The sequence below is a fragment of the Globicephala melas genome, chromosome 1 (genome assembly GCF_963455315.2).
Source record: "Globicephala melas chromosome 1, mGloMel1.2, whole genome shotgun sequence".
Classification (NCBI taxonomy): domain Eukaryota; kingdom Metazoa; phylum Chordata; class Mammalia; order Artiodactyla; family Delphinidae; genus Globicephala; species Globicephala melas.
In genome coordinates this window covers 167,745,944-167,814,122 of record NC_083314.1, presented here as the reverse complement: position 1 = coordinate 167,814,122, position 68,179 = coordinate 167,745,944, and the positions used below count along the sequence as shown (strand labels likewise).

At 46.3% G+C, this 68,179-nt stretch overlaps 1 protein-coding gene across 2 annotated transcripts; it reads right to left on the bottom strand.

The window, feature by feature from the left end:
• Positions 1-28,199: 28,199 nt before the first annotated feature.
• PAFAH2 (platelet activating factor acetylhydrolase 2) lies at positions 28,200-60,326 on the bottom strand. Of its 2 annotated transcripts, none has more exons than XM_030873831.3 (11): positions 60,281-60,326; positions 54,628-54,769; positions 53,506-53,659; positions 52,631-52,727; positions 47,984-48,052; positions 47,461-47,602; positions 46,404-46,517; positions 42,401-42,492; positions 40,822-40,992; positions 38,163-38,317; positions 28,200-30,803 (listed from the first exon to the last, which is right to left on the bottom strand). In XM_030873831.3, exons 2-11 carry the CDS (start codon positions 54,715-54,717, stop codon positions 30,709-30,711), a joined length of 1,179 nt encoding a protein of 392 aa, XP_030729691.1. In that variant the 5' UTR covers positions 54,718-54,769; positions 60,281-60,326; the 3' UTR covers positions 28,200-30,708. The 2 variants fall into 2 exon arrangements, with proteins under 2 accessions (XP_030729691.1, XP_060165386.1); XM_060309403.2 differs by lacking the exon at positions 60,281-60,326 and adding an exon at positions 59,413-59,444.
• Positions 60,327-68,179: the final 7,853 nt, after the last annotated feature.

The following is a 68,179-nucleotide window of genomic DNA, read 5'->3' as shown; positions in this document are numbered from 1 at the left end:
CACTGTCATTTTTTAAAGAAAAAAATTAGAATTTACAAAGAAAGCTGAGGTTCCTGTTCACCTCCACTCACTATCCCAACTCTCTGCCCCTCTCCCTAGAGAAAGTCACTTTTCAGTCCTTTCATTAAAAAAAAAAATTTTCTCTTATTACATGTGTTTGAAGATACAGAAAACCCACAGTTCTGTTTGATATGCTGCAAAAACCGTATTATGTTGTATGCATTATTCTACAACTGTTTTTACTTAATAGATTTTGAACTCTATGCATGTCTCTGCATATATAGATCTAATCTATTCCTTCTAACAGCAATATAGTGACTCATTATGAATACGGGCCTTATTTTATTTATACTTTCCCTATTCATGGCCAGTGAGCTGTTTTCAAGGGTTTGTATAGATATGGTCGTGCAATGGACAGCCTTCTTGAATACATGTGCAAGTATTTCTCCAGGGTAGAAACCAAGAAGGAGAATTGTCAGGGCACAGGGTATGAATATTTTCGGTTTTACTAGATAAGGACAAATCGAGAGAATCCATTTCCCCACAACCCCACCAATCCTTGACGTTGTCTTATATTATTCCTTCCCTACATTTTTTTAAATGAGACGAATGAGGCCTGGGGCTGTACTGCTTTCTCACAGTCACGGAACAGGCTAAGTTCAGGGTCAAGGCTAGACCCCTCCTCAGCTGGTACCCGAGGCACAATTTTGCACCACGCCGTATTGCCCCTGTTAGCTCTCCCTGGAAAATCCAGGAAAGACCCCAGTGTAAGGCGGGTGGGCGGGGACGGCATGGCTAAAATTCTCCAGCATGGTGATTATACTGTGAGTAGAAATGATTGCAAATCCTCCCAGAAAATGGCTTCGCCCTGCAGATCTTTTCTCCCACCCGAGGCAGTTTCTACCTGCAGTTTTCAGAGCTGCACGCAAGGATGGTGATTGGCTCTTCCTCGGCCGACACAGGGTGGGACCAGAAATGGCGTCTCCACTAGCCTGTTTTTTCAGGGCAGCAGCTCCTCCGGGAGGAGGGGGCGGCCAAGCCTCGCCGGGCTTGTGGAGCCCACAGTGGCCGCCCTGAATCCGGGCAGAGGCTCGCCAAGCCGGACCGCAGCATCCAGCACCAAGCCCTGGCGACACCTCCCTGCCACTTGCAGCACCTCGGAGAGGGTGGGCTGCCTCTGGCGGGGCCTGCAGCCGGCGGCCGAGGGGCTGGAAGGGGGCGAGAGCCGCAGAGAACGGCACAGAGGAGATTTCACCGGGACCTCCCAGCCGCGCCCACCGAAGCACGGGCAGCGGCCGTCTGCCGTTCGCTTTGAGGGAGCAATGGAAGGCTGGGCCGGCACTTCTCTCTCCCCAGCCTCCGATCAGGGTGTCAGCTCCGCGAAAGGGACCTCCAGGGAGGGCGACGACTAAACTCTGCTTGGGCTCCTCCGAGAGGCATCCGGTGAAGCTGGGTGAGGTCCCGGACCCCAGCCCCTCTTAAGAGCCAGTCCTGGCGTGGGGTGTTTCTCCCCAGGAGCTGGTGGCCAGATTTCCTTTTTCCTCCCCAAGGCAGGAAAGATCAGTGGGATAATTTGAGGGAAAGAACAAAGCTGGCACCGCCCAGGCCACTTAAAGAGCCTGGAAGGCTCCCTTCCCCTCACAGTCGGAATTACTTGGAGGGCTGGAATTTTTTGTTAATTTTCCTTAACAAAAGTTTCTTCTTAGCTACCACCTTTTGAGCTCTTGCTATGTGCCAAGCACTGTACTAGGTGTATTATCTCATTTCCTCCTCATGAAAACTCTAAGACATTACAGGTTCAGAGAGGATGAGTAATTTCCCAGGGTCACACACACAGTGGCAAAACTGGGATTAGGAATTTCTCCCAGATCCTGTTTTTTAATTTATTTTATTTAAAAAAGTATTAAAAAGTAACTATTTGCTTACTTTTGGTAATCCTTTTGAAAAAATAACACTGCGAACATCACCATACTATTTTTACTCAGTGGGAGGAGTGAACAGGACACTGTATTGCTGGTGAGAGTGTAAATAGGTAACACTTTTCTGGAAAGCAGTTTGGCCATTTGAATCAAGAGCTTAAAAAACTGTCCACACCCTTTAATGAGGAAATGGTCACTCTCTGCAGAGATAGCAATAACTATCAATATGTAAAATGCATATTCCCTAGGACCCAGCAATTCTGCTTAAAGGAATCTATTCTACAGATGGATGCACTAACACATGGAGAACATGGTATATACGGAAGGACATTCATTACTGCACTGCTTGAATAGCAACAGATGGGAAACAACCTAAAAATGTACCAATGTACCAATTGATTAACCATTTCCATTTAAGGAAATTCTGTGTAGTATTTCTAGAAAATAGGGCAGTTCTCTATTTTACATATGGAACAATCATCAACAAATATTAAGTGAAAAGAGAAAAAAGTATGTATATGATGTGCTACAAGTTTTATATGGAAAGAGGAATATATATATAAAAAATTTTTTTTTCCAGAAGAAAGATACACAGACAGGTAATAGTGTTGCCTTTAAGAAGGAAAACCACAGCCGAGGGACCAATTAGGGGAAAGACATTTTTTTCATTGTGTAATCTTTAGTACCTTTGGAACTTTTACCATGTGTACGTATTAGCAATTCAAAATTCAACTTAAAAAAATAGATTCACTAAAATTCCTACCTCTAGACCCAGTAATTCTCCTTTCGGGAATGTAGCTTAAGAAAATTATTAGATTTTACACAAAGGTTTATGCAAAAAGATATTCACTGAGGTGTGATCATAGTGAGAAAAATGTAGGCAACTTAAAAGTCCAACAACGGGGGACTTCCCTGGTGGCATAGTGGTTAAGAATCCACCTGCCAATGCAGGGGACACGGGTTCAGTCCCTGTCCGCGAAGATCCCACATGCCGCGGAGCAACTAAGCCCGAGCACCACAACTACTGAGCCTGTGTGCCACAACTACTGAGCCTGTGTGCCACAACTACTGAGCCTGTGTGCCACAACTACTGAGCCTGCGTGCCTAGAGCCTGTGCTCCTCAACAAGAGAAGCCACCACAATGAGAAGCCCACGCACTGCAACGAGGAGTAGTCCCCCCTCACCGCAACTAGAGAAAGCCCGTGAGTAGCAACCAAGACCCAACGCAGCCAAAAATAAATAAATAGATTTATTTTTTTTAAAAAGTCCAACAACAGAGAAAAGAAAATTATGGTAGGTACATATAATACTGTCATAAAATCACAGAAAGGGTGTTTACAAAAATATTTTAGTGACGTAGGAGAATGCTTATAGCATTACGTTTTAAAAAAAACCAGGTGGAAAATTATCTATGCAGTATGCTCTGATCACTGTAACAATAGCAGGCATAGACAATAATTGCCGAAAAGTAGACAGTCATAACTGCTGAGTGGAGGGACTGTGAGTGACTTTGTTCCCCCCTATAAAGCTTTGTATACTTACCCACTTTTTTGCAATGGGCATCTATGTCTTAGATAATCTTTAAAAAACAAAATTTAAGAATAAATCCCCACCGTATTTAGAAAAATGAAAGATATACAGACACATTAACCCAACAATTCTACTTCTAGAAATAAACCCTGCATAAATAGATGCACAGGTTTGCAAAGTGTTATTATTAATAACAAAAGATCATAAACAACTCAAGCATCTATCGAAGGAGACCACTTCAATAAGTACAGAACATCCATAATGCAGAATATGAAGCAGCAGTTATGGAGAATGGGGTAGGTAAACCAACATTAAAAAAAATCTGCAGAGTAACATATTATTGTGGCAGGGAAAGCAACTTGGAGAACAATATGGATGTTATGACTGCATTTATGCTGAAGAAAGGAAAGCTGAAACTCTGTGTTTGGACATAAATATATGAAGGACATTAAATTGTTAACAGTAACTGCCTCTGGCGAAGGGAATACACTAAAAGAACACTTTTCCTTTTGACTCTACATTTATCTGTGGTGTTTGCATCTTTTATAAAATGTGTTCTCATAGCATTCGTGTGATTTAAAAAATAATAATAACAGGGGCAAAAGTATAAGCATAGAGAAAGATCTGAAAAGATACACAACAAAATTATCAGTAGTTTCCAGAAGGGATGAGGGATTGGGACTTAAGGTGATGGGCCATTTTCTCAATTTACTTTATATACCTTGGCATTGACATTTTCTTTAATTATGCCCACCCATGAACTACCTCCATAATTAAAACAGCAATATCAAAAGCCCTCCTGGTAGGCAGTAGCCTCTGCATTTCCCCAGCTCTCTGCTGTCCCTCCACACTAGGGCTCTATTCTCAGGTGACCACCCTGCTCACGTGCAATGCCCAGGAGCGCAAAGCCCCAGATGACACCAGGACACCAGCCTCGTTTCTCCTCTGAGGAAACCGAGACGCTGAGACACGACCTCCTAGCCTCTCTGCAGGGATAGTGGACTTGGGCGATCTGGATCCCAGGCCCCCTCTCTCCTACCTTCAATTTCCAGAAATAACCCATAGGAGGGGAGAGCCAGGACTCTTTCCTCCTGGTTAGGGAGGACAGGGCTTGAAGCCACAAATTAATGATATCAGTGTAGTGTCAAATGAGGGAACAATAAACCCCATCATTTACCGAGTTCCCTCTGGGCTCAGCTTCAAGCTCCTTTCCCAGACAATGGCTGGTCACAGCCCCTGCCAGGTTTTCCAGAGAGACAGCAACAGAGCCCGGGGCCAAACTGGCCTCTGGTGGCGAACACTCTGGGATTCACCTCCAATGACTTATCCCCTCCAAAGAGGGAGCTTGGGGACCCTCCCGGGGCCCAGGAGCTCAGCGCTGGAAGGTCTGTTTGCTCCAAAAGCTGAGCAGGAGGCAACTGTGGGGCAGCGGGAGGGCACTGGCCTGGAAGCAGAAAACTGGGGCTTCAGGAGCCAGCGCTGCCATGTCTCCTTTTGTGACCCTGGCAACTCACCAGATCCTGCGAGTCTGGATGTTGAGGGGCAGACAGGAACCTCTGTATCTGGGGGAGAGAGGGCGGTGCTGAGCCCCTCCCCCACCATGGCTGTCTCAATCCTAGATGTTGGTGAAGCTGCTGGTCCCTCTTCCCGCGCAGCTGCTGCCTGTCTGTCTCCATGGCAACCAGGCCAAAAGACTAATTTGCCAGGGTCCAGGCTCCGGAGCTTACCTTGGAGCTGGGTTTTAGTTTGCCTTTCTGGAAACCAGTCAATTGCCACTCCCTGCCTCTGACAGCATCCTCTAGCCATTGCATGGGCGGCACCCTGGGCCAGCTAGATAAAAACACACTACTTATCCTTTATAAATCTTATCCCCTTGGAGAGAGGAAAGACAGCCTTTACGCCCAATGGCCTTGTAATCACTGGTGATTTGTGTTTCAAAGACCCCATCCCTCTCCCTAGTTGCTCTGGGCTGCTAGTAGGGATTTGCAAAAAGAGATGGCTTAAGGGACAGGTCACTTGCACCCAGGTCCCCAGTCTTACCCCTTTCCATTCCCTCAGGCTCCTCACTGCTCTTTGCTGGCCTATGGCTGGGTCCAGGGGGCCTACTGTCGCCTGTCTGGTTCTCACAAGCCTGAAACATAAAAAATCTTGATGATCACCTTTCTCAGAACATCACGGAGGGTCAGGCAGGTATTCAGAGGTTTACAGACCTCTCCCTTGGGCATAGTAAAATTTGCCTAACCTCCTAATTTGCCTGGCTTCCTCCAGGGCCGTTTTTAATTGGACAGCTATCTTTTTCTATCTGTGCTCCGACACCTTGGCTATAAGCTTCCTAGAGGACAGGGATTATATGGCTGCCTCTTCCCAGGATTCAGCACACTGCCTCGTACACAGCAGGTGGGTTCCTGAACACCTCAATAGCACAGAAGTACCTTTATGCACCAACCAAAAAATCTGACTTGAGTCAAGGGACTTGTTCTAGGCCTAGCCCTGCAGTTAACTTGCTGTGCGGCTTTGAGCAAGTCTGTTGCCTTTTCTGGGCCTCACTCTCCCCATCGGTGACGTAAGTTGGACTTGTGATCACTAAAGTCTCCACTCTCTCTGTCTCAGGGAGAAATCCACAAAGCTCTCGTAGGGGAAATTGGATCAAAATCAAGATAAATTAAGGAAGAGAAAAAGTCATGAAATGGCAGCTACAGACTGTAATGTCACAACTGAAAAGGGCTCGGAGAATAGACAATGCAGTCTATGCAGATTAAATACCATCCAGGAGGTGAGCTCTGGAAAGCTGAGTACCTGCCCCACGCATAGTACCCCTGAGGAAGGTGTCCTGAGGAGTTCTCTCTGCATAAGGTTGTAGTGGATTATGATTAAAACCAATTCTGCTTGAACCAAGGATGGGATGACCTGATGTATGCCGGGCCCGAGTATGGAAACCAACTCGTACCACGGTGGCTGGGCTCAAAACTCTGCCTGATGGGGCGTTACATCGGTCAGAAGCAAACCAATACAACTGGACCCTCTGTCTCTCAGGAACCACCAACCACCAACACGAGGTGCTCATGGAGAGGGTGGGACCCTGGAGCTCAGGTTGTAATCTGAATAGCTCAGCACTGACTTGGAAGGTTAGGGATCCAGAGCATGTCCAGCTAGTAGCTGAGATTGTTTCCTAAAAATCTCCCCTCTCCCCGTGGAATCTCATGACGGAGTTCCGTCACTGAATTTTATTTACGTGGGCTTCTTCCTGCAGCCAATACACACAGACATACACACCTAAGAGAACCCCAGGGTGATCGCTAGGCTCCATCCCAACAATGAGAAACAGCCACCACACTTCCCTCCGATACCCTGTGCTCCAGCTACACTAAACTATACTCCCCCATGCCATGTGCACATGGTTTACTCTGCCCTTCCCCCTCCATCCCCACCCCTAGAACCCTCCTTCTCATTCTCCTTATGTGGAACCTTCTCTGGCTCTAATTGTTGCTCACGGTACCACTCTCTAAACTTCATGGCACCTCTGGACACCTCAGTAAAAGGTCTCCCCAATTGTGGACATCTTTTTAAAAGCCCTCACGTCTATGTGCCAATTATTTGTTTAGATCTGTGTCTCCTCCCTTTGAATTCCTCATAGCCTGGGGATTTTCTTGGGTCCCCAGTACTTAACACAGTGTCTGGCACAGGGGAAGTATTCAATAAACACTTTTCCAGCATTGAGTGAATGAATGAAAGAAACAATCTGAGGGCCGCCAGCCCTCATTTTTGTGTGAAGATGTTCAGAATCATGCCTTGCACTTGTTAGCATGTTTTTAAGACTCTCAAAGCATTTCTGACATTGTTTGTTACTTTGTTTCTCATCATACCCAAGAGGTAGGCAGGGAGAGGAATATGACTCCCTTTGGTAGACAAGGACTCCAAGATGCTGAGAGGTACAGTGACCTGCGCAAGGTCACAGGAGAGATGGCACAGAGTCATAGGAGAGTTCTGACCTCCTGACTCTGGAGCTGGGGCTCATTCCACTGCCACCACTGGCTTCCTCATGTCCCACATGAAAAGGGGTGTCAGGAAAAGGAAGACAGCTTGAGGCTAAGGATCCTTTGGTCCTTTGCGGGGAACCTTTCCTTCTTAGCAAAAGCCCAAATCCACAGCCCAAGGAAGAAGTCATCTGAAACTGTGGAAGCACTGGGCCCAGAGCCAGCAGAGCTGGGCTCCAGTCTTGGGGTTTCCACTTTCTAGCTATTTGATCTTGGGTATGTCGTTTACTTTCTCTGAGCCTCAGTTCCTAAGAAGTGGCACATGTCTTCTTCACAGGGCGATTATAGAATCTGTGGCCATCCAGGGCGTAAAAGAATTTATTCTCTGTTTCATACGCATATGAGAGGAAAGACGAAAGTGACATGGCAAATACAAGGCAAGGTGGACAAGGCCTCAAGTTCAGACCTGTGCCAGGACATGGCCTCGGAGCTCTATGTTTAAGCAGAAGTCACCGGCACAAGCTGCCCTCTGTCATATCATTCCTGCCTTTCCTGTCACTGCCCTATAGCCAGCTGGGGAAAGGGCAGGGTAAAGGGTTTCACTTCAATCTAAACCTGCAAAAAGGCATTTTCCTAAATTCCTTGACCTCGTAAAAATGATCTACTTACTGGTAGGTAACAGATTCACCAGATTCCGGCCAGCAGCCTCTTCCCAGATTACCCTTTGGCCATTTTGCTACTTATTTTCCCCTCTAAGAGGTGGGTGGGAGGTCTGTAACATACCAGTCCCGACCCTGCTGGTCTTCATTGGGGTAGGGGTTGGTAGGCACAGGGCCTTAGGGACAATTACTTTTATTAAGGCTCCAGAAAAGCCACCCTCACCTCTTCAGTTATTCAAATATTATAAGGCCTTGCAGAGCATAAAATGAAATGGCTGACTACCGCGACATTTTATACCCTCTCCCTGGAAATAGCCAGTTGCTACCTGCTATTTTTTTTTTTTTTTTATGTTCCCATTATTAAGGTCATGAGTTCAGGCTTTGTTCCCACACAATTAACTTCACCTAGAGACAGGGAGATCTATTCCAAAGCTATAGACAGTGCCGTTCCTATTGTACTGTTTGGTAAATATTTACTTGCCTGTCCTATCCACAAAATAAACTCCTCAGAGGTGAGAAATCTGCTTTATTCAAGTATTTCCAGTAACTGGCACAGTGCCTAGCACATGGTAGACATTTAATAATTATAGCTACCGTTTATTGTATACTGTGCTAGGCACCTTCTTATGTATCATCTCATGTATTCCTTACAACAACTCTACAAGGTAGAAATATTATCATTCCCATTTTACAGATGTGGAAACTGAGGCTCAGAAAGGCAAAGTAACTTGTCTAGGACAACACAGCTAGGAAATCGCAGAATCAGGATTGCATAGAGGATGACTAGCTTCAGAGTCTGTTTTCCTGCCATTTTTGTAGTTGGCTCAATGCCATCCACCTCCACTGCTGGAACCCTTTCCTGCATAGTGCCACTTCTCCAGCTGAGAGGCAGAGGCTGCCTCTGATCCTCTCTCCTGTATTCCTGACTCTCTCTGGGGCCCTTACCCTTGGCTTTCCCAGTTACCTTCAGTTCTCTCAAAGCAGAATGGGCCACTTATCCTTTTTCCTTTCCTTATACCTGATGTCTGCAATGGTGGGGCAAGGATTTCTTAATACAAGTGCATGGAGCCTGACTGAAAAGGAAAAATTCACACTGATTAAAATGATGAGGCAGTCAAGGGACACTTCAGGATCCTGTCGGTCCTCAGGGAAGCCTCACATCCTAATCTGGACCAAGTCACTGACTCCCTCCCCAGTGGGGCTGATGTGATTGTCCGTTCAAATGATGACAATAATGCTGACCCTTTTCATGGGAAGGAGGAGGAGAGGAAGTATGTGGGAAGAGTTAAAGCTCGGAAGAGAGAAGATCAGAGATGAAAAAACATGAGTTTCAGGCTGAATTTAGAGTATGACATCATTCTTTTTAGAAGTCGTGTCTCTTTTAATTCATGTTTATGAAACTGCTTTTTGGAGTTCCTTGAATTCCTCATTTTGCTAATTTTCTATCTCCTATAACAAGAGTCAAAAAAAGGGGCGGCTTGAGTCCAGCGGGTGCTTAGATTCAAGCCTTTGCAGGAGAAACTAGAGACTCAAAGACTCACAAAGCCCTCTTACCCTCACCAAGGAATGAAAGATGGTGACAGCAGGAGGAACTGGTGACAGCTTGGAAGGTGGCTTTGGCTAGCTGCAGGTATAGGAGGATTTTCAGTGGGAGACAAACAGGTCTTAGGAGGGGGTCTCACTCTGAGCTAGGGAGGGGTCCTTCAACACCCGTGTATTCCCTCAGGCCCACGTGTGGGCCGCTAAAGCAGACACTGTCGTCTCAGGGCTTGTGGGCTCAGCACAGATGAAAATGGTATTTAACAGATGAGAGAAAAATGTATTCAACACCCAACCTAGTTATGATTTAGATGCAGCCCGTGGGCAGAATAGCAATGAGCTCTTATTTTAAGCAAGTGGTAGAGAGATGAAAGGAGATCAAGAGTGTTGAATCAACCCAGGTTTTTGCAATCAGTGAACTAGATTGGAGACCACACCCTTCTCAGAGAGAGAGAGAAGAGAGAAATATGAGGAGTCTTTCTTACAAATGAAGAGCTTCTCTTTTCAGAGAGGAGTGTTCATATTGCTGCAGAGTGACTTTCATCTAAATCATCCCTGGAGAAAATTTATACCCCATCTTGGTGCAGAACTCAGGAAGGGAAGGAGACTCCAGCCCCACTCCTTGGTCCTTCAGACCCAAGAGAGACCCTCCAAAAGTAAGAGAACCCTGGACTGAATGGACTCTCGTTGTCATCTAGCAAATGCTATGACAGTGGTTCCCACGTATAGTTTTGGTGCCAGATCCTTTATATATATTATTTCATTCCAACATCGTGATAAAGTAGGTACTTTTACTTGCATTGCTGTAAATGGACAAACTAAAGCTCAGGGTAAGTGTATAGCCCAAGGTCACACAATAAAAAGGACAGAGCCAAGATCTGAACTTAGGCCTGTCTGACCCCCTAAACCCACATTTTCTCTGCTACACCACAGAGATCTTTGCTCAATTGCCACTTCTCAGTGAGGCCTTCTCTGACCACCCAGAGTAAACCACACACTGCCTCCTTCCTGGGGCTCTCTATGCCCCATCCCTATTTTCTTTCTTTCTTTCAAGGTTTTTTTTGATGTGGACCTTTTTTTTTTTTAAGTCTTTATTGAACCTGTTACAATATTGCTTCTGCTTTATGTTTTCTTGGGTTTTTTGGCCACAAGGCATGTGGGATCTTAGCTCCCCGAGCAGGATTGAACCCGCACGCCCTGCATTGGGAGGCGAAGTCTTAACCACTGGACCACCAGGGAAGTCCCCCTATTTTCTTTCTCTTCTCAGCACTTAAAAGCATCTGGCCTACTGTATCTTTACTTGTTTATTTGCTTACTGTCTGTTTCCTTCCCATACAACCTCCACTCTAGGAAGGCAAAGATCTTTATCCATATCCCTAGCGCCTTGGAACAGGGTCTGGAAAATGAGTGAATCATTCAGTGAATAAGTGAATGTTGAATAACCTCTTGCCTGACTTTCTGTTGGAAAGTGGGCAGAAATACATTCCACTTTTGATAAAAAGCAACCCAATGGTCCTTTAGAAAACCTGAAGGTTCTAGACTCCGACAGAATAAACAGACAGCGGGCCTGCTTTTTGGAAGAAAGGGCATTTATAGGAGAAATTGGCATCCAAGCTGTCAAAGTGGGTGAGATGCAGATACGAGGTGCTGGTTCACAAGCTAATTTGAGTGCACACAGGGATCTGTGTATAAGAAAATAAAACAGGTAACTAGAGATGCTGGGCGGACAACAGAGCTCAGTCTCTAGGAAGAACCAACAAAGCCATTCCACAGCTTTGGTATGGATCGTGTGTGTGCTTGTTGCCAATAACTTTTTCTTCATTTAGGAAGATAAGGGGGGGGTGGGGTGTGCAGATAAGACTTCCCTGCAGCACAGACACTGACTGTACCAGAGAAGAGATGTATGAAGTCACTTTTATTTATTTATTTTTTTGGCCATGCCACCAGGCTTGCGGGACCTTAGTTCCCCAACCAGGAATCCAACCCAGGCCCCAGCAGTGAAAGCGCCGAGTCCTAACCACCAGACTGTCAGGGAATTCCCACAAAGTCACTTTAAAGCAGTAGTTCTTTAACTTGCCCCAACTGATAACTTGGGGAAGTTTCTTAACCTCAGGGGGGATTAAATGAGATAATGTATGTAAAACCCTCACTACCAGGCCTGGAACCTGGGGACCACATGACATTCACTATTAAATTAATATCCTTTTCTGAAAATCCGATAAACACAACAAACTCTCCAGAAAAATGCACATTTGACCATACACTCAAAATTTTGCATACAATTTCAGAGGGGATCGGAGCCTTCCAGAGGGCCACTGAGCCAGGGGTTAAGGACAAGTGCCTTAAAGAAACAGATGGTTTCCCAGGCCAACAAGATTTGACTATAACTCGCTAGAATATATTCACACAACTAAAGAGACAATGTAGTGTATAGAACAGGGCTTAGTAAACCTTGGGAGCACAGAAGTGGAGAGTTACAGAGGCAAACATAGGATGTCCCCACTCGAGCACTACATACTAAGTGAAGGGTGCCCTGGCCCAGGAACCCATTTGTGTGTCCCTGATGGCAGTGGTTTAGCCCTACTATAGAGACGTGTGTAGCAGGCCTTGGCCTGATATCTTGAACATTTTGATCATGTCACCTAATTCCCCTGGCTCTGACTGCACCCATATCACCAATCGATCTTCTGATTATAACATGGCTCTGCCAGTGGAGGGTCTACGGGGAGAGAAAGGAGAGTCTAGTCCCCTCCACTTACATTTCTCATTGTAAATTAGTACACGGGCATTCAGGGTTTGTAGAACAGTCTGTGAGTATGGCTAATCCCTCCTCCTCTGCTGACATACAGATCAGTTTTCCATGCCCATGAAGCTTCTTGGGTGATAGCCAATAAACCTCAATGTGCTGTGATTGAGAGCTCTTATTTCTACTCAATTTTCTTTTGAGTAATTTCTCTCTTAGGAATCTACCCTAAGGAAATAATTAGGAGTTGAGATGTACACATGTACATACAAAAGATGTCGACCATAGTGGATTTTCAAAAACTTTTTGAGTTAATTTTTAGATTAACATTCAGTTTTACAGAATAATATTGAGAGATTCCATATACCCTTCCCCAGTTTAACCCAGTGGTAACTGTCTTAGTCTGTTTGGGCTGCTAGAACAAGAATACCACAGACTTGGTGGTTTAAAAAACAAACCCTTATTTCTCAGAGTTCTGGAGACTGGGAAGTCTAAGACCAAGGCACCAGCAGATTACATGTCTAATGAGAGCCCCTTTCCTGGTTCATAGATGGCTGTCTTCTCACTGTGTCCTCACATAGTAGAAGGGGAGGAGGAACTCTCTGGTGTCCTTTTTATAAGGGCACTAATCCCATTCATGAGGACTCTTCCCTCCTGAATATCCTCCTAATCATCTCCAGAAGGCCCCACCTCCAAACACCATCACAACGGGGATTAGGTTCAACATATGAATTCTGAGGAGACAAAAACATTCAGTCTACGGCAATAATATCTTGTATAATCATAATCAAGGAATTACCATTCAAACAATCGACAGATTTCACTATTTTGTGTGCACTCATTTGTGTTTATTTAGTTCTATGCAATTTTATCACATGTAGATTTGTGGGATCACCACCATAGTCAAGACATAGAATAGTTCCATCACAAGAAATAACGTTAATTTTTACAGTAAAAAAGTAAAAACAACTTCAGCATCCAGCATTAGGAGATTGCTTACATAAATTATAGTATAGTTACAGAGTAAAATATTATTCACTCATTTAAAATGGTGAATACATAAATATTATAAAATGTAAAGATTGTTTAGTATGGGAAAATGTTTATAAGACACAAAGTTTTATGTATAATATATATATTTTAAAGTAAGTGTTGGGACTTCCCTGGTGGTCTAGTGCAGGGGTCCCCAACCCCCAGGCCTTGGACTGGTACAGGTCCGAGGCCTGTTAGGAACCGGGCCGCACAGCAGGAGGTGAGCAGGGGTCAAGCTAGCGAAGCTTCATCTGCCGCTCCCCATCACTCCCCATCGCTCCCCATTGCTCCCCGTCGCTCCCCATCACTCCCCGTCACTCCCTATTGCTCGCATTACCGCCTGAACCACCCCACCCCACCATGCATCCATGGAAAAATTGTCTTCCACAGAACTGGTCCCTGGTGCCAAAAAGGTTGGGGACTGCTGGTCTAGTGAGTAAGAGTCTGCACTCCCAATACAGGGGGCCCAGTTTCGATCCGTAGTCAGGGAACTAGATCCCACATGCATGCCGCAATTAAGAAGTCCACATGCCACAGCTAAGAAGTCCACATGCCACAACTAAAAGATCTTGTGTGCCTCAACTAAAGATCCAGCATGCCACAACTAAGACCCAGCACAGCCAAAATAAATACATAAAATAAATTAAATAAATATTTTTTAAATATAAATTTATTTTTTATTTTATATATTTATTTTTGGTTGTGTTGGGTATTCATTGCTGCATGCGGGCGTTCTCTAGTTGCAGCGAGTGGGGGCTACTCTTCGTTGCGGTGCATGTGCTTCTCATTGCAGTGGCTTCTCATTGCGGAGCACAGGCTCTAGGTGCACGAGCTTCAGTAGTTGTGGCACGCAGGCTCAGTAGTTGTGGTGCACAGGCTTAGTTGCTCCGCGGCATGTGAGATCTTCCCAGACCAGGGCTCAAACCCATGTCCCCTGCATCGGCAGGCGGACTTTTAACCACTGCGCCACGAAGGAAGCCAATAAATAGTTTTAAAAAATAAAAAATAGGGCTTTCCTGGTGGCACAGTGGTTGAGAGTCCGCCTGCCGATGCAGGGGACACGGGTTCGTGCCCCGGTCCAGGAAGATCCCACATGCCGCAGAGTGGCTGGGCCCATGAGCCATGGCCGCTGAGCCTGCGCATACGGAGCCTGTGCTCCACAACGGGAGAGGCCACAACAGTGAGAGGCCCACATACCGCAAATAAATAAATAAATAAATAAAATAAAAAATAATGTAAGTGTTGAGGAATACTTGAAGGAAATATGCTAGAAGTTTCTAACACTATCTTTTGATGGTAGAGTATGTTGTGCTTTTCCTCTGTTTTATTTTTGTATATTTTTCAAAATTTTCTATAATAAGCATCTATTATGGACTGAGTGTTTGTATCTTCCCCCCAAATGTTGAAGCCCTAACTCCCAATGTGATAGTATTTGGAAGTGGTGCCTTTGGGAGGGTTATCAGGTATAGACAGGATCATGAGTGTGGAGTCCTCACGGTAGAATTAATGATTTTATAGGAAGAGAGAGAGAGATTGCTCTCTCTCTCTGCCATGTGAGGACACAGAGAGAAGGCAGCTGTCTGCAAGCCAGGAAGGGCCTCACCCAGAAGCAAATCAGCTGGCACCTTCATCTTGGACTTCCAGCCTCCACAACTGTGAGAAATAAATGTCTGTTATTTAAGCCTCTCACCCTACAGTACTTTGTTATGGCAGCCTGAACTGACTAAGACAGCATCTTTTAATCAAGAATGGGGTTGCTGGGCAGGGGGAGGTGTGGGAAAATACATGGGTGGGGGGGAAAGGGGAAATCAAAACAAAAAACATAACTAAATAAAAATAGCGATTCAAGGCTAAAACCCTAAAGTGAAGAGGGACTGCTCTCTGGGCAGGCAATTGTTCTGTTTACACCTGGGCTCCAGCCCCGGGATCCAGGGGCTGTGGCCTCTTTTCCCAGCCACCCAAAGAAGTTTAGAGGAAGTCTTACAGGCTCTGCAGCTCCCAAGCTTAAACTGGGTGCAGCAGGAAAGTGAGGGCATCCTCTGGGCCTCAGCTTTATTTATCAAAAACAAGGAGGCTAGAGAGACTGAGTGGCAGGGGCTGGGGCTGGGGGCTGGGAGTGGAAGCAGCCAGGTAGCTCACCCTTGCCTGTTCCACACTCACCTTCCAGATCTGCAACCCAGGAGGGAGAGGAAGGGGGTGTGGGGAGTGAGACAAAGGATGGGTGGAGCGTCTGCTCAGGCCAACTGCTCAGGCAGTGACCTGTGGGAGACAAATGAGGGCAGAGTCTGGGCCTGGAATCTGTCCTGCCCCGGCATAAGCCTAATCTGCCAGGAGACCGTGCCCTATCTGATAAGAGTATTGGCCTGAGAGTCAGGCATCTGAGTTTCAGTCTAACTGTGCTTCAAAGCAGGGCAGTGTGGCTAAGCCAACTGATATGGCGGACATTTTGACATGGGAGACATTTTGATAGAATTGAGTCAAAATATAAAATTACCATTTAAATACTATCAAGTCGTATCCAACCCTTACTTTCCATCTGATGCTCACCCTACCCCTGACTTTCATTCCATCATTAACCTTGACTCCATTCCTGACTTCTACCATGTCTCTGAGCCCCTCTTCGTCCTTGATTTCCAAAGGTGAGAGCTGGCATTGCCTGGGGCTCAGAGTGCAATTGAGGATGTCTGCTTAACATGTGTCACTTGACAGTAAAAAATATATACAAATTTAATGATTTGGTTTTTAGGGTAAATTTCCTCAGATGAATAGTGCTACTTCCATGCATCCATGGTTGAATGGCTGCTTTAAAATCTGCTAAAGGTATTGGAAGTACTTTCTAAACAAAGTGAGAGATCTTAGGGAGGATTCCCAAGTGGAAAAGCCAGAGGCCCCAGAAGAGAAAGAAACAACTCCATCTGGGAATGAAATACCCTAGAATCCCTATGAGGATATGGGTGTCCATCTGCCTGGAATTCTGCCCTTTGGGAGGTTGCCTGCCCTTTTGCCATCCCATGGTTCTGTGAACAGTCAGTCACAGTGCCACGCCTGCCCCAGGCATCAGAGGTGGGCCACGGCTCAGGCCTGGCCAATTTCAGTACCTAACTCCTGTCCACAGTGACTGGTCCAAGATGAGGGTACAGAATCCAAGCAGAGCCAGCCTCCTTCCGTGGCGTCTAACAATATGGTCCCTGGAGAGAACATCTTCAGGATCTTCCTCCAGTATCATGGATCGTAAGGATGAAGGGAATCTGGGGCTGCTGGCAGCCATGTTGCCACCATGCAGTCAGCAACCCCACTTCAAACTTCCTAAGCCGATAAATTCTTTTTGCTTAAACTGGATCAAGTCTGTTTTCTGTCAGTTGCAACGAACAGACCCCTAACACATTATTCCACTCTTTATTTTGGCACTTATGGAGATCCCAAGACTGCCTAAAGAGAAGCCTCTTACTGACAGGCCCTGCCCGCTTGTCAGAGCCCACGGTCAGACCTCCCACTCAGGAAAGAGATCCTCTGTGAAAGGAAAACTTACATGCTTCAGAGGAAACCTAAACCGGCTATCTGTGTATACCAATCAACCAAGTCCTTTATTCATAAATGTCTTTCGATCAAAAAGAGATGCATAACTAGGCACATACTGGTGAAGTTTCTGACCTTTGAGGATAAAGGTCCACCTCCAAAGTTTCTGGAAATAAAGGACCAAGACTTAGATTGGCATCAGACCTCTTACCTACAATACTGTATGCTGGAAGACAAAAAAGTGAGGTCTTCAAAGTTCTGAGGGAAACAATGAATTTGAACCTAGAATTCTTTCCCCAGCCAAATGAGCATACACAAGATTGAGGTCCTACAAGTTTCCCTCTCACACTTCATTTCAAAAAAGTACACATAGCCTGGCAAAATGGAAAAGGAATCCCAGCACGAAATAGACCTGAATGGGAGACAGGAAAGAGAGAAACTAACCTTAGAGACTTATGAAGGTGACATTTCATAAACTGAAGAAGAATGAGAAGAGCCTCCGTATTATTAAATCCAGGTGGTGGATTTAAGGGTGTTCCTTGTATTTTTATTTTAGCTTTTCTCTGTTTGAATTTTTTCATAATTTAAAGTTGGAAAAAATAGAAGCACAGGATCAGAGAGAAAAAAAATAACAACACGTATCTATTATGTCAACAGGAAAAAAGAGGCAGTTAAATGCTAAGGTGAATGAAAATATTGGCCATTTAATGTTTTGTTAATAACGTAGGTATTTCCTAATTTACTAGGTTCTACCATCTAGATATTTAAACATATGCACATTAAAAAACGTGATTTGGGGGTTGCACAACAACCTGAATGTACTTAATATCACAAAACTGTACACTTAAAAATGGTTAAAATGGTAAATTTTATGTTATATCTATTTTACCACAATAAAACATTTAATGAAGTGTGATTTTTAAAAATTCAGTATTTTCATTATTTGTAAAAACTCTAGCTGGAGCTTTCTGGGAAGCAATAACTTTTGTTATGAAGAAACATTTATATGCTGCAAGAACCATTTTTGTATGTGTTTCCTTGTACACGGGTATGTGTGAGCAAGGATTTCTTTAGACATATACCACTTGCTGACTGGAGGATATGAGCATCTTCGACTCTATATTTCCAGGGTGGTTGTCCCACCAGAAGGGTATGAGTGGTCCAATGCTCCACATTTTTGCCAGCACTCATGTTTTCAGACTTGCACGTTTTGGGTGTGAAATCTGAGTCTCGCTTTTGTGGAGCAGGGGTGAGCAGTATATGATTTGTCAGCCTGGCTTCAAGGGTCAGGACAGCACCCAGCACCTGGTCCAGCAGTGACACAAGCAGGTATGATGTTGGTTGCATTGCACTGGCCAGGGACATTTGTCCCGTGGGAAGTGCTTTGTGTTAAGGGGGAACCAGAGTGCACCACGAGGACCTGGATAGGAGATACATACCAAGAAAAATAAAACTAACAAACCTGAGGAATAGATCCACAGCTGACAGCAGACAGGAGAGAGAAGATGCTGGGGCAGCTGGTATGAGGCTTACAGAGTAGGATTCTTAGAGGAGGAGAGTTAGCAGCAATGCTGGAAAGAGTAGAGGAAAAGAACTCGGTGAAGAGAAGGGGGTGACATTTAAGAGACTATAGCCTGAGGACTTCCTTGGAGGCACAGTGGTTACAAATCTGCCTGCCAAGCAGGCAACACGGGTTTGATCCCTGGTCTGGGAAGATCCCACATGCCAGGGAGCAACTAAGCCCGTGTGCCACAACTACTGAAGCCCGTGCGCCCTAGAGCCCACGTGCCGCAACTACCGAGCTGCGTGCTGCAACTACTGAAGCCCACGTGCCTAGAGCCTTGCTCCACAACAATGTGAAGCCTGCACGCCGCAACGAAGAGTAGCCTCCACTTGCCGCAACTAGAGCAACGAAGACCCAACGCAGCCTAAAGTAAATAAAATTTAAAAAAGAGAGAGAGAGAGAGAGAGAGACTATAGCCTGTTCCAAAGCTCAAAGGCAGGAGAAAATTCTTAGGCACTGAGGGAGAGAAGAGGGGTGTGTTTGGCAGAAAAGAATTCAAACTAGAGATTAATCAGAAAATAAATTGATTCATGCCTCAGTATCTTCATTCATAAAATCAGAATATTGATGTTACCTATCTCAAAAAATTGTTGGGAAAGTTACATGAGATAATATCTCTAAGGCACTTGGCATAATGCCTGGAAAAAGGAAACTCAGTAAGTACTAGCTCTTGTTAACGCAAGATCTCCTTAAACCAAGTTGTCCAAGACCACGTAGCTGATAAGTGGGTGTCTAGGATTTGAATAGTTTCTCTGATTCCAAAGCCCAAGCTCTAAATCCTAATACCTAATAACGACTGTGCTGTACCTAATAACTACCATTTGCTGAACACAGTGCTCCATTCTCTACATTCATTATCTCATTTAACCCTTGTAACATCCTCAAGCTGGGTATCGCCATTTTACAGAAAAGGAACTTGAGCATTGTTTTAACTCACTTGCCCAAGTTCACACAGTTGGGACTCACACTCCGGCCTGCCTGGCTCCAGTGCCCTCTCCCCAACACCACACTGGAAGTCAGGAGGCTCGGGTTCCAGTCCCAGATCTGCTACTGATCAACCTGTATCGCTGAGCCTCAGTTTCTTCACTTTTTAAAATAACAGGGGCTGGGATAGAGAATGGTCTCTCTGGTCCCTTTAAACTCTACTGTTCTGAGAAGGTGGGTTTGGTGAAGTCAGACAGCAGTCCAGGTAGGAGGGAGGGGTATGTCTGAATCAGACAGGATCCCCATCCCCATCTGACGGCACAACATCAACCAACAGAGATCCAGAAGGGCCGAGAGATGAGTCCGGGTCTCCAAAGCATTAGTCATCGTCTGCTCCCACTCCCCAGGGGATGAGCAGAGACGCTGCTCCAATTATACTGGGATGATGAGGGACCTCTAAGATGATGAAAGGGTGGGAGAGGAGGTGTCAGAGGATACAATGGGACATCTGACTCATTCAGCCTGGAGAAGAGAAGTCAAGAAGGGCCAGGCTTCAAGTCTCCAGTGAGTATGGGGGCTGGGTGGCAGGGTAGAAAGAACAAACGGTTAAGACTCAGGGTGTCTGGGACCTGGTCCCTAGTCCTAGCTCTGCCACTAAAAAGCAGTATGACCTTTGTTTGACAAGTTACTTTACCTCTCCAATCTTCAGATTCCACACCTAATAAGTTAGGGAAATAACTTTAAAAAAAAACACCCCACCAATTTCTACAAAGAAATGTATAATATTATAGCTAAAAACAACTAGAAATGGCTCAAATACCCTGGCAACGGAGAGAACTGCTAAGCAGACTCGGGGAGGGGGAGGGGAGGCGGGGGAGAGTTGATGCAACAGAGCGTTAAAATGCCATTTGGAATGCTGAATAATAACAAACATTTATTAAACACTAACTACATGCCAGGCACGGGGCAGAGGTCTTGACACACATGATCTCATTTAACATCCTCAAGTATCTTTTGAGGTAGGCGTTATCACCATCTTTCAGATGCGTTAACTGAAGCCTGGAGAGGCTAAGTCACCCAACAAGTGGATAAGTGATGTCCTCAGGACTCAAACCCAGAGGTCCATCCGACTCGGAGGGCCGTGCCCCTAACCTTTACACGCTACTGCCTCAGACTGTTGGATGTGAGGACCACGCAGAAATGCATATATGACACAGTGTTAAGTGGGGAGAAAAAAAACCCCTCTAGAGTGCTTATGTTAATCTAAGAACATTGGCATCGACATTAGGTTTGGAAGTTTATAAATAACAGGCAATTTAGGATGCCGAGAACTTACTCGGGGCTGCTAAAGTTTAGATATTTCTGCTTACTTGTTGGTAGAGATGATGAAACGTACAATACCTGAGTGAGGGGGTGAGTACTGATGACAGGGCCTTTCTAGTTCTTTTCTTTCTAGTTCTTTCTAGTTTCTTTTCCTAGGTGAGCAGAGGTTGCACTGCTTCTCAACCTTGGCTGCATATTGGAATCAAGTGAGAAACTTTAAAAACTGCTGGTGTCCAGGTCCACTCCCAGAGATTCTTATTTAATTGATACGGGTGCAGCTTTGGCATTGGAAGTTTTAAAATTTCCTCACGTGATTCCAATATGCAGAAACATTTGCAAACCACTGGTCTACCTGATAAAGGCCTAACTCCTTCACTTGGCATAGAAGGCCTTCTTTGATTTCTTCAGTAAGCGCCCCTATATCCCTATTTCTCACCTGTTTTCTCCAAGCCAATTACAATGTCCTGACCATGCTCTGCTCTAATGTTTACATTTCTGTGCCTTTACATGTTATTTCCTCTGCCTGGAAGGCCTTTCTTCTCCCTCATCTATCTGGAAAACTCCATTCGTCTTCAACAACAAGGCAGCCAGCCTCCAAGATGGCCCCCAATAATCCCCACCTGGTTGTATTCATGCCCTTGTGTGGTCCCCTCCCACACTGAATAGGCCTGACCTGTGTGGATATGATGGAGTATGACTTCCAAGGATAGGTCATAAAAGACATTGCAGCTTCCACCTTATCCTCTCTTGGATCACTTGCTCTGGGAGAAGCCAGCTGCCATGTCTTCGGCGGCCCTATGGAGAGCTTCACGTGGTAAGGAACTGAGGCCTCCTGCCAACAGCCATGTGAGTGAGCCAGCTTGGAAGTGGATCCTCCAATCCTAGTCAAGCCTTCAGACGACAGAAATCCCAGCTGACATCTTGACTGCAACCTCATGAGAGACCTTAAGCCAGAACCACTCAGCTAAGCCATTCTAGAATTCCTGAGCCATAAAGTGTGAGATAATGTTTGCTGTTCTAAGCTGCTAAATTTGGGGGTAATTTATTATACAGCAATAGATAACTAATACAAATGACAAGTTCAAGTATATGATACTCTGTGAAGACTTTTTAGCCTCTCCTCTGCTGAAGTTGAATCAAACACCGTGTGCCACCTCTGAGCCTGATACACTCCCTATTATAGCACTCATCACATGGGGCCCTCCTATGACTTGCCTTTCTTGCCCTCTAGATCCAGTTCCAGGAGGACAGGGCCAGCCATAATGCAGGCTTCAGTAAACACTTATAGAATGAATGAACACATATGAGAATGGTCATTTGAGTCTAGTCCAGGCTCCTTCCCTACAAAAACTCCAAGGTATGGTGGCTGGAAATGATGGATGTCATGGTGAATGGGTCCTGAGGATTTTCTTAATAATTCGACAAAACCCTGCTACCCATGGATGTATCTAAAGCACTAGACTGGAAGTCAAAAGATCTGGATTTAAAAGTCTGGCAACTACTTGATGAATTTTTCTGAGATTTGGTTTCCTCTTGGACCAAAAGATGTAAGGGCTCTTCCAATTCTAAAATTTAATGATTCTATATTTCCAGCTAGCGATTACTCCTGATCCATAAATGAAGGTAAAATAGGCTAATAGTGTTCAACCATAGCAAGGGTTTTCAAAACCCTTGCATATCAGAAATACCCCTGGAGTTTATCTCACACACACACACACACACACACACACACCCCTGGTCCCCACATTATTCCTTCTGAATGAGCTTCTCTGAGTCTCTGGAGACATGGCCAGGGCATCTGTATTTTTATATAGTTCCAAAGTGATTCTGATGTGCATCTAGAGCTGAAAATCATGAATCTACAATATGTGGGTTAGAGACTTAAAATTTTTTTTCTGCCAGCTGGTTGGCTCCATTGTTTATAGAGTACAGTACTGATAGATATGTTACCTGAACTGTTAACTTTATATGAGTAGATGGATGGATGGATGGAAGGATGGATGGAACCAGGCTACCTCTACTGCTAGAAAAGCAACTCAAAGTATACTGTTAGGACTCAGTCAGGTCTTCAACAGGAATGACTCTTTGCATGACCCAACTGCTTAGGACATCTACTGGAGATCAAACTGTGGGGTATTTTAGCTTCCATAGGGTAAAGAACTGCTTTCTTTTTGGTAGATAGGAATGAACAGGAATTAAGAGCACTGCTTTTGGAACCCAGAAGTTTAGGTTCCTGGCTCCAGCACTTACATACATGCCCAGTGACTATGGCTGGACTAGCAAATCTTTGTGAACCTCACTCTCCTGATCTGTTGTATGGGCAACGTGCACTTCTTTCCAGGAATGTTGTTAGGGTTAAATGCCACAAGGTAGGTAAAACACTTAGCACAGTATCTGGCACAGAACAAGTGCTTATTAAGTAGTAGCACGCTATGGCAAAAACAAAATATGGCCCTTTTATTATTAACAGCAACATGTACTTGTCTAGTGCTTTGTCAATTACAAAGCGCTCTTACATTTTATATTGAAACCCTCTCCCCCCAAAAAATCCCAAGGTGGGCAAGGCAGACCCTAGTGACCCCATTTTACAGAAAAAGAAAGAAAGGCTCAGAAGGGTTCACTGGCTCTAGATCAAATGGCAAAAGAAAGTGTCAGTGTCTGAATTCAGACCTGGGTGTGATTCCATGAAAATGAATAATTATACATGCACACTTGGCAGGCTGAGCATCTAGGGACCATCTGGTTTAGCAGGCTGAGGACTGGATTTCTGAGCAGCTTCTTTTTTTAGATGAAAGCAAGATGGGAAAAATAAGCTGGCAAACTACTTTCCTTCATTCAACACTGGTGGGATTTGTGCTCAGTTTTGCCCTCTTTTTAACTCTCAAATGCTACATGTCCATGGATCTCAGTTTACTCCACCTGCCCTTGGCCGCTCTGTCACGGGCTCTGCCCTGGGCCCCACAGCTGGGATCTGGGAAAACCAAAAAAAAAAAAAAAAAGGAAGCAGGAGCAGCTGGAGACATCTGAGGGCTGGACGAACACCAGCTGCTCCCAAGTCTGGCTGGGGAACAAGAAGCCTGCTGATGGGGGCATGTGGGGAGGGGACAGCAATCTCTGCTCCCCATGTCAGTCAACAAGAGGATGCTTTTCCCATCCAACAGATGGGTCCTGCTCCTGGAATAATATAATAAAGTAAAATACTAAATATGGCACAGAATCTATGTCTCTTGGGGAGCAGGAGGCCAAGAGATCAAATGTTAGCTGAATCCAATCAAGAAGGCTCTCGTAGACGAGGTGGAACTCGAAATGGGCCTAAACGAATCGTGGTGTTTGGATGCACAGAAACAAGGCTGGGAGGCCCCGCAAGCATAAAAACATCACGAGAAAGGGCATGCATGTTTGTTTGGGGGATGGGTGGGCATATTACGGGGAAAAAGAAAAATGCATGGTAAAGAAGCAGAGGACAGGAGAGGTGAGGCGAGAACAGACAGCAAGGGGCACAGATGCAATTCTACAGAGGAAAGGGAATCTTGTAGATTCTTGACAATTCAGTGACGGAGACTCGACCACCACCCCATATCCCAGCTGGCAGATAGGGAAGCTGAAGTCATGAGACGAAAGCATACACACAGGTCACAGAGTGAGGGACAGGGAGAGAGTCAAGACAAGAACCCGGGGCGCCAGACAACTAGTTTGGTCATCTTTCTGTTAGACCACACTTCCAGCCTGGTATTTTGTTATAAAAATGGTGTGTCGGGCTTCCCTGGTGGTGCAGTGGTTGAGAGTCCGCCTGCCGATGCAGGGGACGCGGGTTCGTGCCCTGGTCCGGGAAGATCCTACGTGCCGCAGAGTGGCTGGGCCCGTGAGCCATGGCCTCTGAGCCTGCATGTCCGGAGCCTGTGCTCCGCAACGGGAGAGGCCACAACAGTGAGAGGCCCGCGTACCGCAAAAAAAAAAAAAAAAAAAAAAATGGTGTGTCAGGCAGATCTGGCGGCAGAATGCAAGGGAAAAGAGAGGTTCGAGTCCAGGAGGCTGTAAAAATTATTCCAGGGTGAGTTGATGGAGGGACTAAACTCAAGTGAAATGGAAAGGATGGGCTGGGCGTGAGCACCATGGCGAGGGAAGAAACAAGAGGACTTCACAGGAATCGGATATGGCAGCGAGGGAGAGAGCTGTGCAGAGGTCATTCACAGGCCATTCTCAGGCCTGGGAGTTTCTCCTGAGGAGGTCACAGGGCACTTTAACCCCCTGACCTCAGACTCAAAGGCAGCAGACAAAAATTCATAAACTAGCCTCTACAACAAACTTCCTATCCCCAGGTCCTCGTCCCTTTGGCCAACTTCTACACAGACCTTCTCTGAGTCTCCCACTCAACATTTCAGGACCTTCAGTTTACATCTGGTGCTTAGATGTGTGTGTTCGGATGATAGGGTGTGAAATTAAAACCCAAACCAGAACCTAGGAGTGTAGCCTCTCCCTGGTGGTGAAGAGAACTTGCACAGCTAGAACTGTGGTGTGGATTTTGATTTTTTGATGTGAGGAGCAGGGAGATCAGAGCGAAAAGAATGGAAAAACTGTCTCTCTCCATCTAGCTCCACCTTCCCACGACAGTAGTAGCTGAGTGGCAGTTAGCAAGCTTCATGTGAGGAAACTCACTGAAACTGGAGAAGCTGGAATAGGAATTAGACCGAGACCATTTGGGGCCATTCAGCACAAGGGCAGATTATACCTAACCTTATGGGTATGTAAGGAGGACCAAATAAAACAATATTAGTGGGGCTTCCCTGGTGGCGCAGTGGTTGAGAGTCCGCCTGCCGATGCAGGGGACACGGGTTCGTGCCCCGGTCCGGGAAGATCCCACATGCCGTGGAGCAGCTGGGCCCGTGAGAAAAAAAAAAAAAAAAACAATACTAGTGATGGCTAATTATTAAGCCCTTAATATAGACACTGTGCTAAGCGCATAACATGAATTATTTCATTCAATTATTAAAACAACCCTAAGAGGTAAATACTACCAGAATTCCCATTTTACACATGAGGAAGTTGAAGCTCATAAAAGTGAACAAATTAGCATAGAGTCACAGGGCTAATAGCGGTGGAGTTGTCTGATTTCTGACCATGTTCTTCATCCCTGAACTGTTTTCCTCATCTGGCAAATCAGCAGAGCACCTGGCCCACAGTCCTCGGCAAAGCTCAGTTCTCTCCCCCAAACCCACCTCTCAGTAGCACTCAGGATATTTCTGAATCTCAATACAAGTCATATAGAAATTGCTGGAGAGTTTGACCTTCTTGATTCAATCTCATGAAATTACACTCCTCAGAACTTGACAGTTTATTTTTTCTGTAAATTTATTTATTTATTTATATTTATTTTTGGTTGCGTTGGGTCTTCGTTGCTGCATGCAGGCTTTCTCTAGTTGCGGTGAGCGGGGGCTACTCTTCGTTGCGGTGCGCGGACTTCTCATTGCGATGGCTTTTTGTTGCGGAACATGGGCTCTAGGTGTGCGGGCTTCAGTAGTGGTGGCATGCAGGCTCAGTAGTTGTGGCTTGCCGGCTCTAAAGTGCAGGCTCAGTAATTGTGGCACACAGGTTTAGTTGCTCCGCGACATGTGGGATCTTCTCGGACCAGGGCTCCAACCCGTGTCCCTTGCATTGGCAGGCAGATTCTTAACCACTGCACCAACAGGGAAGTCCAGAACCTGACAGTTTAAAGAGATGGGGAAGGTGCAAAACCAAGTGTATCTATTAGGCCATATGGCCCAGTGATTAAGAGCTTGGATTTTGATGCCTAAATTCCAGTTTTGCCAAATTCCTTCTGGTGAGAGCTTGATCAAATCACTTCTCTATGGCTCTGTTTCCTCATACATAAAATGAGGCTAATACCACCTGACCTCATGGGCTTACTGTGAACAGCAAATGAGATGATGCGTGTAAAGCTCTGAGCACAGTCTGGGACACACAGTAAGGGCCCAATAAATGTTGGCTATTACGATGATGATAATACCGTTTTCCATGCAGCTATGGCCAGGGACGTTTCGCCTCTGCATCTGGCTGTGATGGGACAGAAGTGAGCTTCCTACTGACTTCCTACATCCCATGTACAGAGTATGGGCCTCTCCTGTCCCTCTGTCACTTTGCAGGCCCAGGGGTAAGTGGTGCCCCAGAAGAAAAAGGGGGCAGACGAAGGTTCCCCACAAGGCCAAGACATAGAGTTGGAATCCATCAATTGACATTTCAAGAGCCCAGTAGTCTTCTTGAAGAAGGGCAAGCAGGGGAGCTGTATCAGGACACATGCTGGCAAGGGGCTTGGGGAGTGCTGAGAGCATAACAAGAACCCAATCAGTCTTAGCCTGACACGTCCAGGAAGTGGGAGGGATGAGGAATTTCATCCCATCCTGTATTTACTTACCATCCTTCCTAACTGACACACCACTCTGTGCACAGAAACTTCACAATATACCTATACCATTAGGATGCCTCCACAGGTACGGTCCTATAACAGGATGGGGAACAAGAAGATGCAAAAGAAACCCAAGACATCTTCTTTGCTTTCGGAAAGGATTCACTAGAATGCAATTTATCAGCACATGTCAATTAATATGCAGGATTACCTTGCTTATTTAAAAGGCCATTTAACTGGTGCCCTTTGATTCCCTGGAAGCTAACAAAAAACTGGACAAAAGACCAAAGGCCTGTGATACCCCCTCTGAGCAGTCAAAGGAAGGATTACAAAGTCTAAGCACTAAAGGCAGTGCATTCTAGTTGCAGGAACGTCCCTAAAGCCCTCTCTCAGTGACTATTTAGTTTTACTTGAGACAGTTGTAAATAACATGGCTGATCAGAAGTATAAATTTGAAGTGAACAGGGAGAGCTGCTGGGGGGTGGCACAGTCAAGGCAGTGAAGAGTAATGGCTGGCAGGCTGACCACAAGGGAGACAACACAAACTATGAAAAGCAATGAAAAGAACTAAGAGGCCAGCAGCTGGGAGCCACGCAGTGTAGGTGCAAACAGCTCTCCATATCTTCACAGATCACAGGGCGCCACTGCGCTGGCATTAGACCTGGTCACAGGTGTTTTTGTTCTCTGGGGATGGTATGGAATGTTAGGTACGGCCAGATGACTAGTTTTGGCCAATGAAATGTGAGTGGAAATAATGAGGGTCACTTCTGGGCAGGAGCTTTAAGGGCTAAGTGGGTGCTTCACCATGTTCTCTTCCTGTTCCACCATGGCCAATGGCAACATTTCCAGATAATGGCAGCTCTGCCAGCCTGGTTCCCCAAGTGAGGATAAAAATGATGCAGAGGATGGGCTTCCCTGGTGGCGCGGTGGTTGAGAGTCCGCCTGCCTTTGCGGGGGACGTGGTTTCGTGCCCCGGTCCGGGAGGATCCCACATGCCGCGGAGAGGCTGGGCCCGTGGGCCGTGGCCACTGGGCCTGCGCATCCAGAGCCTGTGCTCTGCAGCAGGAGAGGCCACAACAGTGACAGGCCCGCGTACCGCAAAAAAATGATGCAGAGGAGAGTCTCGAGCTGACCCACAGAGGACAAGAAGCACAGGCAAGAAATAAACTTTTATTGCTTTTTGGGATTGTTTGTTACTACTGTATAATTGAATCTATCCTGATTGAAACATTCTAAAAAGTTAAATGAGGTCAGATCACATTAACAAGTGTGCGCATTATCTTTTTGGTAAATTACCCTTCAATATTATAGTTAATATAATATTGTGTGACTTAAAGGATAATTTTCAGTGAGGAAAATTCACCTACTCCAATGACATCAGATAAATGAGTCATTACCAGAACATGAACTGAATAGAGGAGATGGATCCAGTTTCCAAACAACTTCTTTCTCTAGGAAGGGTCCAGGTCTTTACAAAATATACCTGCATTATTTAAGGGTCTAAGGCAGAAGTTGGGTCTCATGCTCTAATGCTGTCAGAACTGACTTCTCAGCGTCTGCAGAACCAGCCCCAGGCACAAGGGATGGCTTCTACTGGTTCTGTGATTGCTGAGGGGCTCTGGTCCCTGTCTAGGGGTTAAAAGGCCCTCCAATATATCTGTATGTGCTCTCATGGATGGAAATCCATAAGGTGTTCTTGAGTAAAAACAGCGAGGCAACAACTTGAGAATGTACAGCCTTATGAAGTATACATGGAACATTTACAAAATTGACCTCACACTGAGGCAACAAGCAAGTCTCAGAATGAAAACCACGTGGGTCATTTTCTCTGACCAAAAGCAGTTAAGCTAGAAAACAACAGCCATAGGGTAACTAGGAAAATCTCACATGTTTGGAAAGTAGGAATCATACTTTTAAATAATCCATGGGTTATACATCTTTTCACTTAATCCTCCTAACTATTCAGAATGCAGATCCTCATTTTAGAAATGCAGGAACTGAGACTAAAAAGAGAACATAATTTGCTCAAATTTACCCAGCTAGCAGTGGTGAAGCTTGGACTCAAAAACCACGCTATAGAACTCTAGAGCCAGGGCTTTAACGATATTCTCCTTATGCTCTGTCTCACTGGAATCCACAGATCCTCCCCAGGTAGGTCCACAGCCTCAATGGATCTGGTGTTTCACCTCTGAGAAAGAATAGCTGTTGAGAGATGGGAGACAGTCCCAGCTTGCTTTGGTGACACTGACCTTGGCCCTGTTGCATAGAGACGCATTTCCTCTTGCTCTTGCTTCCTCTGGGGTGCCCTACTTGGGCCAAGGTGAGAGGTCTAGAGTAGTGGGGAGGGGTGTTTCAGGTTGATGTTCCCAGACAGCTTTGAACTAGATCACTAGGAAGACTTCCTTTCCTTTCGAAGTTTTTTTCCTCATGGGTACAAGTGGTAAGCAATCAAAGAAAGACAGAAGGAAAAGTTACTTCCAGATGGCTCCCCATCTTGCTGTAATGCAGTTTAAATACAGAAAATATTCTAGGCAAACATATCATTAGGCAAACATGAGTATTAATATCATTCATATTAAAAATGGAACAGAATGGAAATTCAACCTATATCTTGACTTAAATTTGAGACTAAGGCCTCAGAGCCAGAAGACAACTACAGCACCCTGATTCTGAGCAAGTTGGAGGCTCACGATATCTGAGGTAAGAGGCAAGACCAAAGTGTTCCTAAGACTTCTCTCTAGGGAAGGCTTCCTGAATTCGAACTGACCAAACTCCCTCACTTTTGTGGTGAAGGCCCGATCAAATGGCTACTTAACAATGTTATTCTCCCTTCTCCACCCCAACCTACGTCTGTTGTTTCCTGTCAAGCTACATTTTCAGCAAAACTCTAAGACATTCAGAGCTTCTGAGGTACCCGTTGTCCCTCAGCCTCTCTCCTTATGCTATCAGGACGATGCTGTCTGCCCCTTCCACGGGCTCACAAGTATAACTTCATCCTGACGAAATGCCTGAGACTATGTTTCATGCAGTGAGAAGGCTTGAAAATAAACAGAAAATCTGATGGTGGTCCATATCCTAGAAAGCTACCTAAAGTGTTTAGAACTCACCAAGCAACACAGGGGAGGGAGAAGGGGGAGGGGGAGGAAGAAATAGCAGCAGGTTGGGCTAGAGGTCCGGACAGTGGGAATTTTCCCTCCATCCTTTGGCTCCATTTCTTCCACTGCAGAAGCCACACTGGCCCAAGATGAGGGAGTCAGCTGGCTGGGTTAACAGCGTTCACAGTGCTCAGCCTGGGGCTTGGGTCCTCCCTTGCCCCGTCCCACTGCTTGTTCCCCACACCATCAGGGCTCAGTCCCCAGAAAGTCAGTTTGCCAATCAGTGAGTGACCCAAGTCCCAACATGAGTTTACGATCAACAAGTCCAAGATCCAAGTACCCGGTTATCCAATCAGCAGTGTGATTACATCCTCTCAATCTGTGCAGAAGGGTCATGATGACCACCTCCTGGTAGGAGGACACGGGTGTCCCTGGGCAGGCCCCCAATGGGAACTCAGCTCAGTGACCTTTCACAAATGACCCGTTGTGCCTACAGCCTGGACAGATGCTGTGGGGCCCCTGGGGTTAGTGATGGTCCGATGCCTTCAATGAGGTTGTTCCATTGGTCATAGTCTTCATTCAGGTCTGAATGAGAAAAAATCCAGGTTAGGTAAACGGTTGTAAGGTTAGATCAAAGAGTAGCTAGCATGGGTTTAGTGGGTCATACTAGAGAGAGGAGCACCTGGGATACTAAAAGGACTGGTTACGGTGGCTGTGATGGTGGAAGAAATAATGACAACTACTGTTCATACATGTGCTTCATAAATGACTTGCTTAACCCATAACAACTCAGTAACGATAATAATAACAGAAGGTAGCACTTATTGAAGGATAACTCATTCCAGGAACTTTGCTAAACATGCATTGTTTCATTTAATTTTCATAATATCCCTATGTGTTAAGTACCATATTGGCCCTATTTCACAGTTGAGGAAACTGAGCCTCGGTGAAGCTACCTGATTTGTCCAAAGCCATTACAGATGGTGAGTGGTAGAGACAGAATTCAAACCCCGGTCAGAAAGGGTGAGAAAGTGGAAAGCCCACTTCCAAGCCCATGGATATTGCTGAGCAAGAACAGATCCTTCACACGCCAACCAGTGAATGTGGAAGCGGGGCCATGTCAGTGAAGGGCATAGGACAGCAACATCATGAAGCAGCATAACACCGGGTACAATTCAAGAGAGGGCCCTGGGACCACGGGCAGATGGATCTAATGACTTGGCGAGAACAGTCAGAAAGGGTCCAAGGCCGCAGGCTGAGGGAGTAGGACACAGCTGAGCAGGCAAATGGTGTTTTTGTTCAAAACAAACAAAAAACCTGGGACAGAAGGCAGCGACCACTCTCCTTCAGCTTCAGATCCCCAGGGCCCTGCCAAGAACCTGGCATGGAACAGGTCCTCGGCAAACAGAGCGACATATTCATTAATACAAAAATTACCGAGCACACCACTATGTGCCACGGTTTGTTCTTGGTGCCAAAAATACAGCCACAGACAAATAGAAACGCTCATCCTCTCAGAGCTCACAATCTAGGAGGCAGAGATAACAACAAACAAAACAACCTACACAGGATATGAAAAGGTGAGCTGCGCTGTGGCAAAAATGAGAGCCAGACAGAAGCAGTGCTGGTGGCTGGGAGATGGGGGTGACAGGAGGAAGGGACAGTACAATGGTTTTTTGGTTTGTTTTTTGTTTTTTTAAATAAATTTGTTTATTTATTTATTTATTTTTGGCTGTGTTGGGTCTTCATTGCTGCACGCGGGCTTTCTCTAGTTGCGGCGAGCGGGGGCTACTCTTCGTTGCGGTGCGTGGGCTTCTCATTGCAGTGGCTTCTCTTGTTGCAGAGCATGGGCTCTAGGTGTGTGGGCTTCAGTAGTTGCGGCACGCGGGCTCAGTAGTTGTGGCTCGCGGGCTCTAGAGCACAGGCTCAGTAGTTGTGGCACATGGGTTTAGTTGCTCCGCGGCATGTGGGATCTTCCCGGACCAGGGCTCGAACCTGTGTCCCTTTCATTGGCAGGTAGATTCTTAACCACTGCGCCACCAGGGAAGTCCCAGTACAATATTTTAAAGAGGATTGTCAACATGAGTCTCACTAGGAAGGTGAGATTTGAGCAAAAATGGGGAGGTGGGAGTGAGCCATGAGACTACACGGGAAGAACATTTGAGGCAGCAGGAACAGCAGTGCAAAGGTGTGAAGCGGGAGTGTGCCTGGGGTGTGGAGGCTTGTGCAGCGACAGTGAAGTAGGCCCGGGGAGCAGCCGCAGGAGGGACGCTGGGTGTTGGCTTTGTCCCTCAGAGAAATGGGAGCCACTGGAGGATCCTGAACAGCAGAGTGACAAGATCTGGCTTCCTTTCTGAAATGATCACTCTGGCTGCTTCATTGAGAAAGGACTGTGTAGGGTGGCGGTAGGGAGATCAGTTAGGAAACTCTTAGAGTGATTTAAGTGAGAGAAGAGTTGGACAGGATGGTAATTGGGGTGGTGACCAGTGATTACTTTCTTTTTTTTAAATAAATTTATTTATTCATTTATTTATTTTTGGCTGCATTGGGTCTTCATTGCTGCGCGTGGGCTTTCTCTAGCTGTGGCGAGTGGGGGCTACTCTTCATTGTGGTGCGCGGGCTTCTCATTGCGGTGGCTTCTGTTGTTGCGGAGCACGGGCTCTAGGCACGCAGGCTTCAGTAATTGTGGCACATGGGCTCAGTAGTTGTGGCTCGCGGGCGCTAGATCACAGGCTCAGTAGTTGTGGCGTGCAGGCTTAGTTGCTCTGTGGCATGTGGGATCTTCCCGGATCGGGGCTCAAACCCGTGTCCCCCGCATTGACAGGCAGATTCTTAACGACTGCGCCACCAGGGAAGTCCCAAGTGATTACTTTCCGTTTGTATTTTGAAGGTAGAGCCAATAGGATTCTCTGAGGGATTAGATGGGAGGTGTAAGAGAAAAGAATGGGGACTTTGGTTTGAGTAACTAGAAGGATGGAGTTACTATTAACTGAGGAGGGAAAGACTGCAGTTGAAAGCTGTTCTTGTGTGTGATGTCCCTAAGAAGTCAAGATGCTGAGTAGTGGGTTATATAAATCTGATGTTCATGGGCGAGATCCAACTGGAGACATAAACTGGAGAGTTGTCAGCACAGACATGGCATTTAAAGCCATGAGACTAGATGACATGAGGAGATACAGAGAAGCGGTCCAAGCCCTGAGTCCTGGAAGCAGCAAAGCAGATGGAGGAGGAGCAGACACTGAGAAGGGAGGAAATCGCAGGGGGACGTCTTGGAAGTAAAGACAGGGCTTCACAGAGGAGGGCGTCACAAACTCTGTCAGCAGCTGCTGAGGTTCCAGTGAGATGAAGAATGAGGAGAAGTGATTGCTGGATTTAGTGCTGTGAAGGTCACCGGTGACCTTGACAAAGGCAGTTTTCACAGAGGACTGGGATGCAAAAGGCTGAATAGAGTAGGTTCAAGAGAGAATGGGGGTCTTCCCTGGTGGCGCAGTGGTTGGGAATCTGCCTGCTAATGCAGGGGACACAGGTTCGAGCCCTGGTCTGGGAAGATTCCACATGCCATGGAGCAATTAGGCCCGTAAGCCACAACCACTGAGCCTGCGCGTCTGGAGCCTGTGCTCCACAACAGGCCGCGACAGTGAGAAGCCCGCGCACCGTGATGAAGAGTGGCCTCCGCTTGCCACAACTAGAGAAAGCCCTCACGCAGAAACAAAGACCCAACACAGCAAAAATAAATTAATTAATAAACTCCTACCCCAAACATCTTCTTAAAAAAAAAAAAAGTCTCCAAGCCAAAATTTATTTAAAAAAGAGAATGGGAAGAGAAGAATCAGAGAAAGTGAAGACATTCTTGTGAGGAGTTTGCTTTCATGAGGAACAGGGAAACAGAGTGGTAACTGGTGGGCAAAGTGTGGGTCGAGACAGATTCTTTTTAAGAGAAATTTCAGCATGAAACAAACCAGCAGAGGGGAAAAATTGATGATCTAAGGTAAAGAGGAAAAAATTGCTGGCACAATCATCCTGAGCAGACCAAAGAGGGTGACATCCACCATGCAGGTGGAGTGGTTGGCCCAGTTAGACAACTTGAGTAGGAACCTCTAGGAACCAGACGGAAAGCTGAGTATGTGCGAGAAGAAGGTAGGTAGATGCAGCGTTGGGATTTTGAGGAGGTACTGACTGCCTCCATTTTCTTAGTGAAGTGGGAGACAAAGTTAAGCAGCTGAGAGACGGGATGGGGGGGAAGGTGTTAGAGCTTTGAAGAGAAAGAAGAAAGTGTGAAATGGTCTTCCAGGAGAGTGGGAGGGAGGATGAGTAGCTGGAGACAGGAGCTGCATGTAGTTCATATGAAAGAAACACCAATCTTCTTAACAGAAGGTAACACAATCCCTGTGTCAGCGGAACATGTGCTCTCAGAGGTATTTTTTAGAAGTGGTGCGAAGTTCACCTGAGCCACCTACAACCTATTTTAGTTTCCCACGTGACAATGTACTCTGGGAAATGGTCACCAAAAAGCTTTTCTCTCTTTGCAAAACTAATTACCCCAAGCTGAGAGCCTTTGCCTTTTTTCACTGTCTTATCTCTTAATCACTTGGATACTGCAAGAGCCTCCTAGCTGGGCTCTTTGCTGGGCAGCTCTCAACCTGCCCCATTTCACCCATCCTCCATGATGCACCCAGACTACAAACACAAGTCTAATCATGACAATCCCTTGCTTAGAACCCACCAAGGACACTAACAGCCCAATTCAAACTTATGGGACTTCCCTGGTGGTGCAGTGGTTAAGAATCCGCCTGCCAATGTAGGGGACATGGGTTCGATCCCTGGTCCGGGAAGATCCCACATGCCATGGAGCAACTAAGCCTGTGCACCACAACTACTGAGCCTGCACTCTAGAGCCCGCGAGCCACAACTACTGAAGCCCATGCACCTAGAGCCCGTGCTCCACAACAAGAAAAGCCACCGCAATGAGAAGCACGTGCACTGCAACGAAGAGTAGCTCCCGCTCGTCACAACTAGAGGAAGCCCGCAAGCAACAACGAAGACCCAATGCAGCCAAAAATAAATAAAAAATAAATTAAATAAATTTTTTAAAAATTCAAACTTATTTCAGCAAATACATGGGCTTCTAGATCTGGTTTCTGCCCACTTCTCTACCTTTATCTTCCAACAATTCACTATCCTGAACTCCAGATACACTAAACACAGCTTCTCAAAACTGACCAAGCCCACACCCGTCTTTGTGCCTCTGTCTAGAAGACCCTCGGCCCCTTCCTGCCTAGTGAGCGTTACTCATCTCTAACATTAAAGACAAGCATCGTTTTGTCTAGGGAGCCTCCTTTCCTAGCTGTCCTTTCCCTTCCGTCTGAGTTAGGGCCTGTCCTCTGTGTCTCCCGAAGACTCAGTGCATCCCTGGGTCAGCAGAGCCACTGCCAGAACAGTGCAGCAATGAAGCACCTGGGCTTTCGAATCAGACAGCCTAGGGGGCATTCGGGTTTTGCCACTTACTCAGCAGATAACCTTGGATGAATTACTTAAATTTTCTAAGCTTTAGTATCCTCGTCTGTAGAATGGAGTTAATAATAAAAGCACCCATCAGGAAGGGCCATCTGCAGGATTATACATGCTAACGTAACCAAAGTACTTAGCAGAAGGCCTGGCATAAAGCACGTCCTCAACAATCTTCCTACAATCTAAGACTGTCCTAATCTTCTGCTGGTCTCCAATAGTGAGTACCTTAGCTCGATGGACATTGCTACTCAAGGGAGAGCAATCATGACATGGTGGGCTCCCCTGTCATCTTTAGCTCTTCCCTAATGATATGATGCCTAAGAGGAAACAGGGAAAGTGGGCTGAGCACCGTGTAATCAGGCCCCGTTAAAGTCTTGAGACATGGATCCATTCCTCTCCTACCAAGTGCTAAGAATGATGCTCTAGGGCTTCCCTGGTGGCGCAGTGGTTGAGAGTCCGCCTGCCGGTGCAGGGGACACGGGTTCGTGCCCCGGTCCGGGAAGATCCCACATGCTGCGGAGCGGCTGGGCCCGTGAGCCATGGCCGCTGAGCCTGCACATCCGGGGCCTGTGCTCCGCAACGGGAGAGACCACAACAGTGAGAGGCCCACGTACCGCAAAAAAAAAAAAAAAAAAAAAAGAATGATGCTCTAAGGTCTCTATTAACCCTAAAGGCTCTAAACCCATGCTGGCACAATGGCTCATGATGAGCAAGATGAAATGAACAGGCATAAATATTAAAATGTAAATTTAGGTTCAAAAAGTCAGTATATTCGAAATAGGACAGATACATTTTAAAAGCAAAGTCAATCCAAATCAGATTTGTTGGCACTTGGTGGAAAGGTTAATACACTCAGGCCATCCAACGAGAAGTCTAGGGTCCAGAGCTCAGAGGTGACAGTCCTGCTGTACCAGGCACTGGCCACACCACATCTGGCATGTCGTGTTCAAGTCAGGGCAGCACATGTTAAAAGGCACATCAACAAACAGCACATCCAAAGGGGGAAATAAATGGCCCCATGGGAAACCGCACAGGGAACAGGTAGAGGTACCAGGCACATTTAGCTTGATGAACAGAAAACTCAGAGAGGACGCCATAGGTGACTTCAAATAGCTAAAGAGCTGCCATGTACAGGGGTCTGAGGCTTCTCGGGGTAGCTCTTGAGGGCATACCCAGGGCAAGTGGGGAGGAGTTACAAAGACTCAGATCTTGGTCTTAGGTTAGAGTTAGGTCAAACCTAACTTCCCTTCTGAAGGAAGCTGCCTTACCGCCCAGCACCTGCTGAGGGATCAGCCTTGCACAGATAATGGTAGCCTACTCCATTCTGACTGGATCAGAAAGGGACCTCTGATCAAGAGAGCTCTGGGCCCGTGTTGGGCAGTGGCCTACAATGTGTTTTGGCCCGTAAAGATGAGCTGGTACCACCCAGTTGTTTCTCTTGGCAATCTGGTCTAAGAAATCCCAGAAGTATGGCGGTGAACAGAGGGAGCGGAAGACGAGAGGATGCCACGAGGGGAGAGGACAAGCCACAAGGGGTTCAAGCCAACCGAAGTGATAAGGAAGCAGAAACAGTGAATATGCAGATGCTCTCAGCAAGAGTAAAAGTACAGAGCAGAAAGAAGAAAAATGCAGACCGGAGCAAAGAGAAACGAGATGTCAGGAGAGGAAGAGACAGAGAGACTGAGCCCAAGAGAGAGACAGAGAGGAGTCAGTCCTACAAGCTACCTCGGTTCCTGTTAACTTTTCCCTTCCCTGCCTGGCCAGGTGTACTCTCATAAACAAACTCTCCTTCCTTCTTGAGGTAAATTAGTGGATCTCTAGTCCTTGTAACCAAAAAAAGCCTAACTAGAATATCAATTCTTAAAACTACTGAAGTTTCCTGTGACGGAGAGGGCTGACCCTCAGAGCAGCGCACTCTCCATGCTGCGTGACCTCACAGCAGGGAAGATATGAGAGGATGTCTTCTCTGGGTGGGAGGCTGGACCAAAGACCTCTACAGGTCTGGCCATTTGCTGGCCTGTACTTTATGACATTAGTCATCATCCTTCTATGCTTTTTCTTTTTTTAAATAGCACTTCCACAATTTAGCCCATCTTCTATCGTCATAACCTCCTCCATAACACAGATAAGGTGAGTGCTAATGAGTTAGAACAGAGGTAGTGGAGTAGAGAGAGGTGAATGTTCCATTTACAATGAGGAAACCAAGGCTCAGAAAAGTTAAATGACTAGGTCAAGGTCATTCAGGTGGTAGAGACAGAATCAGGATCTCCAAACTTTCAGCTAAGTGTTCTTTCTAGAATTCTATGTAACTCTCTCCTTCATTCACATTTTGCCATAAATCTCACTGATCCAAGACATGTCAGTATAGACCACTGTGCAGGGAAATCTAAGAGACCCCCCCACCAGCTGCCCCACGAGCCCCAGTTCTCTCCTTACCAAGGTGCTTCTGCAGGAAGGCCAACATGGCCTGCACCACAGTCTCCTGACATTTATAGGGGTCCAAGCTCCCATGGGTTTGAGTGGAGAAGAATTTAGCAATCCAGTTACCAGCCATAAAAGCAAAGTCAGTTTGACTCCAATGAACAGAACCACTAAAAGAAAAGAAAAACAAGTATCTGGTAGGGCTCTGGAGGCTAGGGCACATAAATATTTAAGCACCTACAATGTGCAAGGTGCTTTACATGCATTATCTCACTTAATTTTCACAACAATCTTGCAAGGGAAGTATTTTCCTCTTTGACAGACCAGAGGAGAGAAATGATCTGCCCAAGTTCACACAGCTAGTAAGGGATGGAGCTAGGATTTGAAAGGAGGTATACCTGGCTTCAAAGCTGCTTCAACTCCTAGACCATAAGGCCGGACTATGCAGGGAAAAGGCAGAGTCAGCTGGACAGCGGATGGGGCATTGAGGCAAGGTCTGCAGCACCTGCCATTCCCACGTTATTATAAACTATCACCCCATGGTTTATACCCAGTGACTTCTGAACATTCACAAAACTTATCAGCTCCATCTTTAGCTCAGAACTGTACACAAAGTAAACAGGAAAAAGAAATAACTTGCCTTTAAGTAATCAGAAAAGTTAGGGCAAGTGCTTGTAAAAGAGTGTTTCTGGATCAGAATTTAAGTCCTTTGACATCAAATGCACTTAATTTGAAGGTGAAATTCTCACTAGGTTCATTTCTAGCTAAATTACTCATAACTAAATTTACTAGTCAATTCAATGAGGGAAGGAAGATTTAAATGTTAAACTCTATTTGATACCATGCAGAAAACTGACTTTAAAAGGGATTATCTAAGGTACATGAGAAAGTATAAAGAAAAATATAATGGATACTTGAGTATCCAGCACTCAGTTTAAGAAATAATATATCGTCATGAGTTAAATCCAGGGACTTCCCTGGTGGCGCAGTGGTTAAGAATCCACCTGCCAATGCGGGGGACATGGGTTCGATCCCCGGTCTGGGAAGATCCCACATGCCACGGAGCAACTAAGCCCATGAGCCACAACTACTGACCCTGCGCTACAGAGCCTGTGAGCCATAACTACTGAGCCCACGTGCCACAACTACTGAAGTCCACATGCCTAGAGCCTGTACTCCACAACAAGAGAAGCCACCGCAACGTGAAGCACGTGCACTGCAGCGAAGAATAGTCCCCACTCTCCACAACTAGAGAAAGCCTGTGTGCAGCAACAAAGACCCAATGCAGCCAAAAATAAATAAATAAAATAAATTTATTAAAATAAAAAAAACAGAGCTAAATCCGCAGTTTTTGTGTATCCCTTCCCAAATGCTCTCCCTCCCCTCCAGAGGTCACAGTTATCCTGGATCTGAATGGCTTAGGGAAACTGTCAAGCAGTCCTCTGCTGCCATGAAATCAAAATGAAAGGAGAGGGGCTGGCCCCAAGGAAGACAGCCTGGGCCAAGATGGGCAAGGGAAGAAGCCATGGCCTACTGAGCAGACCCCTAGCGGTCCGGGCTTTGGATCTGGCATTTCAACCACCTGAATGAGTCCATAGGGCCATGACATGTAGTTACTTGTCATTTCGCTGAAATAGGACCTGGGATCCTTGAATCATGTGGGCTATTTGGCTCAAGTACAGGGCAGGACCAAGTCAGAGACTTGTCAGTGAGACTTTAGTCCTGCACCTGTAGCTCTAAGCCACTTCCTATGTAAAGTTCATTCTTTTTTTAAATAAATTTATTTATTTTATTTTATTTATTTTATTTTTGGCTGTGTTGGGTCTTCGTTGCTGCATGTGGGCTTTTCTCTGGTTGTGGCGAACAGGGGCTACTCTTTGTTGCAGTGTGCAGGCTTCTCACTGCGGTGGCTTCTTTTGTTGTGGAGCACGGGCTCTAGGCGTGTGGGCTTCAGTAGTTGTGGCACATGGGCTCAGTAGTTGTGGCCCACAGGCTCTAGGTGCAGGCTCAGTAGGTGTGGTGCACGGGCTTAGTCGCTCCGCGGCATGTGGGATCTTCCTGGACCAGGGCTTGAACCCGTGTCCCCTGCATTGGCAGGTGGATTCTTAACCACTGCACCACCAGGGAAGCCCTAAAGTTCATTTCTTAAAGTCACTCAAAATCTTCTCTCTGTGAAAAATGCCTCCTTAAATCAAACCATCTGACGGTGTTGATGATGGAAGTGAAGAGAATATGGTTTCTCTCTGGCAGAGAATAGATGGTTCATGGAAGATACCTGAATTTAGGTATTCATGAAGGTCTCTAAAAATCCATCTTGTGAGTGTCAAAGGTCTACTATATCCATACTCTTCAAAAGACTCAGTAAAATTCCCAAATGAGATTAGAGATTCCTGGAGTCCACCCAGACCCACACCTCTTCCTCTCTAACACATAATCCCATAACACCCTGTCATAAAGTCATATAAGCTAGTGAATAAATCACTGCAGGTAGAGCTAAGTGTTAAAGAAGGACAGATATGAAATTCCAAAGGAATTAAGATTTTGAAATTCAGGAGGTATTTATGTATTCTATCAATGGGTAGAACTTCTGGATAATTTAGAGGCAATTACGGGAGCCACAGCTGAGCAGAAAATGGAGAGGCCACTGGGGATCATGATCTTGGAGTTTACTCACAGGACAGTTATGATCCTGGATTGATCATGCTGGGCACAAATCTTCTTCATCAGGTTGACACTCTCCATTGTCTGGAATTTCTCAGCATTGATGAAAAATATAGGGCCTCGGGCCGTGGGGTAAAAGTCATGTTCCAGAGGAAACATCCAAGCATCCAGAGCCACAGCACACCTGCAACAGGACCAGACACGTGGAACTGCCACGTAGAAACTCAAGCAAGAACAATTAGGGTAGTTCTCCCTTCGGTGGGGTAAAAAGCTCAGAAAGCCAGGAAGGGGAACCAGGGCCCATACCCTTCAGTTAGGATCTTGGATAGAGATCACTTTTACCTGTCACCAAAAATCCTTCTAGATTTTTAAACTCTCTGAAAACAAGGATCAGACCTCCTCCTTCTCTTGGATCTACTCTCAGGCAGCTGACCTGAGTCACACAGAATGGCACTTCATTCATTTACTCATTCATTCATTCACCTCATCAAGTACCTACTATGCGCTTAGCCTTGCGCTGTGGATCTAGAGATAAATGACACAGTTGTTGCTCTCCTGGAGCTCCCAGAATAGCAGTGGAGATAGAACCACACAAGGTAGCAAAATACAGTTTAGTGTCCTGATTGCACAAGCTGCTAAGTAAGCCCAGAGCATACATGGCAGGAACGTCAGGGAAAGCCTCCTTGTTGCCACAACTCAAAGTCATGGCCAGTTTGTCCAGCAGAAATCTCTGTCACCAAGGGCAAAACTAAGGCCCTAAGATTAGCATCCTACTATCCCCCACCCCCAATGCTCCTCCAGTCTCCTCCATCTCAATAAAGGACAATCATCTTCCACTCAAATGACGGGCACACAGATGAAAAACCTTGATTCCTCTCTTTCCTTCACCTAAGTCCTGAAAATTCTAAAACCCATCCTGACTCCCTTCACTTCTCTCCATCCCACTACCTCCATCCTAAAGCAAATCCCTCATCTCTCACCTTGACTCTGAAATAGCCTCCTTCTACTTAGCCTCCTTGTTTCCAGTCTTATCCTGCTACAACCCACTCTTTTTAAATGTAAATAAGATTTTTCTATACTTAAAATCTTTCAGTGGTTTCCTGTCATACTCAGAATAAAATCTAACTTCCTTACTCTGGCCAGAAGGCCCCATGAGCGGGCCCCTGTTTATCTCCCTGATTACACCTTGAATCGCTTCCCCCTCACTCACTATGGTCCTCCCACACTGAAACAGCAAGCTTCTTTCCACTCAGGGCCTTTAGCTGTTCCCTCTGCCTAGAATGATCCTCTCCTAGACCTTTATGTGGTTGGCTTCGTTGCCTTTGAGTCTAGCTTACATCACTTTCTCCAGGAAGCGTCCACATACCCCAGCTTATTAGCCTATTTTACTTTCTTTGTTGCACTTGGGTGCCAGGGATTTGATTACTTGTTTGCTAGTCTCCTCCCACAGCAACATAATTCCATGAAATCAGAGACCTTGCTTTCTTCTTCACCACTGAATCCCCACCTCCCAAAACAGTACCTAGCACAAAATACATGCTGAATGAATGTATGGTGTGTGGAGCTAACAGCAGCATCACTGGGAAACTCACCGAAATCGGGTCTCCTTGGCCAAAGCCAGAATAGCTGTGGCCCCTCCAAATGAATGTCCCATTACAGCCACGCGGCTCACGTCAATGCTGCCCTGAGAAAGGTCAGAAACACAGGGGTGCATTTTTAGGAACTCTTCAAGGGCAAGAGGAAGAAACAGTGAGACAATGATGCAGAAACACAATACAGTGGGCGAGACCTCCAAAACCACGGTATTAAGCGTCTCTTGCCCACTGGAGAGCAACGGGTCAGGCCATCCCTGGACTGAACAGCCTTCTGTAGGCACGAATTCTGAAAACCACATTTCTCATCTTTATTTTAATAATCTTGCCACCTATAATATCTGGACGAGGTAGATATTCAAATATCTATGAATAAACAGAAATTATATGACCTATCAGTATAAGAGCACGTTAAGAATAAGAACTCTCAGGAATTCCCTGGAGGTTCAGTGATCAGGACTCAGCGCATTCACTGTGGTGGCCAGGGCTTGATTCCTGGTCAGGAAACTAAAATCCCGCAAGCCGCATGGTGCGGCCAAAAAGAAAAAAGAATAAGAATTCACTTTATTTAGATCCTTGCCTTATAACCAATCCAACCAGAGGGATGGATGACACGTGCTCCAAGTCAAGTACAGAATGGGGGCGCTCCTACTGCCCCTCCACTTTGCTCTGAAGCAAGGACTGCTTGTACCAAAACCAATTCAGGTTCTACTTCCTCTGACATCTGTCCTGACTTTTATCTAGCAAAGTGAGCCTGCTCGCTCTAACGTGCTCTGCAAGCATCTATTTCTGGTTGTCCCCAGAAGCCTTCAGGACATGGTTATATAAAAAACCACTGCAGCTGCCTCCTAAGGGGCTCAAAAAATCTCTCCAGGATTTGCTGCCCAGCCTCTGCCCTGAACCCATGTTGTCCTTTGCTCTTCCCAACTTCTATCCCAAGTTTTTGTATCTAAATTCTCCCCTCTTTGCTCAGTACCTTTGGATTGGTCAAGGTTTCTTCAGCTTTTTTAATAAGTTAATATATCTACATAACTCTAAAATCAGGAGTATATAGAGAAGTCTCCTACCTACCCTATTCCCTGTCCACACAGGTGCCCACTCCCTACCCAGACAGGTAAGTTGCTTGCGTCTTTGCAGAGCTTACTTATGCCTACACAGGTAAACATGAATATATACTTTCCCCCCTTTTACACAAGTGATATTGTACCTTACTTTTTTTACATAATAATATTAGTACATAAAGAGCTTCCTTATTCTTTTTTACAGCTACATTTGATTTCACCATGGTACAGACAGCTAGTGATCACCAAAACTGTTCTTCTTCCTGGACACACAGCTAGACTCTATTTCCCAGCAGTTAGATGTGGCCTTGTGACTTGACGTGAGCGATAGTGGTCTTGTGATAGAATATGAAAGTGATTATCTCCATTTACAGGCATGGTCTATAAAAACTCTTCCATGCAAACCTCCATGCTCTTTCCCACTCCTGGCTTAACGTACATGGTGAAGTTGGGTTTCACAGGTGGAAGAGGGTGGAGCGATTAGAAGAAGGGAGCCTGGATCATGTGGGAGAGAAATAAATTTCTCTTTGTTAAGCCACTGAGATTTGGGGCTTACGTGTTATAGCAATTAGTATTATCCAAAATAATACATCCATTGTTCCATAATCTATTAAACCAGCTGTGGTCACTTATGGGTGAACACTTAGGATACTATCAATCTTTCATTATTACAAACAACACTGGGATGAATAACCTTGTACATATATCATGTTACATGTGTGCAGGGATGTGTAAAATAAATTCCCAGAATTGGACATTGCCGGGTCAAACACTAAGTGCATTCGTGCTGTTGAGAGCTATTGCCAAACTGCCCTGCATGGGGCAATCTGCACTCACACTGGCAACGGAGCAGAGGCTACTTCCCCACAGCTTTGCCGACAGGATGAGTAATCAATTTTTGGATCTTGCTCAATCTGATAGATGAAAATTCACTTAGCTGTTTTCATTCTGTGTTTCTCCAAAAGGCTGCCTCTTAACTAATCCAACTACACATAGCCCGCCATCCCCTGATGTCTGTCTCAGGCCCACAGGCCCACAGGCCTGAACTGTGGTGCCTGGCCCTGTTTATCTGGTGGGGACTGATGACATACAGCATATAGCGGGCAAAGCTCTCTAGATTTCAGGGCCTGCCTTACCTCTTGGCCATTCAGGCTGATGCTTCTTCCTGGAAGACTCTTTCAGAGCCTTTAAAAGATACTTCCTAAAGAGGCTTTGGGGCACACTGCATAGGCAAAAAGCCCCAAATTAAAGTTTCACTCTACCACTTGCTTAGCTGTGTAACCTTGGGCAGATACTTGCCCTCTTAGATCCTTGGTTTCTTTCTATGTAAAGAGATAACAATGCATATGTTTGTGAAAAGAGCTCTTATCATAGGAAGTCCTCATAAAGGAGTAATTATTATATATTTATATATATATGTATATACCATTCTCACTCATACAATGGAATATTAATTACATGGCTATTAAAAATCATGCCATAGGGGCTTCCCTGGTGGCACAGTGGTTGAGAATCTGCCTGCCAGTGCAGGGGACACGGGTTCGAGCCCTGGTCTGGGAGGATCCCACATGCCGCAGAGCAACTAGGCCCATGAGCCACAACTACTAAGCCTGCGCGTCTGGAGCCTGTGCTCCACAACAAGAGAGGCCGCGATAGTGAGAGGCCCGCACACCACGATGAAGAGTGGCTCCCGCTTGCCACAACTAGAGAAAGCCCTCGCACAGAAACGAAGACCCAACACAGCAAAAATTAATTAATTAATTAATAAACTCCTAAAAAAAAAAAATCATGCCATAGAAAAATATTAACTGGAATAAGAAGACATGTGACATTCATACTGTTTTGCTAAATGAAGAATAGGGCCACAAAACAGCTTGTATTAAATAGTAACATTATTGTTTTTTTGGTTTTTTTGCAGTACGCGGGCCTCTCACTGTTGTGGCCTCTCCCGTTGCAGAGCACAGGCTCCAGACGCACAGGCTCAGCGGCCATGGCTCACGGGCCCAGCCGCTCCGCGGCATGTGGGATCTTCCCAGACCGGGGCACGAACCCGTGTCCCCTGCATCGACAGGCGGACTCTCAACCACTGCGCCACCAGGGAAGCCCAACATTATTGTTTTTTAAAAAATGCATCTTAAAAGAACTGGAAGGACAAACATCAAAATATCCAAAAATTCCGTTTCTTTTTCCTTCATGCTTTTGTGTGATTTCTTGGTCCTCTAAATAAAGCCTGAGCTACTTTTGAAATTACAGAGGAAAGGACTGGATAGGGGAGGAAAATGTGCCTTCATAGGCACCAAATTCCATGTGGGGGACAGTTTCTCTCCTTCTGGGGGATTCTTGGGATTCCTTTAAAGGCAGGATTGAGCCTGCAGTAGACAACACACGTTGTATGCGGCTCCATAGCTCTTCCTTTGCGGAACAAACCATCACTCCCTCACCCATGTGGCCCCATGGGGCCGTCAGTCCTGGTGCTCAAGTTCCCCTGACCCGGAAGTGGGTGTATAACGTAGGCAGGCTAACCAGAATACCCTATCCCTCTGGCACAGTGACTGGCCCAGAAGGGGCATGTGACCCAAGCAGGCCATGGCCTTTCCAGATTGCTGAAAGCTACCAGTTTCTTTTCCTTTTAGGTCTGGAGCTGAGTTGAGATGCAGGCTTGGAATATGCCAGCAACCACCTTTCTTGCCTAATGGAGAGAGTCTGGTGAGAATGAAGCCCATATACACAGAGTGGAGTTGAGCCAGGAGAAGGGAGAGAGTGCCAGAACTTTGATGACAATGTTTGAGACCCTGGATCTAGCCATACTGGCCTGAAGCCAATCTGCTTTTGGTCTTCCTACTTAGTTGGGCCAATAAATTCTCTTTTGGTTTAAGCTGGTGAGTTAGGCTTCTGTTATTTGCAAGCAAGAAAGTCTTGATGAATAAAATGTGCTGCCATACCTTCAAGGTCATCAGATCCAACCCGCCAGGCACGGTGTTGAGGACAGTCTGCCCAGCAGCGGCCTCTTGCAGGACAGTTAACACCCTCAGGCACTCGCTTACCCTCTGGTGCACCTGCAATAGACAGTGCCAGTGGGAGCTGGAATACTGCACAACCATCCAGCGGGGATCTCGCTCCCCTACAGAGCCGAGGAAGAACGCAGAGATGACGTGCCCACGCACATCTCATCCAGCACTGTGGTCCCCACACCCTGAGAAAGGCTTAGCTCCCTCACAGCCACACATGTAAGCACCACCTAAGAGCACAACGAAGTCAGCCCTGCTGTTCAGACTCTACCTACCTACCCGTGGTACACAGTGCTATAATATGGGTATACAGTGTGCCAGATGAAAGCACTCTGACAACAAAAGGACACAAAAGCGTTCCTATCATCAACCCAGTACTGGATTCCACTTGCCCACTTATAGCACATGTCTATTGTTTTTGTCTGCCTAGCACTCACCTGCCCTTACTTCTCCTGTTAACCCTGACTTTTGAGGATTGCCCCTCTCCCCCAAAATTTAGCAATGTATTTCGGATGGGAACTTTGTATTTTGGTACTTCTCCCCAGCCTCGGAGTCTCTATCCAGGATTTTTCATCTTGCACCTTGGGGTAGAAGCTGGGGACACCCCCAAAACAGCCCTATTCCCTCAGATGGTGAGGGCAAACATGTGCAACCTCTTAAGGTAAGCCAGTTAGCAGATGAGACCAACCAGCAGAGGGACAGAGATAAGAGTGAAAAACAAGTCCCAATGGCATTTGGGACTAGCAGTCTTGCCCTTCCCTTGTCTGCTTATATAAGCCAACCAATTCTCTTTTTTGCCTAACAAGCTTAAGTTGGGTTTCTGTCACTTGCAATTGTAAGAGTCTTGATTAATACCTCATTTCTCTGATGTGACAAGCTCAGAACCACTATGACCAAGATTTCAAGAGAGGTTAGTTCAAAGTCTTCTTAGTGAGTGTTTTATAGGGAGGACAGGCTTAGTTACTCTCCCTCCCCACTGGCATAAGCCTACCTGGCAATTCCGAACATGGAATTCCTTCTCCCCTTCCTCAGTTTGACGGTGGGGGATCCATTCCTCCTCCAGTGACTCGCTGTTGGGCTGGTTCGCCTCTGGGGGCTGCTTGCAGAAACAGGTTGCTGCAGCTGACCCATCCCTGCAATACATGTGCCACCAGAGAGAAACCAGAAGACACTTGGACTTATTTCTCCCCTTTACCAAATCCTCCTTTTCAGCCAAGACATTCTAGTTTATCCTTTAGCTAATAGGGAAAAAGATCGGGGGCACACATAGGAGTAGAAAAAAATGTGGACTTTGGAGACTGACCTGGGTTTGAACCCCAATTCAGCTATGTCACTTTCAGCAAGTTATTCAACATCTTTGAACCTTGGTTTCCTCACCTTTGAAATGAATATAACCCCTACCTTGCATAGTGTTGTGAGGACTAGAAATAATATATCTATAGGGAACTAGCCTGTACCCTAGCCCACTGCAGGCACCCAACCCATGATGGTTCACTGTGACTGTCATCCCTCACCTGTGCTCTGGTACAGCAACCACAAAGCCATGGGAGGCCAGCTCCATGCAGAAGGCTGAATACAGTGTCCTAAAGATCCAGGAAGGAACCGAGAGAAGTGATCAAAAGAATGGCCTACCCTTAGCCCCTAGTCCAACCATGCTCTGCTAGTAGCCATCTCAAAAAATGGAATGGAGGAAGTTTCATTTGCAGCAGCCCTGGCCCAGAAGCTTTTTCCAGCCAGCATACCCCTGCTCTCACCAAGGCTCCAGTGTCCTCCTCCAGGGAGCATGTGCAAGTCAATCCACCGTGTTTTTCAACCCCATACACTGACGCATCTCCTCCACCCCCAAGCCCAATAGTTTGGCTACTTCAAACAATTGCATTCTTATTGTCTATATATTGTATGTCTCCCAACTTAGTTGGTAAGCTCCTTGAGGACAGGGACTCTGGCTATTTCTTTAATATGCAAATATGCATCTGAGATTTAACATGTGGGTTTTTTTGGTCTGTCCTCCAACTTTCCAGAAAAAATATGGCAGACACTGCTAATTGCCTACTCCAAACACCTATTTTTCCCTTCCTCCTTAATAATAGAATCTAATTTTCAGCTGAAGACATTGTCATGCAAAAAAATATGACATTTCCCAGCCTCTCTGCAGCCAGGTTTGTCTGTGTGATTAAGTTCTAGCCCAGCAATAGAAATATAATGCTATCCTCCCAAGTAATTTAAAACTTTCTAGTAGATATATTTTAAAAAGTAAAAAGAAAGAGGTAGAATTAATTTTAATAATATATATTATTTAACCCAATATAGCCAAAACATCATCATTTGAACATATAATCAAAATTTTTAAATTAATGAAATATTTTATTACATTCTCTTTTTTTTTTTCATATGAAGTCTTTGCAATCCAATGTGTGTTTTATACTTATAGCACATCTCAGTTTGGACCAGCCATATTTCAAATGTTCAATATGCACATGTGGTTAGAAGCTACCAATAACGGACAGAGCAGCTCTAGTCAATGGGATGTAAGCAGTTGTGTTATATAGAACTTTCAGAAGAGTTCTCCCTTCCTATTGAATAGACTGCGGATGTAATGGTTAGACCTAAAGCAGCCTGGGTCATGAGATACCCTTAGAAATAGAAGCTACACGTCTAGTTTTCTGACAGCTTTGTAGAACTATCATATCAGCTCTGTCTACCTCTAGCTTTCTTTTTATCTGAATAAATTTTATGTTATTTAGGTCACTATTGTTTGGGGTTTTTCTGTGAAATGCAACTTACTCAGATCCTAACTGATGCGGAAAGTCAGTGTCTTAAGTTTCTTTTCACCTTCTCACTTCTCTCAGGGAGGCAAAGAACTGGACTTGAGAGCCAGAGATTTCTGATCCCTTCCCAGTTTAAACTGTAACTTTGGACAAGTCTGCCTTTCAGAGCCTATTTGCTCATCTGTAATATGCATCCCCCTCCCCACGTACCTCACAGGACTGTGTGGGAACCAAAGGAGACAGAGGCACGTTAAAAATGGCGAGGTAATGTTTAAATATATATACTCCTCCCTGGGATGGGAAGCCAGAGGTCTGTGACTCGTGGGAAGGATTTCAGATCCTGAATTAACCACAGATGCAACAAGAGGAAACCATGTCCCTTTACCTCCCTGCCCCTTTTCTTGGAATTTCCCTATGGTTAATGAAGAGTATTTATAACTGATTCACCCCAGTTTATTGAGATCTGAGGCCTCAATACAGACTCTTTGTCCAAAAAGACCACTCTAAAGTCATGTGTTCACCTGCTCTCTCTATAAAATACCTGTCAGCTTAGGAAATAATATTTCTTAGCTTCTTTTCCCCACTAGACTACAATCTGAAAGCAGGGTCTCTATTTTGTTCACTCCTGCATACCCAACCCCAGCATAGCACATAGCAGGTACTAAATTTACTGAATAAGAAAACTTCTTGGACTTCCCTGGTGGTGCAGTCGTTAAGAATCTGCCTGCCAAGGCAGGAGTCATGGGTTCAAGCCCTGGTCTGGGAAGATCCCACATGCCGCGGAGCAACTAAGTCCGTGTGCCACAACTACTGAGCCTGCGCTCTAGAGCCTGCAAGCCACAACTGCTGAGCCCATGTGCCACAACTACTGAAGCCCATGCACCTAGAGCCCGTGCTCCGCAACAAGAGAAGCCACCGCAATGAGAAGCCCGCTCGCCGCAATTAGAAAAAGCCCACGTGCAGCCATGAAGACACAACGCAGCCAAAAATAAAAATTAATTAATTAAAAAAAAGAAAACCATCTTGCTGCCTTTCTAGCCTCATCTCCACACCTGCTCTCCACTTCCTGCCATGTGCTACAGTTATGTGAATCCATAGTCAGTCTCCTCTAGTGGATGCAAATTCCTTGATTTGTTTATCTCTATATGTCTCACCTTCTTTTCATGCCAAGGAGCTGGCACAGAGCAGGTGCTCAACAGATACCTGCTGAATGTACGGAACCTAGCAAAACATAAATATTCATAGGGAAACTACTATTTTCCAGGTAATGCCCTAGGCACTGGGAAAGATAGAAGACAGACATGGTCTCTGCCTTTGTGGAGCTTACAATCTAGTTAAAAAGACAGACATTAAAGAATAATCACATAAGTAATTAATTCATTACAAGTATGTTAAGTATTGAGAGGTACTTATGAAAGCACACCACAGGAAAACTTAACCTAATATAATATAGGGGTCAGGATAGGTGTCCCTAAGAAAGTGACACCCAAACTAAGACCCTGAAGGTAATTTGGAATTAGCCAGGCAAAAGATGAAAAGGAGGAAGAGGAAGAGAGGAGAACAGCAAGTATTCCAGGCAAAGGGAACAGCCACAAAGCACAGCACAAATGAAATCCCTGAGGCAGAAAGTAACATAGTGCCTTTAGGGCTGTTTGTCTGGAGAGCTGGAGTAGGGCAAGTAGCAAGCAACAAGGCTGGAAGCTTTGTCCTGGACCTGCATTCAGGTAAGCCAATGACAACAGCTGAATTAAGTTCAAAGGGCCATTAAAAAGATCTAGATAGGGTCTTCCCTGGTGACGCAGTGGTTGAGAGTCCGCCTTCCGATGCAGGGGACACTGGTTCATGCCCCAGTCCAGGAAGATCCCACATGCCACAGAGCGGCTGGGCCCGTGAGCCATGGCTGCTGAGCCTGCACATCCGGAGCCTGTGCTCCACAACGGGAGAGACCACAACAGTGAGAGGTCCGCGTATCACAAAACAAACAAACAAACAAATCTAGACAGCGGACTTCCCTGGTGGCAGAAGTGGTTAAGAATCTGCCTGCCAATGCAGGGGACACGGGTTCAAGCCCTGGTCCGGGAAGATCCCACATGCTGCAGAGCAACTAAGCCCGTGCGCCACAAGTACAGAGCCTGTGCTCTAGAGCCTGCGAGCCACAACTATTGAGCCCGCGTGCCACAACTACTGAAGCCCGTGTGCCTAGAGCCCGTGCTGTGCAACAAGAGAAGCCACTGCAACGAGAAGCCCATGCACCACAACGAAGAGTAGCCCCCGCTCACCACAACTAGAGAAAGCCCACGCGCAGCAACGAAGACCCAATGCAGCCAAAAATAAATAAATAAATTTATTTAAAAAAAAAAAAAGATCTAGATAGGGAAGTGACATTCATTCGTTCATTCAACAAATATTTATCGTGCATCTACAATATGCCAGGCACTGTTCTAGGTGCTGGAATGACAAGATCATATCTGGTTTTAAAATAGATCTGCCTGGCTACAGTGTGGACAATGGTTTGGGTGGCGGTGGGAGGTGTGAAAAGGCAAAAATAGATGCCTTTGTGTAACACTCTGGGACATAAACTAGACTCATACGTTGATGAATGAACATACAGAGAGAATATTCACAAGCTTAAATAAGAACGCATGTACCACAGTTATTAAGCTATGTATATAACACACCAAGGTGCAAAAATCAGAATTCATGGGGAGAATTCTGAATGGATATTGACTTGTAAAACTTGGATCAGTGTTTCCCGAAATCTGGCGAAAGAGATCTTACAGTTCATCACCCCACGATCCTCCACGTAGAGAGACAGAGAGGAAAACTGGCAGGCGTGTGCACCTATTAGGTGCCTGTCTGAGTCCTCATAACCCACACTGTGGGAGCAGCATTCCATTTGACAGATGAGGAAATGTAGGCTCAGAGAGTTCTACCACAGCCCCGAGCTCACAGAGTGCAGTGGTATGGCTGAGATTTACAGCTGAGGCTGCAAGCTCCACGGGAGCGGGAACGCGTCTGTCTTCCTCGTCACTATGCCAGTGCCCCAGGCTGAGGTGCCCTCAGTGTAGGTTGAATAAATGACTCTCTGACCATAAAGCTCAAGCCCCTTCTAGTACTTCTAGGCTGTTATAGAGGAAGAAAGCTAAAAGCAAGTATTTATATAAATGCTGGAACATGAGAAGCCAAGGATATAAAAGGCTCCACCGGGAGAAAGGGGCCTGGGGGAAGGCCTTCTAGAGAAGGTGGACCCAGTGCCTTGGGATGAAGCACATGGTAGATAAGAAAACTGACAAATGGAAATACGCGTTTCCCTGCCCTTTGAGAATAAGCTGAGACTCAGCAGCTGCAACCAAGCAAGGAATATGACAAGGTCTAGGGCAGAGCAGCTCTTACCTGAAGGCTCCCAGGCCATGGGAGAAGATGATCAAGGGGTATCCAGAGTCCTTTGTCTTAAAGGGGCCATTCCAGCTAACAGGCAGGCGACAAGATCCTAGCAGAGACAAGGGCTATAGAATCTCCGGCTGAATGCGAAGGGCAGCCTGGGCACAGGTGTGATGAGGACATGTGGCCCTCCTCTCAGGAGAACTACCTTTTGCCCGAGCAGCCCAGGACAATCAATCACCTATTCTTTCCCCTTTTCTCCCCTAGCGAGCATAAACACAACAGAAAATGGGCAGATAAATCCAAAGGGGAGGTACTGAACAACTTACAGACTAAGTCCCTGAGATGCCAAGGCAGTGGGTAGAGTTCCTAACAGTGGGGCCTTTGGGGAAAGGGGATGATTCAATGTCATCTGACCCAGAAGAGGGAGGAGCTAGAGAGGCAACTGCAGGAGACAGTATGCTCCTTGGCAGTTAAGAATGTTTCTTTGATCTACACTATAGCTGGCACAGAGTGAAATTAATATGTGCTGGATAAATGAGTAATAGCCACCATCCATGGAACACATTCTATATCCCAAGCACTGCACTAGAGTACATGTTTTACATACGTCCTACACTATAACCCCGCAAAAGCATCAGATATTCAGACACAATTTAAGTAACTTGCCCAAGCCCCACAGTAAATGATAAAGTCTGGATTCGAATCCAAGACAGTCTAATTCTATAACCAAAGCTCTTATGTACATAATTCTCTCCACCTCTCCATTACCACACTGGCTAATGGATGCCCCATTACAAAAGGGCTGGGCAAAGCAAACTGTAATATACTGTGTCTGCCTTGGGATCTCCTAGGAACATAATCAAGCAGCTGGGAGAGAATCTTACCCACAACCATGTTGAACAGCAAACCTCCCCAGCGCTTATTAAACTTCAGGTAATCAGCCAGGCCAGTGCAGTACTCATAGCGGGGAATCCACAGGGGCTGCTCTGTGGTCTCTTCTGCCTCTTGGCAGGGGTAGAAGAGTCGAAAGAAGCTCCCCTGTAAGGAAGGAAAGAGAGCAGCAGCTCAGAGCAAGAAGCCCACGCATGGCTAGATGTCCCAACAGACACATTCAGCAGGTGTTTGGGGCACCGGCAAAGCACCAAAACAGGGAAACTTTACCTTCAATTCATATACCTGAATTTTGTATTCAGAAAATCCAGAAAGAAGCGATTTTATGTTTAGCATACATGTAAGGCTTATGTCATTTCAAACAGCCAACTGTATTTTGAATTACGTCTGAGGGGTACTACAATATTCCCAATGCTTGAGATATCAAAAGATTTAAATCTGACCCTGAGCCCAGGCCTGGAGGAGTCCCAGGAGCGAGGGATTAGCCCTCATGCTGAATGGGGTGGCATTGGTGTGTCACCTAGGACAATCCTCCAGGCTGACCCCTGGGAAGCAACAGCAGCACACTCATTTTACATGGGAGTAGGTGAGAGGTTACCAGGAAGTATGTGCCTCTCACAAGGGAGGGGGGAGTTCAAGGGCCAGCAGAGAATAACCTAGGAACCGATGGAGGGAAAGTCCCGAACCAAAGTACCAGAGGGAAATAGACGAAGGCAGGAGAGGAGAAAAAGGAGACTATCTTCCTACCCGGGTCAGGGAGTCAAAGGTCAATGGCACATGGTCCGCTGCTCTTCCTCTCATACACTCAGATTAAGATGAGATCCAAAACCTTTCCAGGATCAGGCATCTGCTCTCAAGACATCTGAGAGCTACCTTTGAAGCTAGAGGCCCCATTTCCCCTGAGCCAGAAAAAGAACCCATAATCTCTTGTCTATTGAGATGCTTCTAATTGGAAAGAGGAAGAAAAAGGTCAGGGAAAAGAGACCTAGGGGCTCTACACCCAAATCCAGACCAGCTCTAACTCAGTTTCCCCCCACCTGGAATTGCAGCATCAGACTCACTATCGATAAGTCCCGTGCAGACAGAAGCAGCGGAGACGTGCTGGAGACACTTACCTGGAGACTCTGACCCTCCATCACATCCCCACAGCCTACGAGGTGGGATCCCGTGACAGGTGGAAAGCCCACGGACTGGTTGACCCCCATTTCACCACCAGTTGAACTGAACAACGACTTGGGCCGTGGCTGAACTTGATGGCTGGAGGGTGGAACACAGAACAGCCTCTTGCTGGTTTCCTCTCAGCTTCCTGTTGCTTATTCATGTCATCTGCCACCCCTATCCACCCCTCCTTCCCGCGGGTGACTCAGTCAATCTTCCACATCATCCACTTTGCTACACTGCCTTTACTAAGGTTTAGGGGCTGCTTTTTCTGTTGTTGGTGGTGGAGAGGTAAGGAGATGGTCATGAAAAGGAAAGAGAACCTCCATACGCTTCAAAACCCACTAACAAGTGTTTATCTGATTATGTGCCCAGCACAGCAGTTACTGCTGCATGGACTATAACACAGACCTTGTCCTCATGAAGCTAAGAATAACAATTACTACCATCAATTATTTACTCTGTGTCAGCACTGAACTAAGCTTTTTACATACATTGCGTCATTTCATTCTCTCAATAACTGAGGGTTAGACCCTGTTTTACCCTGTTTTATGAGGAAACTAAGGCATGAAGAGGTTGAATAACTTCCCCAAGTCACACTGCTTCTAGGTGGCAAACTCGGGTCTGTCTAATCCAGACCTGAGCTCCTGACCCTCACTGATCCTGTTCATGGGGAGACTCAGTTACATATATACAAAATCACTGACCGAAACTATTAACTATAAAAGCACTTATGCTGGGCCTTGAAATATAAGGAAGATTTTAGAGGCAGGGGAGAAGGAAAGCATTTCTAGAAAGGACATAATGTAAGAGCAGAAAGGGATAGAGATACAGAAGAGTATAATGTGGGCAGAAAATCAAACAGGAGCCTTCAACATGGCAGGTGTGCATGCTCTGACTAGAAAACATTCCTGTAACTTGGCTGCTTCTTAAATTGGGGTTAATGCCACTGCTCTCCGTCCCTCTTCAATCACATCATCACAGCAGCATCACGCTTACTCTGTGCCAGGAACTACACCAAGTGCTTTACATACATATATTATTTAATTAAATCCTTACAACAATCCTCTGGGATATGTATTGTTATTCCATCTTACAGATAAGGAAACTGATGCTTAATAAAGTTAGGTAATTTACCCAAGAACATATAGCTAGCAAAGCCAGAATTTGATCACGGGCAGTGTGGCTGTGACAGTGGAGAATGTGATCAAACTTCTTGATATCCACTCTATCCTGCCCTCCTACACAGAAGCCTACACAGAAGTGATTTGGGTGGGGCTGATACCTCACTAACTTCTAGAGTTGGGCCAATCATCCCTTGGCATCCCCATCAGTATCCGGATGAAGAGTGGGCTCATGACATAAGTTGGTCCAACCAGAGTAAAGCCCAGGACTTTGGTTTGATGGTTAAGGGTGGAAAAGTTCTTTCTTGTTTTGAGCTAGAGTGATGTGCGGATATGAAGCCTTGAACTGTTGCAGCCACTCTGCTACCTTGTGGATGAAGCTACTTGTGGAGGATGGCAGAGCTGAGAGAATCATAAAGAAATACAGTCATATTTGTGAAGACTGTAAGAATCTCTGGATTAGATTGTACCTGAAACCTGACCCAGTCCTAGACCTTCTAGTTACAAGAGCCAATAAATCCCCTTTTTTATTTAAACCAACTGGGTTTAGATTCTATTGCTTGAACCAAAAGCACCTAAACAGATACACTGAGTCCTGAGCCACATTTTCAGTCATTACATTATTCTGCTTTCTTTAAGATGCTCTGGGATGGATCAGAAAGTTCAGGTCAAAGCATGCCTGGGCAAGAAGAGAACTTAGAGATCATTTCTCCTCACAGTCATCCTCTGCACCACCACCCCCTCAGCCCAGTATATAAATGAGCTTTACTGATGAAGAAATCAAGGTTAAGAGGTTAAGCGAGCTGCTCAAGGTCACCAGAACTATTATAACACATAGATCTCCTCACTGCCAACTTCCAATTGTCTGATCTAATGGAAAACCCCTGACAAGCAATAATACTAATGTCATTCTATTTAACTTTGGAAGATAATAAGTGATGTTCTTTCTACTACAGACTTCTTCATTTTGTTTCTCTGAAGCAAATTTAAAAATAAACCTAATTCATTTTAAAAAGAAGCTAAGCCCCTGAGGCAGTCAGTGGACTATCCAGCCAAAAGGAAGCTGAACGTGTGCTGCTTAGTCTCAGACCCTGAACTTTTCCCCTTGAAGGCAAATGTACAGAGGACCCACGGCGGGTTGGCAGGGGGCACAGGACACGACACCCACGTGACAATGAAGCAGCGGCAAGTTCTCACTGCCATAAAAGTGGGTCAGACAAAATACTGTGGGAGTTCCAAGAAGAAAGAGAGCTCCTTTAGCTTGGAAGTGGAGGGCAGGGGAAGATGGGAAGATTGACTTTCGAGTAGAAGAATGTGTGAGCAAAGGCACAGAGGTGAGAAAGCACACTTGAGAAACCTCGAGAAGTTTGTGGTGGATGCAAGGTGAGAAAGGACGATGTGACCAGATTTGGAGGGTAGCAGTCCCTCAAGTGCTAGACTAAGGAGTTGGAATCTACTCTGGAAATGAGGTCGTGGACATGGGAGATATAAAGTCTGAAAGACCCAAGTTTGAGGCCCAGCTCCTTCGCTGCCTAGCATTCTTACCTTGGGCAAGTTACCTGATCACTCTAAGCCTGATTCCCCATCTGTACAATGGGAATGCTACCCATCCTCATAAGGTTGCTATGGAGATAAAATGAAATAATGCATTTAAAGCACCTAGTGTAGTACCTGGCTCTTAGGAAGTATCCAGGAAATATTTGTTGATTGTGTGAAAAGTAGAAACAATAGGATCTGGCAACTAAGTGGATCTGGGGAGTTATGGGAGAGGGAAGAGCCAAAGATGAGTCAGGTTTCAACACTGCGTGACCAGAATGATAGTAGCTTCTTACAGGAAGAGATGTTGGTCTTAATCAGAACAGAGAACACTACGTGAGATAGGAATCAGGATGAGAGCACTTGAGAACAACCAAACAGAAGGGAAGCACAACTCTCTGGCAGTCCTGGAAAGTTTCTGGGAAGGTCATCAACTAAATTAAACTTGGAAATAAATAAAAACTAAAGAAGCTAATTGGCCAGAGTGAGGCTAACATGAAAATGAATCTGCATTCCCTGGGCTCATACTGACTGATGCACAAGTAGAATGGGAAGATGGGAAAATCCAATCTGACTTGCAAATTTTGTCTAAGAAACATCCACACCGAGCATCCAGAGTTATTTCTAATAAATGCCATGGAATTCTCCAAGGAAATCAGCCCAGGTGTCTCTACCTTCTTTGGCTCACCTTATCTAAACAATTTGCGGTGGTGCCTGCCTAAAGGCCTCTCTACCCATCCAAACCTGTCCCAACCATCAAAGCCCAGTGAAATCTCTGGTCCTCTGTGAAGCTTTCCCAGTCCTTCCAACCTTCCCTCCTCTCAACTCTGAGTACTGTCTGCCTCCCTCACCTGATAACCGATCACAGGCTGCCTCAGGACAGCTCTTGAATTAGTACGTATTCTAGCAGTTTTCAATCAGTAACTTGCCTCCAATAAGTGGTCCACGTAGAATCTAGATCAGAAGTTCCTGAAACTATTATCACAATCAACTGGAAAACTTTTCAAAAATATAGGTTTTAGGGCCCCCATTGCCAGAGGTCAATTAGCTTATAAAGCTTCCCAAGCTTTCTGATCCCCAAGGTTCAAGAACCTCTGGTGCAGATGGTACCCAGGATTTTTCTTTTATTCAGACGTGTGCATGCAGCAAGTATTTACTGAGTGTATATGGTATTCCAGCCCACCATTTTCATATTAATGAAATGATAATGACTGTGATACCACTTGGTTTAATCCCCATGGCCACCTAGAAGCATGTTCCTGCCAGTTGCTAGGCTTAATGCAGTGCCCTCCATATAACTGGTCTCAGCAGTCAGTTTATCCAATGAATGCTACTTAATTTTTTACACAGGTATGCCTTATCTCTTCAGATATACTACAGAGGTAGACTGTGTTTTACATTTCTTTGGAGTCCAAACCATCTATCCTCATGCTTTCTCCACATAGTAGGGACCCCAAAAATGCTTGCTTTATTTGGCTTTGATTTAAACCCTCTCAATTCTTTAATCTCTGTCTTTTTGATCTAAAAATTAGGCTATATGGTATAGTGGGGGAAAAAAAGGCTTTGGTGACAGTCTGAACTCCACCTCCATCACTTAACTGGCTGTGTGACCTTGAGCAAGGGCCTTCAATTCTAAGCCTCTGATAACTTCTCCACATGGTAGAAATAATAAATCACTCATGAAGCTGCTGATGAGGATTGAATGAATGTATGTAAAGCACGTGACATATAGAAGGTACTATAACCATAACAAACTACATGACCTCTCTCAGCCTAAGTTCCCTATAAGTAAAATGAGGACATTTCATAAGTGAAAATTAATAAGAAAAGTGATATTGCCTAGGGCCTGGTACATTTTAAGTGCTCATAAAATGCTAGGAATTAATTAACAATGCTATGTCTCTCTTTCCTCATACCCAGGTAAGCTTTTTTTTTTTCCGGGATTTTTGTGGTTTTCTGGATTAAACCCTTTGACAAAATGGTTTCTTTCCTCCTGGCCTTTTCGAGTCTGAGACATCCCTCCCAAAACCAGCGTCTACTAAACAGGCCCAGAAGAGCCCAGAGGAAACGGATAGGGCTTACACTGCAGCTGTCCATCTCCTGCTGGGGCCCCGTTTCCAGTGTTCAGGGACCACCCTTCGGCCAGCTGTGTGGACTTTTCATCACTGGCTATTTCAGGACAGAGTCCAAGACAAGCACTTCTCTGGGGCTTCCTTCCAGACAAAGCTCTCTGGAGTCTTAGAGTTCATTAGTCTGTGGTCTCTGGGGAAGTGAGGAACTAACATCCTGCTCTCAGAGAATGGAGACACCAAGTGCTCAGGGGCAGGTTTGAGCAACAAGGGGACAGAGCTATAAAAGGAGCCAAGATAAGAGTTTTTCAGAGCATTAATAATTATAGTAAAAATAATCTCTCGCTTGTGGAGGCTTTACAGTTTATAAAACACTTTCACACGTATTAGCTTATTGGCTCCACAACACTGCCTCAAGCTAAGACGGAGAGAGCAACTGTCATCTCCATTTCGTATTATGGGTTGACTTCCAGTCCTGGGCACTTCCGTGGATTGTGAAAGAAGGAATGGCGACCCTTCTTTCACTAGTATGAAAACCAGGAAACTGAGGGTAAGAGTAAAGCACATAAAAAGTGTGGAGCACAAAGAAGGCCACGTTTCAGAGAGGTGATGCCGTGGGCTCGGGGTGGGGCTGTGGGCTCCGAACGAGAGAGCTCACCGTGGGATTCCAGGGGCGCCGGGAGTGAAAGAGCAAGAGGATAGTGGGAGAATAAAGGGTGAAGGCGGATATTGGAGGTGTTTCAGTAGGAAACAGAAAAGATAAAGGACTAATGTGGATTAGCCTGGGATTAAGACGAGAAAGCCCCCCAAACCGACCTGGAATGTGAGCAAGTCTTTAGACCCCTCAGTCCAGAATAGAAGCTTTCTCCAATCAAACTTACCCAGTCAAGTGGACCTCTCAGAAGCAACCCAAAAGGTCAACTCGACGGAAACGAGAAACTGCCCAGGAGCCAGTGGCCCTTTGGTAGTTGTAGTTTCTAGAACTCGAAATTAGCGCTTAAAACCATTTCCCGCCTCTCTGTCCGGAACTATAACTTCCGAGGTGCACCGCGCAAGATTGCACATTACGACCCGCCCCCCAGGACTACGATTCCCAGAGGTCTACACGGCCCCTCGTCTTGGTGTGAAACCGCCCAAGGGCCGGAATGCGGTGTGATTCCTCCCCCTGGTGGTCGAGGAGCCGCCACCACGATTACAAAGCCCGAGCGGAGGGTTACTGCTTATAGTCCCGGTTAGTAACCCTCCGCCTCACCGTTCCTCAAATAATTCCTGGGCGTGCCTGGAGATAACCTGGGCTTTGCTTTATTCTCAGGGCCGTGAGGAGAAGGTCTGAGCTTGTTTGGTTTTTTTTTTTGTTTTGGGGTTTTTGGGGGTTTTTTTGCGGTACGCGGGCCTCTCACTGTTGTGGCCTCTCCCGTTGCGGAGCAGAGGCTCCGGCCGCGCAGGCTCAGCGGCCATGGCTCACGGGCCCAGCCGTTCCGCAGCATGTGGGATCTTCCCGGACCAGGGCACGAACCCGTGTTCCCTGCATCAGCAGGCGGACTCTCAACCACTGCGCCAGCAGGGAAGCCCGTGAGCTTGTTTTGTGTTCTCCACATTGTGCTTCCAGTGAGAGTATAAGACTGATCATTCAAATTAAGGGCGCATTTCCCACCAACCTTACCTGTTCACACTTGTGGTATTCCATTGTCCTTCTTCAGAAACTCATGGCCAAGAACTGAGAGGAACCTGAGAGATTCCTCCCCGCCCCTCCGGCCCCAGCCGCTCCATCCATCCTCACTTTGCTGACACTATGCTGATTCTTAGGGACACACTGGTGTGTTCTTAGGAACACACAAGTTACTGTCGCTAACCTTGAAAGAATTCACAATCCAGCGGAGGATTCCGACAAATGAAGAATTACACGGTAATACGAGCTCTAATGGGGAAGACGCGAGGGGTTATAGGAGCCTTCTTGAAAGGCAGCACCTGCCCAGGCTTGGGAGAAATGGGGTGGTGTCTTCAAGGTTTCTTGGCGATCTTAGAGAAATGTTAAAATTGAGAACTGAAGGAATAGGACTTAGCCAGGAGTACGGGGAGTATGAAGAATGTTTTACACTCTGGCTGGAGCACAGAGCGTGAGGGATGGGATAGAGAGGCACACCTGAGGAGGGAGGCAGGACGACATCCTCAGGAGTCTTGTAAACTTCCATAAGAAAACTGGATCATCCTGGCAGCTCAAAAACCTTCAAAAGGGCTTCCCTGGTGGCACAGTGGTTGAGAGTCCGCCTGCCGATGCAGGGGACACGGGTTCGTGCCCCGGTCCGGGAAGATCCCACATGCCGCGGAGCGGCTGGGCCCGTGAGCCATGGCCGCTGAGCCTGCGCGTCCGGAGCCTGTGCTCCGCAACGGGAGAGGCCACAGCAGTGAGAGGCCCGCGTACCGCAAAAAAAAAAAAAAAAAAAAAAACTTTCGAAGGCTTCGTACTACCTGCTGAATCAGGTCCCAACTTCTCAGCTTGGCATTCAAGGTCCTCCCCAAACTGCACCCCCCAACCCATCACCACGACGTGCTCTGAAGTGTTGCTCCTGGCGTCCTCTGACAGGAATCGCCTTTCTTCGGCCCTGCCGCGCCCCCAGCTACGGTCACCTCCTCACCAGTCTCAAGATGTAGCAGGTTCTCATTGTTACCTCCACACTTTTTTTTTTTTTTTTTTTTTTTTCGGTACGGGGGCCTCTCCCGTTGCGGAGCACAGGCTCCGGACGTGCAGGCTCAGCGGCCATGGCTCACGGGCCCAGCCGCTCCGCGACATGTGGGATCCTCCCGGACCGGGGCACGAACCCATATCCCCTGCATCAGCAGACGGACTCTCAACCACTGCGCCACCAGGGAAGCCCATGCTTCAGGCTTCTTTAGACTCTCCTCTCCTCCTGACACTGTCACCACCACCATCCTTCCAGGAACCAAGATAAAGTCATCAGGAGAGAGTGATGGCAGCACCGCGTGTGGTAATCAAGCCCCAAATTTAATTAAAGCTGTGGTTGGTGGTGGTGACGGCAGAACATAAAAAGCTTAGTGCAGATCAGAGATGGTTCTCTGGCTAATTAATCAGTGCTCTGCAGCTGGCCCAGATTACCCAGGACTAACTAGAGTCCCTGGTCCTGAGAGGGACAGCTGGAGTTTGTTTCTCTGTCTCCTACTCCCAGACTAGGCCATACTGGGGACGTTTGCTGGCCAGCTAAGTTTTAAACTTCCCAGGGACAGGGATGTCACAGCCTCCTTTACCTCCTTTGTCACTGTTAGGAAGATCTACCTTGGGCCCAGACTCCTGCTGCAGAATAAAATACTTGAGTTCAATTGCATTCCATTCCAATCTAGACTTTTGGGGGATAAACAACCCAAACGCTTTAAGTTTTCAGTGAGTGGTTGATTTTCCAGGCTTTCATTATAGATCCCATCCTCCAACAGTTCAAGGATCTCTTCTGGTTGGCTACCATCCCTCTCCAGCCTTTACCTTGTTGCTAAGTTACTTTAAGTTGGCATATGAGTGACCAGCTTTGCATTTCCTTTTCTCCCCACTACGTGCTGAAGTTGGTGGACGACACTTTTTAAAATCAAACTATAATATGCATACAACAAAGTGTGTGAAGTGCACTAATACTAACTGTCCAGCTCAACCTTTTAAAAAAAAAAATTTTTGATATAGCCATCACCTAGTTTGAAATGTAGAACATTTCCAATGCTCCCAAAAGTTTGTCTCATGCCTCTTCTCTGTTCTCAATCACTCACCCCCCCAGAGGGAGCCACTGTTTTTTGTTTCCTGTCATCTCATTGGGACCCAGTTGGAGTCTGGGTGAATCCTCTTTTAACAGCCTGTTAGCAGGTAGAGTGTATATGCTTAATAAAGATCAAGAACAATAACTGTCCTACTCTATTATTGTTACTATAATAACAGTAATAAGCACTAGAAATCAAGCAGTGAATAGAGAGATTAATTCCCTACCCACATGGTGCTTTCATTCTACTGAGGGGAGACAGATAATAAGCGAGCATATAACCAAGATAATTGCATACCATTAAGTGCTCTAAAGGAAATAAGATGCTTTGATGGAGAATAAAAGGAGTGAGCTACTCTCAGTAGGATGGCCAGGGAAGGATTCTCTGAGGAGCTGGCATCTGAGCTGAGCCCAACCTACCACTGGGCTCAGATGCCCTAATACCTCCCATTTCTTGATTATCTACTATGTGTCAGACATGTCATTAGCAACTTCCAAATCCTTTACCTCATTTAGTCCTCCTGGGAAGTACGTCATATTCTTTCTATTTTTCAGACAAGAAAACAGAGGCTCAAAGAGGTAGTAGCAGACAATGTGGATACCAGCCTCATAGCCCCTCATCCCTTCTCTGAGCCCCCGTGTGTGGTGGTTTCCAGCAGCTGAGAGCCTCTGCACTCAAAGTCCCACTTGTGTCTGCTTCCTTGCCCGAGGGCTGTCTTAGGCATCTATGAACCAGGAAGGGAGAGGCATGTGCTACCCACCCCAAGGGCAACCTTCGGCCATGATGGAAGCTGATGACTCCCCATCCTTAGATAGGATGATTCTGAGGTGCATTTCACACTGTCTCTTGAGTTTCCATGGGGAGCTGAGCCCAGCGGCTCACAGCACTAAGCTGCACATTAGTGCTCCCCTCCCTGTGTCTTCTCCATGCTCTAACTTCTGCTTCTTGAAATCACCTCCCAAATAGACTACGAGCACCCAAGTCTCAGGGTCTGCTTTTGGGGGAACTCAAGCCACCCCCTTGCTCCAAGCACAGAAAAGTGCTTGGGGACATAACATTCTCGAACTGTGCCACGCCCTGTCACCCTCTATGCCTTTGCACGTGCTGTCTCCTCTGCCGAAACATGTGTTGACTCCGTTGTGGTCCATCCAATGTCCACGACACTCCATCCCTGCCACCCTCCCCCTGATGAACTCCAGCTGCTAGTGTCCAGCACTGGTAAGAATCATGTTTGTGCCAAGTGCCTGGCAAACCCTATCTCATTCAGTTGACACAGAGATTCTGAGACATCGGTAGTACCATTCCTGATTTGCAGGTCAGGAAACAGATTCACAGAGGCCAGGAGACCTACCCAGGTTTTATAGTTAAAGACTGGCAAAGCCAGGACAAAGGGAATTCCATGGAGGTCAAGTGGTTAGGACTCCGTGCTTCCACTGCAAGGGGCACAGGTTCGATCCCTGGCTGGGGAGCTAGGATCCCACAAGCCACGCAGCATGGCCGAAAAATTAATAAACAAAAAGTTAAAATCCAGGACCAAAATGCAGATCTACACATTCTACTGCCTTAGCCCTTGGCTGGAGAGAAAGGATAGGAATCGGGGTCTCTAGAGTTGTTCCAGCATTTCCCCTCTCAGAGAGGGGCCTAAATAAACAGCTGAGGGATGCCGCCCCACCCCGACCCCGAGGTAGTCACCAGAGCCTCAGCTGGGAGGAGCAGAGACTATGGAGCCCAGAGGAAGGAGGCCAGGTTGAGGGGGCTTCCTACAAACAAAGAGGCTGGACATTCTGCCCACCTGCCCCTGGGAGGGGAAAACTGGTGAAGGCATTACTCTTTCTATTTTCTGGCTCCTTCCATGGCTTTGGGAGTTTACTTGGCCTTGGCAATGGCCTGCTTCTCAGAATCTCTCATCAAAAATGATTCTCGGAGGCTAGGCCAGTTCTGGGACACCAAGAAGCCAAGGGAGGCCTGAATTCCCACTCTTAATCTTCTCTTCCAGGCCCTCAGTCTTGTTATCAACAAGCCCATCAAATGCCTGGTAAAGGCCCAGCAGCCTGCAGAACACAAGCTGGCTAGGTGGGTACCAAGTTCTCAAGGGAGGTTGGGGAAAAGGGGGGTGTGGTGGGGTGGAACCCTTATCAACAATGCCATGTCATTCCCTGCTTAAAATCCTCCTCGGACTGCTGTCAGGCTCCACAACAAAAGCTGCAGTCCTTCCAGAAGTGCAGAAGACCTTCAAGGTCTGGACCAACTTCCTTCAGCCTGTCAGATTCACTCCTCCTTCTCATCCAAAGTGACAAGCTCGTCCCTAGACAGCCATGCACTCAGCCACCTCCATGCATTTGTTTGTGCTTTTTCCATTTTGCTTGTGCTGCGTCTTCCTGGTCTGCTCTCTGTCTAATCTTTCAAACCCAGCAGAGATGTCACTTTCTTTGGGAAATCCTTCCTGGCTGAATCCCCCTGTGCTTCCCTAACACTCACTGGCGTCCCCGTAACAGCACACATAACAATGCAGTGAAGTGACCTGTGTGCCTGTCTCCTCTGAACAGGACCATGGCTCCTTGAGGGCATGGATGCCATCTTATTCATCACTGTGGGCCTAGCACAGCATCTGCCACAGTGGGTGTTGGTTAAAAGAATGAGCGAATAAGAGGCACCCAGAGCGGAGGCTGCAAACATGAATGCCTTCAGGGTCCAAGCAAGTCAGGTAAATTGGTGTAAGACAGTAGGGAGCAGGAGGGACTGTGGCAAACTTGACAGTGATTGGCTTGCCCAAAGGAATTCAAATTTGATTAAAGAACACAGGTGGGTAAAACCTGGCCTCTATTTAAAACAATAGTAATAATAATAGTTATTGTAAACTTACTCTGCAGCAGGAGATAAGGTGCAGTGGTTCAGAGTATAGGCTCTGGAAATGGGCTGCTGGATCTGAATCCCAGCTCTCCTGCCTGTTAGCTGTGAGACTTTGGTCATGTCCCTGAACTCTCTGAGCCTCAGTTTCCTCACTTGCAAAATGGAAATAATAATAATACCTACCTTATAGGGTTGTTGTGAGGATTCAAAGAGTGACTACATGAAAAGGACATAAAATGGTGCCTGGCACATAGAAAACGCCCAGGAGGTGCTAGCTATCACTATTCCCTGATGGTGAGCGCTCAGAGAAGGCCTCCCTGAGGAGGTGGCATGTAAACTGAGCCCTGCATGTCAATAAGGAGCCACCCATGATGAGCTCTGAGAGAAGAACGTTCCAGGCAGAGGGGACAGCCAGGTGAAGGGTCCTAAGGTGGAAATGGCTTTGCTGGGTCTGGAACACAGCGTCTGGGGAGCGGGGCAGGAGACAATGTCTTGAGGGCAGGCAGGGCCCAGATCTTGGAGGGCCTTCTAAGCTGTGGAAAGAAGCCTGGATTTTGTTCTTGTGTGATGGAAGCCACTGGGGGAGTTTGTTTCAAAATATAGGTTTTATTATTATTTAGGTACAGTGAGGCCAACAGACCAGGAGACAACTGCCATTGGAAAGACAGTTCATTATACTCACAGAACCCAAGAGGAGGAGGCACACCATGCCACTGGGGCAGGGCGGGGCGGGGGGGGGGCACATGGGGAAGCACCAGGGTTGGTCAGGAGGCAGAGGGAGGGAGGGGAAAACACAGGCAAGGGTCTTGATTGTGGTTTCCATGGGAGGAGTGCGTGAGGCCGCAAGCAGTCTTAGAATTGGCTGGATTAATAATTTCAGTGGGCTCTGGGCATGAGGCTGTCTCCAGTTGCCTGGTACCTGACCCTGTGATGCATAAATCAGGGGGTAGTGGCCCTGAGTGTGAGAGCCCAGTAGAGGAGGTGACGGGGTATAGGCTCTGGATTGGGTAGTTTGCATTTGAAAGGCAAGCTCAAGGGTGAGTTTTTACTATCTATAGGAATTGGCTACCCTGGGAGGGGCAGTCCTTCCAGGGTCAGCAGGGCCCTGGTGCGAAACATCAAAACACAGAAACTAAAAAGACATGGCTAATACAGAGTTACAGCCAAGGGGTGATGGGGTTTACATTTTAACAGATCCTCTGGCTGCTGGAGGAGACAGTGTTTTAGTGAGACAAGAAGAAAGCAGAGACCAGAGGCCAATGCAATGACCCAGGTGCAAAATGATGGTGGCCTGGACTTTGGAGGGTGCAGGGGAGTGGGAGCCTGCTAACATCAGGGTCTGTATGGAGGCGGGGCTGCAGGACCTGATAGACAACCAATGAGGATGCCTTTAGGTTACAATAGGCAATCGTAGCCCATCCTGATTTTATTTCTGGGGTTCACGCCTGTGTTTCCTTCCCCAGTTATGAACTGTACTATCTCACTCTTTTGATGTTAATGGCACAGTAAAGGGATTCTAGGAGATACTTCTGGATTAGAGATTGAAACAAAGTGTCCAACATAGTGCCTGGCACATAGTAAGTTCTCAACAAATTGATAGCCTTTTCTTCCTTGAGGGAAAGCAGAAAGCCCAGCAGATCTGATGTCAAACAGACTGCAGTTTGGTCCCAGCTCTATCACTCACTAGCTGGGTGGCCCTAGACAACTGATTTCACCTCTGCATCCCCCTTCCCTAGTCTGGAAGCAGAGATAAGAGTCCCTCGATCTTCTGGTGCTTGTAAGAATTAAATGAGGCGATGTATGTCAGGGGCTCCATCAATTACAGCAATAATTATCACATATTATGGAATGCCAGTCTAAGCCAGGCTCCCGAGGTGGGGCCCAGACTCCAGAAAAATGGGTCTGAGGCCCCTTCAACGCCTTCTCGGGGCCCACCTCTGGGCCTGATCCCTGCCCCCAGCTCCCACCCCTCTGCTGAGCATCTCCTCAAAGAGCCAGCTGAAAGCTGTTTACTCCGCCAAGCAGCATCCCTGGGGAGGAAGGAGAGGACAAATAAATCTTCCTGCCTTGGCTTTGGAAAGCAGGCTGTCAATTACCTGGGGTTCCAAGCAGCCTGCCTGCTAGGTAAACATTTGCCAGGCTGGCCCCAATGATTAACCACTTGGTACCCAGGG

Bases quoted from the DNA above. Each gene is read 5' to 3' on its own strand.
- PAFAH2 (XM_030873831.3), bottom strand. From the start codon at position 54,717: ATGGGGGTCAACCAGTCCGTGGGCTTTCCACCTGTCACGGGATCCCAC. The intron at 48,053-52,630 runs GTAAGAGCTGCT...CTGGATCTTTAG, and splicing joins CATGGCCTGGGAGCCTTCAG to GACACTGTATTCAGCCTTCT. The intron at 47,603-47,983 runs GTGAGGGATGAC...CATGTATTGCAG, and splicing joins GTTGCTGTACCAGAGCACAG to GGATGGGTCAGCTGCAGCAA.